Source organism: Helianthus annuus, chromosome 8 (assembly GCF_002127325.2).
Source record: "Helianthus annuus cultivar XRQ/B chromosome 8, HanXRQr2.0-SUNRISE, whole genome shotgun sequence".
Taxonomy (NCBI): domain Eukaryota; kingdom Viridiplantae; phylum Streptophyta; class Magnoliopsida; order Asterales; family Asteraceae; genus Helianthus; species Helianthus annuus.
Window position 1 is genome coordinate 164329019 of NC_035440.2, and position 72089 is coordinate 164401107.

Here is a 72089-nt window from a genome sequence, read left to right on the forward strand (position 1 = left end):
CGGGACGTGGGTTGGCCACGTGTTATAATTTTTTTTTCAATTATTATAAAAATACACACAAAATTAAAAAAAAATAAAAAATAAAAAAAACCTCGCCACCTATAGCCTAGCCAACCTAGCCAATGAGAGCCGGCCACGAAAAACTGCTAGGCCCGCCAAATGCCCGGGCTCAAACCCCCGCCCAAGGAGACACGCCGAAACCTAAGCCCACCCGGGATGATGAGTTATGCGTTTGTACCCAACCCACACCTCAACCCCCGCCCCATACCCCATAATCTAATATGTTTTAAATGATATCACCAACATGACCTCATTTCACTGTTCATTCAGTTTTCCTATTATTAGATATAGATTAGATATATAGTCTCGTAAGTTTCCCCAGCCATCACACTTGATGATATTAGTTTTTTGCGTTGACTTTTTTAAGTGACCCTTTTATCCTAAAACTTTAAAGAACACGTAATTATCCCCTCTATGCTCTTTGCTATTTAAAATTCGATTTGGATTTGAAAAAATCAAAATTCGATTATCAAGATTCGAATTTGAGTTGATTCGTATTCGAGTCTAGTAATCAAATACGAATTTATGATTTTTAATTCGATTCGAAATTCGAACTGTATCTATGTATAATTTTTTTAATATATACATATATACACACACATATAACTTTTAAATTTGGGCCAAAGTATTAATTACATCAATAAATGATAAGTTTATTATTCATAACATTACCAAATCTAATAATAAATAGCCCATACTACTTATTTCTAAATTTTTACCTAACTTAAATCGCTACCGGGTAATCAAGATATCTTCTAAATTTTGGTGATTTGACATATTGATAGTTAATTAATTTTGCATACTATTAAATTTTATGTTAAAAATAACTAGTTTGTCGTAGTTTTAAAAAAATAAAAGTAAAAGAATTTATTGTTTAGGGTGAATTTGAATTAAATTGAATTTATTCGAGTTCGGTTCAAATTCGATTCGAATAAGAGTTTCAAATACAAATTGAATCAAATACGAATTCAGGTAAAAAATAAAAATAAAAATAAATCAATTCGATTAATTTGAAAATTCGTTATTCGATTCGCTGAACACTCCTACTCTGCTCTCTCCCTCACCACCATCTCACCCCGGCCATTACTAGTCACCATCGGTGATCGTCTCAAGAGACATTGAATTCGATATTAAGTTCACTAGACATTTTGAATAACTGGCTACCAATATAAAGAAACAATAACACCTACTACAAATAAGATCCCAAACCTACTTGCATGGTGGATGGCTCCTAGTGGGGAGCCATGTAAAGATCACCATAAATGAATCTTATTTTTAACAAGAATTTATTATTTATTTTACGATTATAAGTGCATAATACAAATAAGCTTCATAAAAGCAGAATAAATTGTAAATATGTGAGTTTCTGTTAATTATACGTTCAAATCTCTATCAGAGTTTTACAAACTAAACATGATGATTGTGTTGAAGAATTTTCTTATCCTACCAACCAAACTAGGGGTGTGGAAAAAACCGAATTAACCGAACCATAACCATATTAACCGATAAAACCGAACCGAAAAAACCGAACCAAATAAAAAAACCGGTGGGTCGGTTAATGGTTTTTTTGAAAACCGAAAATAGCGGGTCGGTTATGGTTATCATTTTTTCCATACCCACCATAACCGAACCAAACCGACATGTAATAAATCTTTGTAGGATTTATGAGTTTTCACCATATTTTTAATATTTTTAACTGAAGATTTTTAGTACTTATGGGGTTTTCATATCATTTTGTGGTTTTGGTTGAATGTTTATTTGAATTTATGGAATATCACATATCACTTTATTGAATATTCGATAATAATTGGTATTAATATTATAGACTATATGTATTATTTAATACTATGTAATATACTAATATACACAAATATGCAATAACAATTTATTCCATGTTAAAAAAATTAAGTTATTTTTAGCTAAGCTAAATACACGGTTAATCACCCATAACCGACCCGCTATAACCATCAAAACCAAATATCCATAACCACCATAACCGATCGGTTATGGTTATGGTTATCCAATAACCGACATCGCGGTTATGGTTTTTGATCAAAACCGACCCAAACCAGCCCATACACACCCCTAAACCAAACTCACTACAAATTCCACTTTTTATATTTTAATTACTTAGTATTTAAATCTAATTTACAAATTTCTAAACTATAAATAAGCAACATTTTGGTGTTTCTTAATGAGGAGTTTTTTTTTAAAAAAAAAAAAAAAACAAAAGTTGATTTTTCATTTCTAACTCAAAGACTTTCATCCTTGCACTTTAACCCCTTTATTTTTTTTTTTTTTACTTTTAACCTAAAATTTTTCCTATTTTGCAACTTAACTAACACTTTTTTTTTATCTACAACTTTGATCCCAAGTACTTTTCATCTTTTGCAATTTTTGTTTTACGTTTCGTACTAAATTTTACGAGTTAACACACCGCAACGTGTGTGTGAGGTTCAACGCTTTTTCGCCTATTTTTTCCTATTTGACAAACTCGTCACAAAGCGTCTATTTTTTTCTGTTTGACAGTTTCGTCATAACGCGTAGGTCCCTTTTTATATGTTTTACGTTTTGGTCTAATTTTATTCGCATTAACATGCCACAAAGGACGTGCGTAGTTCAACGATTTTACATCTCCTTTTCGTTTGATGTTATCTTTACCTTTTCATTTATTTTGTTTTTACGACTTTTTCCGATGGTGGTGGTCTCTGGCAGTGATGTAGCATTGGTGCTACTTGGCACGGTACGCCCCCTACCACATCCCACGCGTGTGGGTGGGTGGGGGTGGGGGGGGGGGGTTGATATTAGTTCCAATTATCTTTAAAGATTTCAATTCTATTAAGAATATTACAGTACGCCAAACATTGGTGTTTTGGTTCGTATACATGCTTATGAGCCTTTTAATCCCTTTCCCATAAACAAGTTTTGACTTTTGACTAAGCATCGAAATTGATCACGTGTAGCTAACGTGGCATCAACCATATTAACAAACTTTAATCACCTACATGTTCTCTTAATGACAATTGTTAACTAAGCATCGAAATTGATCACGTGTAGCTAACATGGCATCAACCAAATTAACAAACTTTAATCACCTACATGTTCTCTTAATGACAATTGTTAGGCCGTAGCGGGTATTAAAGGGTGAAACTTTCTTTCATTCTTGATCATCTTACTTTTAACAATCTAATCTAATCTACTTCTAATTCGTAATCATCTGATTGTTGAAAAAAGAATCCTAATTGCCCAATTAATTAGTTGATTCTTTACATTTCGTAACGATTTTTAAGAGGAATTTGTTAGAATTTGGCTCTATATATCATTAGCCGCCATGATGATGACGATGGTGTTGCAGTGGTTGGTGCCACTAGATTAGTGAGTTTTTAGCTTGTTTAAGATTATTAGGTTATTAATAATAATTTGTCATTCTAATAGTTTGTTCTTTATACTAAACATACTGCAACTCCTGATTCAGAGTTATGTCAACTCTTGAATTAAGAACACTACAGAGTTGGTATGTGTATGAAGTTTTATAGTTAATCCCATTTCTGTAAAGACTCATTTAAGCGTATTCAAACCGCAGGGTGACCGAGAATCTGCATTACACTATACTATTAATGACAAGTTCCCTACCCTTGTCTACCGCTTTCTTTTCACCCACAAACAGGGTGAGTCTAAATGTAGACAACCCCCCCCCCCCCCCCAAACCCAAACAATAAAAAACTAGTTATACCCCCGAGAAAAAGTGTCGGGCCCCACCCGTAAGTATGTGGGTGGGGTGTGGGGGGGGGGGGGTTACATTTAGAAACATCCATTTGAAATTGCTTCAGAATGAACTGGGAAACAATTGATAGACATACCTAACAGTCCCATGTCAAACAAGTAGCATTATATATTATCCACCAGTAATCGTTCTCCTGTTTCACTGCAAATTAGAGAAAGAAAAATGCAATCACTTATTATCATATCAGATTACAGTCTAATATGCCGGCTTGCTTCACCTCAATATCTTCAAGTTCCTGATCCGCTCCTACCTGAAATAACAACAACCTACCAACAACCCCATATTAATCACATTTACATTTTCAAACTAATTAATCAATTGTAAGATCAGGCTGAATCTATGCGAGTTACTGCGTTGATACAAAGGTTGTCACTTGTCAGGGTTGGGTCTTGGAGTCTGATGGACCGGTCTAGCCTTTCTCAAGCCCAGGTCTAATCTGCAACATGAATATAACTATTAACCTGTTAGAAGGGGTCCAAGGCCGTAGCATCGGGACCACTCTACGATGATCAAGTTAACATGTGTAATGTGCTCATAATGTAAATGAGAGACAAGTAGAGGGAGGGAGAGTAGACACTGAGCCGAGCCCAATCCGGGAAATACATCGTCATGAGAAATGAATGTATATTGAAGTCTAAATAGCGATAAATACTAAATTTAAACTTTATTTCCTTGAAGACAAAAATGGAGAGAAGGATCATAACAAGCAAGAATGAACCTTCTATTGAAACAATTAGATAGATATAAGCTTTACATCTACTGCTCCCAACTATTTTCCCACTTGAAATTAGGAATGCACTTTATTTCGCTTCTGCCCTTTATGCAATTTCAGTTACTCTTTCGATAATCAATCATGCTATACGTTAACTCAGCAGTCGGAACATGAAAACCAAGGGTTCATCTCATCTTCCACCAGACATTCACAGGAGCCCGCATCATCACAGTAGGTTGTAACACTTGAACAAATTCAAACTCGCACTCGATGCCCAGTTTGATTTGTGGGTCTGGTTAGCAAATGAAACCGTTGATCTGCAAAAAGTTGGTTGCTGATGTCTGCGTAACCTTATACTATTACTGGGGGTCTCCATACTACCTTATGGACCACAATACCTGTTGGAGAGCAATAAAACCTGTGGTTACAAATCGATACAAAACAAAACCAAATACACTCGAAAAGAAAAAAAAAAAGTAGCATGCCAGTTTATCAAATATCTTGATCAGTAAACTAGTGAAGATACTTGATGCAAAAATTTGACTAATAAACACAATTATTCATCCAAAGGACAGATGGTGAAAGTGAATCGAGTCCTGGTACCACTAAGATGCTCCATAAAAGTATATGAATACGATTCCATAAGATTGAATCAAAAGAATAAACAGACAATCAATTTAATGGAACAGTAGGCAGTAACATCATCCAATTCTGCTATGCTCTGAATTTGTTCAAGAAACTTTTCATCTAATATTTGTTCTGCTATGCTCTGTTTATTTTCAAAAAAAAATAAATAAATAAACTAACAAAAAGTGAAGGGGCCCACCAATTTAGAATCGTCACCAACGTCCAGCACAAGACGCTGAGGATGGGACGGAGCTCAACGGGGGTGGGAACGGGATGGGTTGCCGGCGTCACCGGAGCTCGACGGGGGTGGGGACGAACCCCATACCCTCTAGCCTAACAATAAATCTTTATAGAAATTGAGCATGTGGATGTTAAAGACTTCAAACTTTGATTTGAACTCCTTAACATGCATACTATAACAAATAGCATCACTCTAACTATGCTATCTGTCTATCTGATCAAATAGCAATATATGATTCATCAAGACATCTATCTTACTCACTGCAAAAGGGCAAAATAACAATAACTCAAGCCAATCATACTTGGTATAAACTATAAAACAGCTGCATTAGTTGAATAGTTACCTCTCTTTTTGGTTGGATAAATATCCATTTAACATTACATATATTTTCTATTTATCATTAGTCATACGGTGCTGATAAGCATACTTATTCCCAGACCAATCCCTTTGGTGCATCATCATATTAAACGGATGCGAATGCGACTCAAACGCCTGCACCATCTGCGGCTGCTGCGTGTAAGGCATAGGCACCATGTGAGGCGGATAAGGCATCGGAATCTGCACACTATTCCCATTCCCATTCCCATTCCCACTAGACTCCTGTAAACTCTGCGGAACAGGAGTCGACGCAAACAAATGATCCGAAGACGAAGGTCCTTCATTCGACAACCCCTGCATCCGCTTCAAATACAATCTATACTTCTGCAAATGACTAGCAACATTCTCACGTGTCAATCCTTCAACATTCATCAACTGCATAATCGTTTTCGGAACCGCGTTTTTCACACCTAAATGCGCCACAACGTCCACAAACCGCTTGTGCAATTGTGGTGTCCACACCAAACGCGGTCGTTTCGACGTCCTAGTCGACGAATCAGCTTCCTCTCCACCACCACCACCACCACCGCCACCACCGCTGTCAACTCGCCTCAATTTCCTCATATCCGAACCGTCTCCGGTCAGATCAACCGTTTCCTCACCTTCGATAAACATTTCATCAGCTCTCTCCTCACCAAACGACTTAAAACCGTTAGACAAACCGTTGGAAAAACCGTTATTGAACGGTTTTTTCAGATTCGATAGAGTGTTCTGCGAAGCGCGATTGACGTCAATCATGGTCCGGTGAGGTACCGGCGAGATGCTGAACGCCGTGGCTAGCTCCGCCGGAACCAGCGACTGTGACAAGGGCATGAGATCATGGACGGTAGGTAACCCTAGCTCCCACTCTGAAACTCGATCGTCATCGTCGTCGTTGCTGACGTCATAGTCGGTTATTCTCACTTCTTCTCCCATTGATTGCAGATCGAAATTATGATCACAATTACAAATTCACAATTAATTGAAATGAAATGAAATGAATTTGATCTGGAATTTTGTAGATTTATTAGAGGAATTTGGTGTTGGATTTGGAGTGAAGAAATTAGGAGATCACGATTCACGTGTGAAGGAGGTGTTGGGAGATATTTTTGGGTGAGGGTAAAAATGGAAGTAGCTAAGGTTAAAGTGTGATTATTTATTGATAAAAATGTGGCAAAAGTGCAGGATCGGATTCCAAATGCCACCGTGGAAGTTTTACTAACCCCACAGGTCTCGATTCTTCCGAAAATAGGACCCCGAAAATATCTGTTACCCTAATTAACTTTTAATAATATTCTTTTTCCAGTTTTCCGAAAATATCTGTTACCCAATTAACTTTTTAATAATATTCTTTTTTCCAGTTTTCCGAAAATATCTGTTAGGCCGAGGGTGTGGGGTGCCACCTTCGCCAGCTCACCATGTATAGCGTCCCGGGGCACTATCCCATCACACCGTTGAATTTAAATAGGGGCGCTATGGGTTGGGCTCCATCGTGGTAACGAGCTTCAAACGCGTTGAACGAGGTGGCTTGGTCAAATGTGACCGTTTGGCAACGTTTGAAAAAAAAACTTTTTTTTTTAATTCAAATATAAATATAAACCTATCTCAAACTAAATCACACACCAATCACAATTAAAACACACACCAATCACAACTAAAAAATGTCTTCGAGCTCCTCATCCGACGGTGTTCTTGACGATGTGGTTCTCGCAATTACGGGGGCTCCATCCACACCCTGCAAATTAAAGGGGGCGTGATAAAGCCCCCAGGCTGACATGACTCCTACGTAGTGCTTAGGTGGACTGATAAAGCCCCTAGAGGGCTCCAACCACAACCTCCAGCCTTACAAAGTTATAACCCAAATAACTTTTTTATAATATTCTTTTTTCAGTTTTAAACTAGAACTAGAATAATTATTTATTTATTACGAATAATAAAGTTTATATAGAGTTGGGGAATATCCTTTTATTATTATTATTATTATTATTATTATTATTATTATTATTATTATTATTATTATTATTATTATTATTATTATTATTATTATTATTATTTGATGATTGAATGATTGATGATTAGACTAGGGTCTGTTTGGTATGTGGTAATGGAATGGACGAAGGAATGAGGTAAGTAATGGAATGGACGAGGGAATGCAATGGATCATTACCATTCCATGTCTTGTTTGGTTACCATGTGTGAATGGAATGAATTATTATTGTGTATTGTTCGGTAGGCAAGAAAACAGAGTAATAAAATCAGCGGTGAGTGGTGGTGGTGGTCGGTGGTAGTGATTGTGGGTGGTTATAGGTGGCGGTGGTGGGTGTAGGTGGTGGCGATGAGTGGTGGTGGTGGCCGCGAGTGGCGGTGCGGCGACGACGACGAGTGGTGGCGGCGGCAAGGTGGCCGTTGGTGGTGGCTGACATCAGAGGTGGCGGCGGCGGTTGGTGGTGGCGTCGACGATGGTGGTGGGCGGCGGCGACGAGTGGCGTTGGCGGTTGGTCGCAACTATGGGTGATAACGGTGGCGAGTGGGTGGCGACGACGGCGGTGGCTGTCGGGGTGAGGTGGTGGCGGGTGGCGGCGATGGCGTCGGTGGTAGGTTGTGGTGGTGGTGGGTTGTGGCGAAGGTGGTGGGTTGTGGCGTTGTTGATGAATGGTGCAAGAGGAGATGGAATGGAAAAAAAACATGGGGGGTGGAAGGAATGATTTTGAGGGAATGGAATGCCTTTTGGAATGAGCGATTCCATTCCATTGACCAACCAAACACTCTTTTCTTCATTCCCTCGTAATCATCCATTCCATTTCACCTCTCATTCCTCCATACCAAACACTACCTAGGGGTTGAAACTATCAGACGGTTTTGATGACTTGTACGTTGGTGTTTTGATTATTTGTTTATTATTATGAAAAGAGTAAATTACGTTTTTGGTCTCTGTGGTTATATCACTTTTACTATATTAGCCTAAAATAAATTTTTTTTTACATATCTGTCCCCATGGTCTCTATAACTAACCATTTTGGCCCCTAAGTCTACAGATCATGGGGGTCAAAATGGTTAGACTTAGGGGCCAAAATGGTTAGTTATAGAGACCATGGGGACAGATATGTTAAAAGTTCTTATTTTGGTCTAATATAGTAAAAGTGATATAACCACAAGGGCTAAAAACGTAATTTACTCTTATGAAAATTTGGTTTTGAATGAAATTTACATTAAAATCTAGATAAAGACAAACATGTTAAAATGATATATTTAGAATTTTATAAAATATTATATCTTAAAAGTTAATAGGAAAAACAAGAAGACGTGAGTGTGTCATGTTTCATAACCTGATCTGGTAAAAAAAGAAAGAGAAAAACAGATGTCGTAAGAGGCATGCTTATTAAAGCTGAGAAGTTGATGCTATAACACGAATTCTATATTTAAATTGACGCTGCAATCACTAGAAGTAAGTGCTTCAAGCACTTGTAACCTCTGTTGTGTATAGTAAATAGTGTTCACCGACCTACACAATAACATATAATATGTTAAAAATTTTAGAGTAAATTTCAAAGTTCAGCCTTTATGTATGTCTAAAATATCAAAGTATGTCCTTTGTCTTTAATATCTTCAAGAAACATACCTAATGTTTGCAAAACCAATCAGGTTATGTCCTTTACCCTAAACCTAGTTTGTTTTCCCAGTTAATTCAGATCATGTGAGAAGCACATGAGGGTATATTGGTCATTTTACCCTAAATACTAAAAAAAATTATAAAAATTCAGATATCTCTCTCTCTCTCTCTGAACGCAGACAAATCTCTCTCTCTCTCTCTCTCTCTCTCTCTCTCTCTCCCCTAGAACCCACTCTCTACCTATATTTCTTTACATCCCTCTTCTACAACCATCTACACCATAAACCGTCAACCATCATCAGCATCAATCCATCTACTCCCTCACCCCGATCACTACCAACAACACCATCGCAATCCATCCCACACCCACACTGCGGACACATTTCAAAATTCCGAATCGGAAAACTATCAGAAGCAATTCCAGCCGAAAACCATAGCTCACAATCACTAACATAAAACTCAACAATATTCAGCCAAAGATGTCACAATTACAGCTGCAGGTGTCGTTGAAGAACACTTTGAATTTACTAGTTGATTTGTCCAGTTCGTATCCGGTGACGCCTATCCTCTTTCCCAACAGATCTGCGATTTCACATATCTTATACAAACCCTAAAACCTAAAACCTCACCATCTTCTTCTCCATCTTTCAAAGATGTCACAATTACAGCTTTTTTCCCGACAACACCCACCTACCAGCCCCCCCTCTTCTGTTGGCAAGACTGACCACCACCACCACTGTCGGGTGGTGGTGAGCGACGGATGGATCGGAAGATGGTGAGCAGAGGAGAGAGAGAGAGAGAACAATCGAGAAGAGAGAGAGAGAGAGGGAGAGAGCCGCCGCTCACGGCGGCGGCAGCGACGGAGTCCGGCGGCGGCAGTGGAGTCACAGCGGAGGTTGTGTTCTCCAGCTTGCCTGGTTTTCTGGTGAGAATCGGAGATCTGTGGCTTCCAAAAGCCCGATTCCTTTGCCACCATCTTCCAAAAGCCCGATTCATTTTTCAGATCTTCAATCGGAGATCTGTGGCTTTGGTGTGGCGGTTTTGGTTTCGGAGATCCAGGTTATGGTGTGGGGGTGGTGTGGTCTGGAGTGAGGGTGGTGGTGCCATGGTCGCCGGTGAACCTGCTGTCGGCTTCATGGTGGCAGATGATGGTGTTAAAGAGAGAGAGAGAGAAGAGAGAGAGTGTGTTTTAGAGAGAGAGACAGAGTGTGTGCAAAGTGTGTGTGAGAGAGAGAGGGGATATATATAATTTATTTCTGTTTTTGTTATTAAATTATTTTATTTATTGGGTTTATGATTATTTATTATAATATTTAGGATAAAATGACTAAAATACCCTTATATGGGGTTGACTTAGTCAACTTTAACCATGAAAACTAATTGTGTTATGACTAAAGGACATAACCTGATTGGTTTTTCAAACATTAGGTATGTTTCTTGAAGATATTAAAGATAAAGGACATACTTTAATATATTTGACATACATAAAGGACGAACTTTGAAATTTACTCAAAATTTTATTAGAAAGTATATTATTTAGATGGAATTTCAATTTTTTAGTATATTAGTAATGGACTAATGGTATATTGTATGTTATAATCTAGATCTTGAACTTCTTTAATTTCATCACTGACTTAGGGGGTACGGGGTGCCTTCGGGCAACCCCTTCGGTGAGTCGAAATCCCGATCGGGATTGTGCCGCCAACAAAGGCGGTGAAGAGAGAGAGGGTGGAAAACGGTGATGAGGTGCCGAAGGAGAGAGGGGAAAGGTGGTGGGGCCAGCCCACTTTCAACCAATCAATGCTTTCCCTTTTTTTTTTTTTTTTTTTTTTAAAAAAAAAACCCAATTCACCTAATAGGGGAGTGGCGCCATCAAATGGGGGTGTTAGGGGAGTTTAAGAGGGGAGTTGACGTGGCACACGGGGATTGGTTTGGCGTAAGAGAGGGCACTCACCTATTAGGTGTGCACCCCCTTCACCCTTATATAGTTATATTACATAACATGATACAACCTTGATATGGAAATAAATCGGGTTTAGATTCTCGTCATAAACAAATGACCCCCTAAACCATTTGATAACCAAGTCATGTTCGAGAATTAAGTTACGGATTGATGAATCGATGTAACATGTTTATATATGAAAGTTCAACCCATTCACCTTCTATATACGTTGATAATTTGTTTACTTGACCAACTTGAACCCACTACACATGTGACAAACTAAAGTTTACGTAGTTCAGGGTTGAGTTTTCATTTACAATTATTTAAACAAGTTGAACCCAACCAAAGTATCATATAATTAGTGTAAGGCATGAGTCATGCTTCACATGTAACGTCTTTCTTGCATCATCGTAACATGTGGTGTCTCGTTTTTACAAATTACGCGTATCAACAAAACATTATTACCAAGTCTTGAATGTAACCATTACGTGTAAAAATGTAGAGCCTTGTTGCACCAATGTACGCAGTACATAAGTTCAGGGGCGCAGGATAGAAGGGGCTGACGGAGCGCCCGACCCTTCGAACTTTTCGCTCAGTAGTGTCCGGTATGTAGTTTTCGTATAGGTTTTTTTAGACATATACGTTTTTGACACCCCGGTTTTATAATTTTTTAGGTATATATGCCCGGCATTGAATTTTCATATTAAAAATCATTACTAGATAGTCAGACATAAAAATGTAACTACTATAATCATATTAAAAATCATTACTAACCAACAATCATATCAGATATCAGGGGTGCTATTAAATGCATCCCCTCCTTTTGTTGGGTTATTTTTGCCTGTGAGAAAGCCCAACCCATCTCTAATTACATGGGTTTTATTATTATTAATATTATAGTAAACTGCAATTTTACTCCCTGGGGTTTGGGGTCATTGGCATGTCTACCCCCTAAGGAAATAATTGCAATTTTACCGCCTACTGTTTGGGGTTATGTCGCAACTTTACCCCCCGGTGTCAAAGTTGTTAACAGATCTGTTAACTATGACTTGAAATGACTATATTACCCTTCAATTTTACCCCTCAACTAGGGGCGTGAATTTCTGACACGACCCGAAAACCCGACACGAAGCTAACACGAAATTCGCGAGTTTAGGTTTAGTCTAAATGGGTTCGGGTCAGTTTCAGGTTGAACCCGCGAACCCGTTTAGGTTAACGGGTCGGGTTCGGGTCAACCTGGTCGGGTTGGCGGGTTGACCCGTTTAACACATTTATACTATAATATATTTTTTTACAATATATTTTATGTCATAAATTAAATGGGGTGTGTATTTTATGCAATAATTATAACTTAAAAAGAGAAATTAAATGGGGTGTGTATTTTATGCAATAATTAAATGGGGTGTGTATTTAAATATGATATTATTATATACACTTGTGTTTTATAAGTAAATTTTAATTTTAATATATTGATTTTAGAAAAAAAAAATTCGGGTTGAACGGGTCGTGTTCGGGTTAACCCACGAAACTTCGGGTCGTGTTCGGGTTCTTATGTATGATACTATTTTCGGGTTCGGGTCGGGTTCGGGTTTGTGTAAAATTTTCGGGTTCGGGTCGGGTTGAACCCGCCAACCCGCGTACACGACCCGTTTAGCACCCCTACCCTCAACATTCCTGTTATATCGCACAATTACCCCCCACCTCCACCACCACCCACCTCCATCACCATCAGCCTCCACCACCCACCTAGTTATAAGTAAACCACCAATTAAACACCATCCTGTGCACCACGGTCATGTATTTTACTGCATCAAATCACTACAAACTAATACCATTAAGTCATGCACATTTGGGTTAAACCACTAATTATCCTTGCAAATAAACTTAGTCATACGCCCCTGATTTCTCATATAATAAATAAATTGAACAAACACTCTACAATATAATAGAAACACCAATTTATCATCATCAAAAGACAAAAAATCATTGATCAAAGCTGCCAACCAGTCGATGTAAAGTAGCAATTTTTTATGTCTGCATACTAATGTAAGAATGTATTATCTGACCTGTTGAGTCTTGAAATAACCCATAATATTTTCCCTCACAAAAATGTGTGCAACGAAACAATAACTGGTGAGCTCTCACACGCACATTAACAAGCATAGCATCACTACATACAGTTTGATTTGAGGCATGTCATTACCTATTCATCAGAATTTGAACTGGAACTGGAATCAAACTCTTCATCAATAACTACATTTGGTTGGCCCTCTCGAAACTCATTCATCAATTCATCATCTGAATCTTCATGATTTCCTGCTTACTTCCTTTTTAATATAGATTCAAAAATGGTTGGTATTGCTTCAAAATCACCCTTGTAAAACTTGTCTATTTGTGTTTTAAGCTCTGTCATAAAAACTTCACAGATTAGACAGGCAATGATTTTACCAAAAACTTTGCATCTCTATCACAAAACCTGAACAACAAGTTAGAATGCTATGGTCCTTTGAAACTCAATGAAAAAAAAAGGGTGGGTTCTCACTGTTTTCTGCATCTGCAGATGCATTTATTCTTAGTGAGAAGAGAATCAAATTACCTGCACTGCTGACATCGTCAACGTCGGTAGGTTGGTGGTCATGGATTTCGTTTTCAGAATGATGAGGATTAGGGTTTTCAGAAGAGGAGTCGGATTTAGATGTATAATAAAACCTAGAGTAAACTTAGATGATTTGTAAGGATCGATTGGTGGTTTGTGATTTGAATCAACTGTACAATCTTCTTTATGCTTTGTTTGGATTCAGATCTGTTCTTGTGGGCTGAAGGAAGAAGGGGGTGGGTGGTTGCGGTGGGGGAGGAGCGGCGGCAGGGGGTTATTTGAAGAAGATGATGGTAATTTGAAGATGATGATGTATCTGTGAGTTACTTGTTGAAGAAGATGATGATAATTTGATTTTATAAATAATAATAATAAATATATGGTAAATTACCAAAATACCCCTGCCTATAACAGTAAGGTAGCGTTCGTTTCATGGAATGGAATGGAATGGAATTAGGAAGTTTTTCTTTGTAAAATTGATCTTGGTTGGGGAGGGAGGAATTTGAAATCCCATGAATTTCTTTAATCAATGAAATTTGTGACTATTTCAACATTCCATTCCATTCCTTCATTAGAGTGAAGGATTTCTAAGGAATGTTGAAATAGTCACAAATTTCATTGATTAAAGAAATTCATGGGATTTCAAATTCCTCCCTCCCCCAACCAAGATCAATTTTACAAAGAAAAACTTCCTAATTCCATTCCATTCCATTTCATAAAACGAACGCTACCTAAAATAACTGTTGACTGACGGCAGGGGGTAAGGTTGCGACATAACCTTAAACAGTGGGGGTTAAAATTGCAATTATTTCCTTAAGGGGTAGACATGGCAATAACCCCTAACCTCAGGGTGTAAAATTGCTGTTTAGTGTTAATATTATTATATTTTAGTTAAATGAAAAAAAAAAAAAAGAAACAAACATTATTTGTTTGCTTTGGAGATTCTGACGTCATCACAAGAGAACCAAAATAATTGTTTGGTGAATTAATTCTTTTGGGGCTTGACACCTACTCAAAATAAATGAAAAAGGAAGATAGGGTTTTAGTTGGTGTGGCTTTTGATGCAAGAAAAAAAAAAGAAACGAAGAAAAGAAAGTGTGCCTCTGCTGTTTTCGTACGTCGCAGGAGAAGAATGGTCTCCGTTCTTGGTTTTTTTTAAGAATAAAGAGAAGTTCTTTATTTGGGTGATACCTCTTATTCGTCTTCTTAGTTTTTCATTTCATATACTTAGGTAGTGTTTGGTATGTAGTAATGAGAGGTGGAATGGAATGAATGATTACGAGGGAATGAAGAAAAGAGTGTTTGGTTAGTCAATGGAATGGAATAACCCATTCCAAAAGGCATTTCATTCCCTCAAAATCATTCCTTCCACCCCCAATGTTTTTTTTCCATTCCATCCTCTCTTGCACCATTCATCAACAACACCGAAACCCACAACCTTCACCACAACCCACCACCAACACCACACACCACCGACGCCATCGCCGCCACCCGCTACCACCTCACCTCGACAGCCACCGCCGCCGCCGCCACCCACTCGTCGCCGTTATCACCCATAGCTGCGAGCCTGCGACCAACCGCCAACGCCACTCGTCGTCGCTGCCCACCCCCATCGTCGACGCCACCACCAACCGCCGCTGCCGCCACCAACCGCCACCTTTGCTGCCACCCACCACCAACGGCCACCTTGTCGCCACCACCACACGTCGTCACCGCCACTTGCCGCCACCACCACCCATCGCCGCCGCCGACACCCACCACCGCCACCTATAACCACCCACAATCACTACCACCGACCACCACCACCACTCACCGCTAATTTTATTACTCCGTTTTTCTTGCCTACCGAACAATACACAATAATGATTCATTCCATTCACATGGTAACCAAACAAGATATGGAATGGGGATGATCCATTGCATTCCCTCGTCCATTCCATTACCCCATACCAAACGAACCCTTAAAGTTATTTTTGAGGCAAGTATATGATGGTTTTTGTACGCCTCTAGTTTTATCTGGAGAAGACTTTGTATTGCTCTATTTTGGTGATAGTGGATTTTAAGCGGCTCTAGGAGTCACGTGGTTTCTACTCCCTTTTTGATAGATTTTCCACGCTAAAATTTGGTGTCTCTTTATTATTATTATTATTATTATTATTATTATTATTATTATTATTATTATTATTATTATTATTATACCTATTTGTTTGCATCCTCACAGGTTCATTCGAGTTGGGAAAATATTTGGTCAAGTGAAGTTTGCTTCCACGTTTTAGTTTACCGTTTGTGACCGGGTTGCGCGTTTTTCCCATTAGAGTGGTATCAGAGCCATTGGCTCTTGTTATTGGGTTGAAACTTGTTTAAACGATGGAAGCTAATACAAGTAGGATTGTGAATTTGAATGGTTCTAATTATGATGTTTGGAGAGGCAAGATGGAAAATCTCCTTTATGTGAAAGATTATTATATGACTGTGTTTAATACTTATAAACCTGAAGGTAAAACCGATGAAGAATTGAATATCTTGCATAGAAAAGTTTGTGGCTATATTCGCCAGTGGGTAAAACCTGAAGGTAAAACAGATGAGGCACCCCTTGTGGCTGCGGTGGCGGTGGGTGAGTGTGGTCATCGTCGGCGGCATCACCACCTATCCGGGGGGGGGGGGGACTCCTCTAGTAACTCGTCTGGGAGGTCGGGGGGGGGGGGATAAACAGTTACTCGTCCTCTCCTATAAACCGAAGCCCGAGACCAGGGAAGTTACGCGTGATGTGCACACCAATCAGCGTCTGCCATGTCAACCTGGTCGACTCAACCGTGCCCCCTCGGTGAACAGTGGGTCCTCATGGGCAATACGCGTGATGTAACCCCCCCCCCCTCCCGGTACAACAAAGGTGGTACGCCGCCGCAAACCACTGGGCTAGGCAGCGATGGAGGGCGCACGTCTCACCCCATATAAGACAAAACATATAAAACAGATGCCCCTGATTGCATCGCGACTTTGCTCGCGCGGTGCAATAGATGTGGCAATAAGCCTGTGCAGGTAACGGAACATGGGGTCTCTGATATGTGAAACCCTCGACTTCGAGCAGCCAAAGCAACCCCAACCGATCAGTTGCCAGAACCTGACAAGTGTCGATCAGGGTAACACATGGACGCCCTTAATGTATAGGGGGTGTCTGTCTCCTCCAAGATATGGTGGAATCGAATATAAAGAAAAAACGAAGATAAGAGAATGAATTTTGTGAATCGTCTTCGTCTTCCTCGTTTATAAAGGCCAAACAGAATGCAAACTCCCACACTAATACGGGTCGTATAGGCCTATACGACCCGTATATGGCTAACGTAATGTTCCTTTCAATAACTTTATGTCACTGTTGAGTGACAAAAAAGTAACCTCGTACTTGATACGGATCGTATAGGCCTATATGATCCGTATAGTGTTTGCATGTGAACCCTAGTTGATAGACAACCCTTTACCAATACACATTGTATAGCCCTATACGATGCGTATTAAGAAAGCATGTGAAGATAGTGTCAGCCTTTGACTGACCTTAGAAATTGAAGTTACCCTAATACGGGTCGTATAGTCCTATACGACCCATATTGGTGGTGTCGATTTAATTTTGCAAAGTGTGCCACAATAATACGACCCTTATATAAAGGTGTTGTGTTGATAAGAAAACATAATACAAAAAGTAGATTTGATAAATAATTTTCAACGAGGGATGAAAAAACACTACCACTATTAGTGCTTTGTAATATGATATAATTTGATAAAGAGTCGTGACTTAAAAGCTAACAAAAAGTAGATTTGATAAATAATTTTCAACGAGGGATGAAAAAACACTACCACTATTAGTTCTTTGTAATATGATATAATTTGATAAAGAGTCGTGACTTAAAAGCTAAATAGAAATCATCTGGGTTTATTAACCAGCAAAACTCAAGCTATCTTGGCTCGGCTCGGCTCGGCTTATTAGTTCATATAACTTATCCAAGTGTATTACTTAATTATTGTATTAAGTAGTCTAATATCAACTTTCCCTTGAGGGGAGTTGTTGAAAACGGGTTCTAGGTTGGAAACCATGACTCCTCTCTATAAACTCACTTGACTTTGCAAAAACTAAATAGTAAGCAACTTGAAGTTAAACCAAACCTGGCCAAAACTTACTTAGCTGGTTCGTTTTGAAACAAAGACGAGTTTAAGATGACCCTAGTTAAACCAAACCCAACCAAACGGAACTGAGCCGGTTCAGTTAGAAACAAAGTGTTCAATATGACCCTAGCTTCGCTGGTTTGACTTGTCAACATCACTACATAGAATACGTTAGTTTACATTACTATGTAATATATTAATTTTACTAGGTCATGGGTCGTAGTTGGATTTAGTTAACTTATAATCGTATTTATTTTGTTGTATAAATGTATAGAATAGATTTTGATATTAAAATGCGAGTCTTTTTCCCTACCGCTTTCCTCCTCCCATCTTTGCTTCTTCTCCCACTCTGTCTCAACTTTTTTGGGGGCGTAAAGCAAATTTAAAATCCGAGTCTTTTTCACAAGTACAAACATGGTTACTTTACTTGCGCTCCTAATAAATCGAGACACTATGTCCGTTTCATTACTACGTTTTGAATTCCACCTTATACAGTTCTTTGCAATAGTAAATAGTTCCAGTATAGATTGATCATTATATAATGTACAATGAGATGTAAGCTTACAGTAGTTCATGGCAAGCCTCTCCCAGAGTGGAACTTTTTCTCTAAAGTTGCCCTTTTTTTTTGGGTAAAAGGGTATACCCTGGTGATTTTTATAAATAAAAACTCAAAACAAGTAGAGGGCTGAGTACCTCTCTAGTTCATTGCCCTTTTGTAAGTATTTAACTGTCACTTTAATCTAATTTATATGCACTTAAGCAGCATAGGTACTATACATAAACTATACTAATGAAGAAAAAACTGTGAAGTTTGTTGATTCAAAGTTAATATATAGTTCACCCTAATCAAATCTACCGATTGAAGAATATTGTAGTCGTCTATGAATGCAGAACCGAAAATATTCTACCTTGGCTTGAAGAAAACCTGGTCCAATTTTAAATTACAAATACCAAAATCAACTTTCTTGAAAGACTAGGAAAACAACATGCAAAGATTAAAACAATATTCACACAAGCCAATTTTTTAAGGCTCAAACTATCTACACACTTGGTGTGCAGATAGCCACCCCAAAAAGTGTTTTTTTGTCCTATATGCACACCCTGCAGTGTCGAGCTGTGTCCAAAGCGCGGCGTTTTGGTCCGGTCAACCAGACAAAAGACTGATGGGTGTTTGACGGGTCTGTTGACCGGACCAAATCGCCGAGCATTGTTCATAACTTCCAAAGATACTTAATCACCTGGATAATACTTCAATGTTCTCGTCAATTGCCTGTAAAGTCAGTATGTGAAACATCGACTGAAATTTCTCTTAAGCGGGGTAAAAAATTCGATAATCATGTAACTTAACAACATTTAAAAACCTAGAGTAACAGGAAAAAAAATTACCAAGATAACTGTATTATGATATGATTGAAACATTATTGATCCATGATGCCAATATTTATATAACATATAGGCAAAAGATCAAATACAAATAATCTTGACATACTAAACATACAAATCGAAGGAAAACTCAAAAAGACAAGGTGACATTTTTGTAATTACCACCAACTATCAAAGTTACTATAGAAATGTGAACTCAACCAAAAATACCTAAAAACACAAAATTTTTTTAATATTTCTTTATAAAAAAATCATTTTGTTAGCAAAAAAAATTTTTTCTTTTGCTGCTACTAAAAGTAGCGATTTTTTAATAAAAAATGTTAAAAAATAAAAAAAAATTTGTGTGTGTGTGTGTGTTTTTTTTTTTTTTTTTTTTTTGGGGGGGGGGGTTAGGTTTTTTTAGGTATATTTGTAGGGTAACTTCGATAGTTATTTTATTTTTTAACATTTTTTATTAAAAAATCGCTACTTTTAGTAGCAGCAAAAAAAAAAAAAAAAAAATTTTTTTTTTTTTTTTTTTTTTTTGCTAACGAAATGTAGCGATTTTTTTAATAAAAAATGTTAAAAAAAATTTGTGTTTTTTTAGGTATTTTTGGTTGTAACTTTGATAGTTGGTGGTAATTACAAAAATGCCACCTTGTCTTTTTGGGTTTTCCTTCAATTTGTATGTTTAGTATGTTAAGATTATTTGTATTTGATCTTTTGCCATAATATATAATCATCAACTAATATTAGAACCCAACAATCGTGTCTAGGTCGGGTCAAACCAGACTTTCTTTAATCCTTACTTATACATAACATATTAAAGCATAATGTATGTTATATAGACAAACTGATTATGCACTTCCAATCCAACTACTTCCTTTAACACTGTGTTCCAGAGTTTACTAACGGAAGGAAAGGAAAGGAAACAAAGAGAAAGTAAAAATATTTTATGTTCCAGAGTTTCATTTAAGGAAGGAAAAGAAAGGAAAATAAAACACGTCGTGTTCCCGAGTTTCATTTAAGGAAGGAAAAGATAGGAAGTGACAGGAAAACTAGGCTAAATTCTTTAATTTTTCTTTCCTTCCGATTTGGGAGGAAAGAGTGGGAAAGACATCTTTTTTTTCCTTTCTCGTCCTTTCCTTTCTCACTTTTGCTTTCTTTTCTTATCCCTCATTAAGTTAACTCGGGAACAGAGCGTAAGTGTTTTCAGCTTCATTTTCTTCATTTTATGTTTGACTCTAGCCGAATATCCCCAACTACCAACATCCGCATACAAACTCGACAACAATAAACTGCTTCCCGCACTCTCAGGCTCGAGCTTGGCTACATGTTTCGCAGCCATCTGGGCTAGACCAACGTTCCCATGAAGCTTACACGCACCCAAAAACGCACCCCACACAAACAAGTCGGGCTCAATTGGCATTTCTTGAATCAGTTCATGAGCCTCGGTGAGTTTCCCTTCTTGACCCAACAAATGCACCATGCAAGCATAATGCTCTAATCTCGGTTTAATCTTGAATTTCTCTTGCATTATCAAGAAAATCTTTTTACCAAAATCAACCATCCCAGACTGGCTACAAGCTGTCAAAACCGCTGTGAAAGTTAGATGATCGAGTTTGACTTTTTCGTCAACCATTTGATTGAATAGTGTTATTGCTTTGTTGCAATACCCGTGATTTGCAAAGCCGAAAATCATTGAGTTCCAAGTGATTGTGTTTCTTTCAGGCATGTTGTTGAAGAGCGTTTTTGCTTCGTGTATGAAGCCGCATTTAGCATACATGTCTATAAGCGCGCTGCAAACAAATACATCTTTCTCCACTCCGGTCACTACTGAATATCCATGAATTTCTTTCCCGTGAATCGAATCTGCAAGGTTTGCACAAGCAGGTAAAAGAGAACTAATTGTAGCCGAAGTTGGATGCACACCAGCAGCCAACATTTTCTTGAACGAATCAAACGCTTTGTGATTTTGTAAGTTTTGAACGAATCCCGAGATGATTGACGTCCAAGAAACGACATCAGGATCAATCCCGCCTTCTTGCATTAACTGGAAAAGTTTAGTGACTGTTGAATTGTCGTTGGCTTGAGAAAAACCTGCGATAAGCGTATTCCACGTCACCAAATCTGGCGTTATTCCCGTGGACCGCGTTTCTTCGACTAATGTTAACGCCTCGTTCACCATTCCATGTTGAACACACCCTGCAACCATGGTGTTCACAGCCACTAAATCGATTTCCACCATTAAATCAAAGACCCTCCTCGCATTCTCAATCCTCCCGCATTTCGAATACATATCAATCAACGCACTACTAATAAACACATCGGATTGTAATTCTTGTTTCACAACAATAGCATGTAACTTCTCCCCTGTTCGTCGATCCGACAGGTGCCCACACACCTTCAAAACACTCGGTAAAACGAACTTGTTGGGTTCCAATCCTTCTCTTTGCATCTCACAGAACACGCCCATAGCCTCCTGGTGGAACCCATGGCGCGCGTATACGCTTACCAAAACAGTCCAACTACGAGTGTTTCTTTGCGGTATTTCATCGAACACCTTGCGTGCATGATGTATTTGACGGCATTGAATGTAGAAATCTATGAGCTTTGAGGCAATGTGGGTGGATCGAACTAACCCATTGATGATTAAGTGGGCATGTAGCCGTTTTCCTGATTCTAATGCTCGATTAATCGCGTAGTTCTGGATGATGTTTACGTAGTACCCATCTGAAGCTGATTGAAAAGAAGGAAAACAATGCATAGAAAAACGGCTCTGTGGAAAAATCAGGGTTCATTTCACTATGCAAGTGCCTGATTGATTCCTAGTGTTAGTTTTACAGGAGCGATGACGATATCAATGTTCCCGTTCTCCAAGTCGCAAAACTATGTAAACTAGCATAGCTTCTGATGAGACACTCGAAATTTTCTTGCTAAAAAACTTGGACTGGGCTATTTATACGAAAACCCGTAGTGGGCGTGGTTTTTCTAAAATTTGCCCAAAAAAACGTCCGATCACGCCTATACACCGTCCCCTGTGTGTGTTTGACCAATTTTTTTGGTTTGGCGTGTTTAAAATCACGCTGTTGGGGCAAAAGTTTGACCAATCACATTGAAGCTTAATTTTTTTTACCAATAGTTTTTTTGGTTGGTTTTTTTTATTTTTATTTAATTCTCTACACCCTTTTACACTGCGGGGTATGGGGCGGGAGTTTGGGCGTGGGTAGGGGGGAAACGCCCAAGCCACCACCCCGGGTGGGCATGGGTTTCGGCGTGGCCCTTGGGGCATGGGTTTCAAGCCGGGCGTGGGGCGGTCTGGCCAAGCTGACATGGCGGGCTCTAATTGGACAAACCAAAGAAGCCGTTGGGCTAGCCGTTGGCCAACGGCTATCTTAAAAAAAAACTAATAAAATTTTATTTTTCCACTATAAAAACCTCACAATTTCTTCCATTTTTTTAACATTCATCTTCAATTCTCCATCTACAAAACGAAAAAATGCATCCTCATAACCGTCCTTTTGACCCGAACAACCCGTATGCATTCCAAGAAAATAATCCTAGCCCACCACCCACTCGTCCAATGGCTCGTCCATTTTTCATACACTCTTCTATGCCCATTGAAGCGAGTTATGCATCGTATATCGGGAATCGTGTGTTTACTAACTTCCCACACACCGACGATTCGATACCTACCCCGTTTACACAATCGCCCATCGACCTTTCACCAACCTCCATCGACCTTTCACAAAACGAAACCGTCCCCGAAACTCAACCACCCAACGATGGTCCTTCCGCACCCCAACCCATAAAAAAGAGAAGCCATAAGAAAAAAACCGAGGCGGATAAAGCACTTGAAACCATCAAGCGAAAACAACTAAAATGGACCGTTCCTGAAGAACTTGCATTGGCGAGGGGTTGGTTTCAACAATCTCAACATTCAACTTTAGGTATTCTTAAACTTTGTTTTTATTGATGTTTTTTTTATATAACTTTGTAATATATTAAATTTTTTTTTATAAAAACAGGAAATTCTCAACATCGAACCTATTTGTAGCAAGGGGTTAGTAGAATATTCCATGAAGAATTGGGAAAAGAGGTTTATCGTGAAAACGATAGCTTATCTTCGAAGTGGACCGAGATAAGCGACCAACTTACAAAATATAGTGGTTTTTTAAATAAAGCAAAACAAAACCCAAAAAGTGATGAAACCGAAGCCGACATTGTGACGAATGCATTGCTTCAATTCAAGACAAATGTGGGGACCGACTTCCGTTTCATGCATTGTTGGGAGATTTGTAAGTTTCATCCAAAGTGGGCGAATATCCCCAGTGGTAGCGAAAGCAACACGTCTTCCAAAAGGTCGAGGGCCTCGTCCCAATCTGATGCACGAGATCAAGAGATTGGGGACCTTTTTGATGATTCGCCAAGCCCAAACCGGCCTGAGTTTGGAAGAGATGCCACAAAAAGGCGTGCTCAAAAATCAAGAGCTGCTACGGCATCACCTTCAGCTGGGAGTTCGCTCTTGCATAGAGGAATATACAGCGACCAGTTGGATGCCATTTCATCCAAGATGGAAACATTCAACGTCTTCCAACAACAAAGGGTCGAAATTCGGAAGAGCAAAGAAGCTAGAGATGCCGCTAGAGAAGCCGAGAGACAAAGACGGGAGGATTTGAAAATTCTATCCCAGCCGATTGATCACTTAAAGGGTGACGAGTTGGAAATAGTCTTGGAGATGAGAGAAGAGATAAAAAACAAATATAAACGTTAGGAAATTTTTTTATGTAATTTTTTTATGTAATTTTCTTTAATTACAAAGAGCCCAGCCGGGTCAGCCCAGCGAAGCCCACCAAACCCACGCCCCCAACCCCCGCCCCACCATACCCTGTTTTAATGTGGGTCGCCCCATGTCTGCCACTCAAGCCACGTGTCAACAAATGCCCCAACCCAAGCCCAACCCCCGCCCCACCATACCCCGCAGTCTTAACATAATGCCCATATTTTTATAAACACGCCCAATAATGCCCCATGCTGACTGTACTGTCACCTAGCGGAAAACACCCAAGGTGTATGGTCTAAGAACCTTTCTAATAAATGAGCTTGAGCCCAACTTTTACATGTATTGTTTGAATCTGCTAACGAGTCTAAATGAGTTTTTTATTTTTATAATTTTGTTTAATATATTAAATATCTATTTATATAATAATTTTTCTATATACTAATAAATGAAAATTCTTTTTTGACACGTGTTAATTTCTGATGGATAATCTTATTTTTCAGTTTCTTTTTTTTATGAAACACAACAATATTAGACCGTGTGTAGTGGGGCGTGATTTATAAAATTTTTTCAAAAAAAACGCCCTATAACGCCCCGGTAACCACTACACCCGGCGTTACCTGGCGTTATTTTTCCAAAAAATTGAATCAGGCGTGATTATTAAAACGCCATTTTGCATTGTTGGAACTTTGACTTATGTTTGACCCACCAATGAGAAATCACTTTTTTTTTTTTTTGTTTAAGGATTGAAAGGGGCATTATTTGGGCATTATTCCCACTACGCCACTTTTGCTATAATGCCCCCTTGCTGACTAGGACGCCACGTGTCGGATAATGCCCCATGGTGGGGGCATTATAAGGTGTTACCACTACACATGGTCTTATTAAAAACTATAATTAAGCAACAAGTTTAGGCAATGGTTGGTTGTACCCTAGCCTTTGGGGGTTTTTCAAAATAAAAAGGATTGTGTGATTCTACTTCACACACCTGTCCACACATCTATCAATACACGTTGGTTATTCCTTGCCACTTTTCAAAGCACTATGCAAACCCTTTTCTCAAATCTCAAGGAGATGCCAGATCACATAACCCACCTGCATGGTGATGATGGTGTGGCGAGTAGTGGGTTACAGATCTGTACTGACGATATAGAGCGTATATTGTATACTGTGATGTTGGTGACGGTGACGGTGGTTAATGTGTGTGGCAGTGACAGTGGTTATGGCGCGTGACAGTGATGATGTTGTCGTGGTGTGACGGTGGTGATGGTCACTGTGGTGAGGGCGCCACTTCCGCCATCGCCAAACCCTCTTGGTAAAAACGAGTACGGTTTGTATTCCATTATTTATTCAATCTTTATGCAAATACAAAGAAGATAAAGATAAATTTGAACTCGAAAATGCAAAACATGATTTGGTAGTAACTTTTTTTATGGTATTACTGAACTCCAAGAAAAGTAGGGGTCCATTTGGATTATTTGGTCATTATTGTGTGCACACTGTTCAACGAAATGCCTGTGAGAGATTACTAGAAGAAAAATTCAAATCTTTCAGCGGTAGATTTTGTGTGTCTTTCTATGTTATGTTACCGTTAAGAAACAATGGTGTGTGAACAAATTGGATTGTTGGGCTGTGATGATGAACACGTATTTATGTGAGCCTGCATTTCATTTAGGAACTTGAAAATTCATACCGTATTATGCATGTGTGCTTAAACCCTAACGTATTTGGGGTTTAGGGCTCAATTTGATGGCATTTAAGTTGAGAAATCACAGGGGATAGGTGTAAGGTAAGAACCCATCCAAAATTTAGTAAATGTAGAAAACCAAATACCGCAGGAAGCATATCGTACATGTGTTTTCCATTAAAAATGTCAGTTTTATCGTGTTTCACGGAGTTACAAAGCTACTTATATTACAATGTTTCCAAAAATTGGTAATGTAGGAAACTAAGTGCTGCAAGTAGCATATGATATTTCCTTGATATGACAGTAACTGTTGTTTTGACTTGATATCTTTGAGGCATATGATATTTCCTTGAGATATGCCTCTCGCTTTAGACTATAACATTGTTCCTTCTACTTGATGTTCTAGATACCTTAACAAATTGAGCCGTTCTTCTATGCTTTTTGGAGGTGTTTAATCGTGTTTTCATCTCGCCTTTGTGCTCGACTACTCATGTAAGTTTTCGATTTTTTTCCGTTTTCATAATTATGCAGTTTTACATTTTGGTCGCTGCACACCAACTGTTTGGTTTTATTTCTCAGAAACCGATACAACGGATTTAAGTGTTCCGAGGTTTAATTTGTGATTTGAGTTATGATTTTTCCGTTTTTATATGTCTTTTAGTTCTAAATTTTGGTATAACTTCATTTGCAGGTTTATTCCCGATTTGCAATACTATATAATATAAGCTTAAGTTATTACATGAGGTTATTGGGTTTTACTTGGTTGAGATAGATTGAGTTTACTTTTGATGATCTTGGGCTTTAAATGTTTTGGTGTAAACCCACTTAAAGCGTGACACGCTTTCAGTTATCTTATTTATATATAAATAGTGAATGTAAGTTATGATTAGAAAAACAATACTACTACAGTAGTTGATGAATGTTGTTGAAGATAGTATATCATGTTGCTGTAGTTAGTCAGATGTAGCAAGTCTTGACTTATAAAAGTGGACAATACAAAACAAAGCAAAAGCCACTTTATACGTGTCCATATCCTTCGTGAGCATTTGACTTTTCTCTATTGATTGCTTTATCCAGTGTTGGTACCGTAAGTAACAGACCTGATACAAGTCGACACCCGATATAATTTATTTTTTTCAAAGATTGTGTTGTGTGTAGTAATATACAAGTAACTGAAGCACAAACGTATATGTTATCAAACCAAGATTTGGTTGAACGCGGCGTAACGCGTGCGCGGTTAAAACCTAGTTAAACAATAATTTAGATAAAGATAAAATTTTTTTATTAAACTTTGATTTATTAATAATAGAGTAAAATGCACGGATAGTCCCTGTGGTTTTGTAAAATAACACATATAGTCCCCAACTTTTGGAAATTACACTGGTGCTCCCTATGGTTTGACAGTTTGTTTCTCAGATAGTCCCTGGAGTGGATGGGGGTTAGTTTTCTCAGTTAAATGGATGTGAAATAACAAAACTACCCAGAATATTAAATATAATAACTTAAACATTAAAAGAAATATATATCTTTTTATTATTTATTTAATCAAATGGGGCAAACCATCCTTTATCTTCATCAACCCAACCCACCTCAATATAACCCTCATCAATCAACACATTTAGCACATAAACCTTATCTCCAGTCCGCCATTTCAAACAATTAGCACACAAACCTCATCTTCAGCATTGTAGTGATGCTTTAAATTGACTAAAGAAAATGATAGCGCTTCAGCAGCGGCTCAATTTCCACATGAGCATTAGTAGCAAAATAGATAGGGGACTAATGCAGCGCATCGAGCTCCGACCGTATCGCTTTATGAAAGTACAAAAAGATATGCACCGGCGAACTCTACTTCTTCGACGGTTTTCCACTACCAGATGGATCAATCTGGCTCACCGTTCCTCCGCCGCAGGACGCCATCACCGCCACACCACCACCGCCTACCTCCCTGTAATGTAATCCAGTCAATGGCGTCGCCATTATATAGCACAAATTCGACCTAAAGTTCACAATAAATAAATGTGTTTGATGTAATCCGATTCGGATTTCACAAACCCTAGATATGTGTACGACATCATCTACTTTAAATTAGAAGTTATGGTGGTTGTGGAGATTGATTGTGTGGTGGTAATTGTGGAGGGTGATGGTGGATAGAGGTTGAAGATGAAGTGTGGTGATGGGGTTTTAGAAATAAAATAATATAAAAAGAGTGGCCTTAATCAGTTTCTATTTAATTTTTTTTGTTTTTTTATTATTAAGGGTAAATTTGTCATTTCATGTCCACTTAATTTAACTTAACTGAGAAAACTAACCTTCATCCACTCCAGGGACTATCCGAGTAACAAATTGTCAAACCACAGGGAGCACCGGTGTAATTTCCAAAAGTTGGGGACTATAGGTGTTATTTTACAAAACCACAGGGACTATCCGTGCATTTTACTCTTAATAATATATATAATTTGTATTTTCTCCTTCTCCATAGGAAACAGTAGAAGTTTTTTTTTCTTTGTAGAACTAGGCGAACATATAAATTTTTATTTTCGTACTAATAAAAGAAATTTTTTTTAACACGTGTTAATTTCTGGTGCCTTCTCATCTTATTTTCCATTTTTTCCTATTAAGCAATAAGTATAATTTAGATAAAGATAATAATTTCTTTTTATCAAACTTTGAATTATTGATAATATATATAGAAGAATTTTTTTTCTTTGTAGAACCAATCCAATACATAAGTTTTTATTTTCATTTAAACTAGATTTAGTTAAATTATTTTTTAATATTATTATTTCCGAACTATAAATTAGTGACATTTTGTTGCTTTATGTAGTTGTAACATATGTATCGGGAGTTTTTCAATTTTTTTTTTGCCTTTTTCACTTTTAATCTACAGTTTTTTATTTTTATATTTTAACCCCTTTGACTTTTTTAGTTTTAACCCAAATCTTTTCAACCTTTCAATTTAACCCCGACATTTTTTTATTTTCAATTTTCGTCCCCCATACTTTTCATCATTCACAAGTTTTTAGTTTTATGTTTCGTTAGAAATTTTGCGAGTCAACACGCAGCAACGTGCGTGTGGGGTTCAACGTTTTTCGGCACTTAAATCAGTTAAGGAATCTCTAGGTGTAATTGAATCTATTGAGAAGACCAAATTCTTATATGTTTAAAAAGGATCAATGGCGGCCAAACTTTTACAAGTTAGGATTATTGGAGGGAATTTTTAAAGTTGAGATTATTATCGGACTGGTGAAACTTAGGATTATTAAAATCCAATAACCCATCGGCAAAAAAATATTAATAATTTCCTATTTTAACCGCGTAACACACATGTTTCCAACCTAGTAATAAAAATAAGGCAAATTGGATTTCAATAATCCCAGCTTTCTCAATTTAGCCGATAATAATCCCAACTCAGTTATTGGCCGATAATAATCCGAACAGGTGCACTTTTGGCCGATAATTGTCCACCGTTAAAAATAGCTTAACGGAGTTAAGATTTTTTCCGAATTACAAACTGATGTTTGATGGATTTTGATCAGAACGAGGATACGAGTCGATTATGTAAAACTAACCTCGAAACAAAGCTTTAAATGACTTGATTTTTGTTAATTAAAAGTTTAAACACCTGAATTGAAGCACCATTTTCGTCGTTTGGGGCATATTTTAAGGTAAATTTTATATCAATAAACTCGTATCCTCGTTCTAATCAAAAGCCCTAAAACATCAGTTTGTAATTAAAAAAAAATTAACTCCGTTAAGCTATATTTAACGCAGATTATTATCGACCAAAAGTGGACCAGTTCAAATTATTATCAGTCAATAACTGAGTTGGATTATTATCGGCCAAATTGAGAAAGCTGAGATTATTTAAATACAATTTGCCAATAAGGTAAACTGTTGGCTTCATTTACATGTTCGGTTCTAAGTTATAGTTCTTAAACCGAACTTTAAACCCTTATTATGTTTCAGTTTGTTTCAAAATGGTTTATAAACACACATCCTTATATAGTTTATATGCATGTTTAGAATCCTCTATCATCATTGAAAAAATGCCATATCTTATTTTTTTTTTAAACCACCTAACTCAAACACATTCTTAACCTATTTACAAATCTACACTTTTATCTATCAAGGGACTAGAATCATCATCACTTAATAATAAACACCTTTCCTACACTTTGGTATCTCTAAGCTACACTTTCTCTACTATTTATGATTATCTTCTTAAATTATGATGTATAATATAATGATTGTAGGTGAATCTCATGATCTTTTATTTTCAAATCCGTATCATCTATATTCATTTGATTTCCAAATCCGTTTCAACTCTTTTTTATATATATACTAGCCTAAGATCCCGCGAGCTTCGCGGGTGGCTTAACACAAACATATAATATATACTGGCAATGAGATGAGCTTTGTAATGAAAGAACTTTTCAATATAAACGTATAAAAATATGATTTTTCTCACTTAGGTAAATATGTTTTGATTTATTTTTTATAGGTATTGAGATGTTATTATATAAATGATTTTATAGCAATTTTTAGAACCCGGATAGATTTCATTTTTTTAATTATTTTTTTATAACTTTGGTTATTTGATATATATTTTTTTAAATAAAGCATTTTTAACCAGTTTTGACCTTAACGTATATTGAGCAGAACACATATTGACATGAACCTATTTTGAGCAAAACCCGTTTTGACTGACCCGAACCTATTTTGACCTTAACATATATTGAGCAGAACACATATAATCAAGCTCCCCTGCAAAGCATAATATAAACATGTAATGGAAAAAACAAAAATATAAAACCTTCTTTCTAATTAGTTAAACGGGTCAACCCAAACCCGGACCTGTTTTCAATACGGGTCAACCCGAACCCGACACGTTTTTTTAAAACGGGTTGTGTTAGGTTGACCCAAACCTGTTTCTTTCATGTCGGGTTTGTGGGTCGTGTCAAGAATTGCCGCCCCTAAAACACCTATATGTGATACATAAGACATTTTATTCGACCATCACTATGCACAGGTGCTTAGTTCTTGAACAATCACAACTAAAAAACTAAAAGCATTTAAATGGGTAAGAAGCAAATATTCCCATATCTATATAGGCGACAAGTCAACCTAAAATCAAATCTATATAGGCTACAAGTCAACCTAAAATCAATGCAACCAACCAAACACAATTACAAAAAAGACCAACATTTTAACAGAATCATACCCTCAGAATCCTGCAGCTTCGACGCAAAAGCAATGGCAACCAAATCCGATTGCGAAGACGACCACTGCAACTGTTCAATCTCAGCACCCGCATTACACGCCAAAATCGGATCCAACCCCCCTTCAACCGGCTGCCCCATAGAACTCAAATCCCAAATAAGCGCTTGCGAATCATTGGAATGAACTTTGTAATGAAACAACCTTTCAATATAAACGTATAAAAATTATATTGAACTAAATATTATAGATAAATGATTACATGAAAATCACAAATTACTAAATTTACTTCTTTATAAACTACATTTGTCTTTATAAACTACATTCTAGGTATATATGTGCGACTGTCAATAAGATTGCTTTAAGCAACTGGAGATGGGGTGTTCGAGATTGCTTATTAAAACTGTGCTCATTGGGCTTCGATACACTAATAAGTGGATATGAGAGTATTTGGGGTTGTTTATTCAAGTTGTATAGCGAGTGAAAATTTAAAGTAGCTTATTCCAAAAGCAATGGACAGATAAGTACTTTTAAATTCCAAAACCTGTGGATATATAAGTAGTTAGTTTTAAGAATTAAGACCAATCGAAAAACTCCCCTAATCTATACTCCATCCATTCCATACGACATATACACAACTTAAAGTTGACTTTCAAGGTCAAACAAAAGGTTTTCAACTCTAAAATTTTATGAATTTTTTCATTTTTTAAAATGTGATGCCTATATGGAAATCTACATGTAGAGTAAACTGGGAAACTGACGATATCAGGTTTATAAAGATTTTTTTAAACGACCAACAAAACCGCATATATTAATCAAACGCTAACCAGCAAGAAGCAAGTTCGAACAACTTACAACCCGCTGAAACAACAGAAAAAAGAAAAGCAACAGAAAGGAAACTGAAACAGAAAATAAACACTACCCAACTACAACATTAAACCTCTTACATTGTTCCCAGATCAGCGATTTATGAAACTGGTAAGAAACTGGTAGTTCTCGTGTCCTCGATCGCCTTAGAAACAGAAACACAGCTTCATTCCGGGTTCGCCAAATGCTCCAAAAAAACCGTTAAAATCACCCCATGTAAAGCCTTTTTACCCCATGATGGAAGAAGACCTAAGTGAGTGTGAAGATCTAGAATATCCATTACCTGGGAAGGTACTATGAGAGGGATACGGTACCACTGGGACACTACTTGCCAAACCGTTTGGGAGAAGTGGCAAGATATAAAGATATGATCCACTGATTCCGAAGCTTCACTGCATAGCCGACACACTGAATTCTGAACCGAAACATTCCTTCTAATTAGGGCGTCTACAGTTAGCAGCCTTTGCAAAACCGCTCTCCAAGCCACAAACGCTACCTTATTCGAAACCCAAGCATTCCAGAAAAAATTATAGTGAGGAGGGAACTGCATATTATCTTCAATTGCCGCTTTGATACTTTTGATGGTGAAAATTGCTGAAGCCCAAACCCATTTGTCCTTAGCCGCAGACAAAGTAAGGCTGCTAATAGAAGCAACCAAGTTCTGGACTGCACCTCTGTTAATTCGCCTCGGGACAGAATACGCCTAGCCACCTTTACTATAAAAGCAACCATATTCTTGACAAATATTGAACCTAAAGTAATATAGTTTCGTAAGATACTTGTAGAATTTTTTTTATACATGAACGAAATAAATATTTACATTTTTTAGTTGCCTAAGCAATTTCTGTTAATGCGGTATCATGTGGACCCTCAAGATTTGTCATCAGTTGCATCTAATACCTGTGCCAAAATCACTAAGATTAAACGAATGAACAAAGCTACAACAACTATCTAACTATTATTAATCGTGAGTTGTGACCCTTGGCTAAGAAGGCTTCAAAGTGGATAGCCCATATGATGACAAATAGTAAGCAAACACTAATAAGTGAGTAAAGCAAACTGCCATATTTAAAGGCAAGAACAGACAGATACTACAAAATGAAAAAAGGGCTGAATAATCTGACCCAACCCTTTTTACCTGCCCTAAAGCTACCTGATTAGACAGTAAATACACCAATTTAGAGGCTTTAAATGCAACTAAAGTCAAATAAAGTGCACATCAGATTACTATGAATGTACGGATTCAATATTCATCATTGGAAAATATATGAAGTATGAACAACAAAGAACTGGTTAAATCAACTACATAAAGATCAATTGAACATGTAATTATCCTTAATCACTGGAATCAACTGTTGGTAATGTCTAAAAACAATACGTACACACCTGAATTTGATGAGCTGGCATCTATGATAGGATGATGTTTCATCACTTCATTCTTTGAGAGACCAAACTCTTTGCATTTGAAAAGAGCCCCGTGCCTTCATCCTAAATAAAGAAACATATGACTTTTACACTTTTGTCTTTTTAACATAAATGGATATGTAAGAGTGCAAAGTGGATAACTGATCAGTTAACATTTCCTCTAAGCGTGCAAAGTGAGCCTTTGAAATCCCATGTCTCAAACCATCCTGACCCATATTCCTGTTAGCAGGACTCTGCCCAGAAACCGAAGGATTCTGCCCACCGCCACCATTACTCATATCTTGAAGTAGTTGCTAGATCATGTGTTGTTGCATGCTAGACCTCACTCCTCGCCTAACGGGTCATTTCATCGAAATAAAAACAAATATTAAAAATGGAATCTTTATCATGCCATGAACTAAGAAAGCAAGAAACATACCATGCATAAACGGTCCTAGTTTGGTCCAGCTAGGTTTTAACGATTTGGACAACGTTATACACACCCCTAACTTCAAAAAACTAAAACCATACCTGCCTTTGTAACTGCTCAAGTCTTAGTTTCTCTTTATTTGCCAGCTCATATTCACCATTGATCAAGTGTCGTCGATATGGTCTAAGCCTAGAGTCAGTTCAAGTTGACACGGGTCATGTCTTATTAAAGGCCAAACCTTTTAAGAAAGTTCATAAATAGAAAATGAGTTAAATATGATCACAAAATCGGACCCGCTTGATCACAAAAATTCACTCGCTTCAAATAAACATACACACAAAAAAATTACAAAAAGAAAAACAACTTCACCTGGTTCGCTGAGTAACCGCTGCGTTTCCTGAATCACAACAAAGTCAAAACCTAAGTTAGGGTTTCATATGCACAAATACTACGGCGATCGATCGAATAATATGAAACAAACAATATATATACAAATAACATCTAGGAAATGAAATAGGAATCAGAAGAGTGAGATGTTGGTCCTTACCTTCTTTGCCGGAAACCCTAGCTGATATAGCTCCAACCACCATCTCTGTCATCTCAGCAACCCACAAGTTGTCGATCGTCGGAACCCTAACTGGAACAAACGTCGTTCATATCTAGCTTAAAAACCCTAGCCGTCGTTGCTAACACCGAGGACCAGAGACCATAAACCACCATCACTACCACCAACAATAATAGATAGAAACAGATGAGATCGGAACAAAATTTTAGAGAGAGAAAGGGTTTTGGTGATGGATCGGAAAAAAATCAGAGAGAAAAGAAGAGATTACCAACAACCGTGTTCACCGTCTACAGGTTACCGACGGTGGATGAAACACACACCAGAGCAGTATCACCGTGATGGCGCCGCCGCCGCCGCAGAACCACTGTGAATCCACCACACCAGAGCAGATTTGGCCATATAAAATGACAAATAAAACATTAACAAATCGACACTATTTAAACAATATAAACCCTAATTTCAGATTTGGAAATTGAACTTAGAATCAAAATCTGAAGAAGAAGAAGAAGAAGAAAAACTACAGAGAAGAAGAGCCTAACCGTGATCTTGAATGCTTGATCCATTGTCTTCGCACAGATTGAAAAGGAAGGGTTTAACCAAAATGGAAAGTCTAGTGAATTGATTGATGATGAAACGTATCAATCTCTCTCTCTCTGATCAATTTCGTGTGAGCAAAAAGAGCGGACGAATGGCGTGGTACTATCCCGCTCAAATTCTTTCAATAAGGGTTAATAGGAGGACATGTGGCAATAAGTGGTTTAAGAAGATGCCAAGTGGCACCAAAATGTATTGTTTTAATATACATAATAGATTTTTGTTAATTGTCACGACCAATACAGGTTTTGTCTTCGGTTAGAGCATTCACATCTCTTCCATCTTTTTTACCCTATAATTTCACTAAAAACAACTAAATTTTCTCTCTTTTTCAATTAAATGATATTTTTTTATACTTTTATCAACATCTTTTCTCTCTCCTCTACTCACAATCACCTTCAAAATATATTAAAAAATTATAGAGACTGAACATGTCTCATCAAATTAACAGATAAACAGTAACATTTTCTCTATCCTCCACTCGCAAACACCTAAAATCACTCTTCAAAATATAAAAAAAACCTTTTAACAGAATTTGGGAATTTGGGGATGGACCGTGAATGCTCTTGAAGAACAATATCCAACCCCAATTTAACCCAAACCATACAATAAACCCCTCCATTTTATCCGGCGATCTCCACACGGTTATGACTTGATGAATACCCCCCATGCACTCTCCTCATCTTTCTCCCCAAATTCCAACCCTTTGATTTTCACTTGTAAACTTTTCTTGCAAAATCAACCATTTTTTTCCATACCCATTTGCAGGTTTGGCTATGGCGGCCGTCTCACTTCCAACTTTCTTCATTTCCCGTCTTTCCCCTTGTACAGAAATCTGAATGGAAGAAAAGGCGGAAATTACTATAAAACCCTTGTCAGAGCTAGCAGTAACAGAGAGTCTCCTTATCAAGTTTTGGGAGTTTCTCCTTCTGCTACTCCTGCTGAGATCAAAAGGGCTTATAGGAAACTTGCTTTGAAGTATCATCCTGATGTCAATAAAGAGGTGTGTATTACTTTCTTTAGTTGTTGACTTTGGGCTTGTTTATCTATGCATAGTGGTTGTGTACAAGTAATTCATGAGAATTTTCTGTGGGTTTGTCTATGTTCTGTATATGTGATTGATTGGTTATACACACATAAATATTATATCATGCCAATTGATTAAAGGTATGGAAGATTCGTGGAAAGATCTTGGACAAGTGTAGAATAATGTATATATAGTTCTAGATAAAGACTTAGTTAGGGGTACACCAAACCCGAGTGGTAAATACCGACGAGTATTGGGCAGGATATGGGACTGTGATTACCGATACGACAATACCTGTCTCATTGCCACTTTACCAAAGTAACACTAAAGTACCCAACAACTGCCTCATAAACACCTTGTTTATAAAGTGTTCTCAAAGCAATACAAATCATCCTTGTTTACATAATCTTGTGTTGTGCTGCAAGCCGTTTCAAATTGTTGTATCGAGGGATAGGCTGAGCTAAGTAGGGAAAAAAGATTTAAGATGCTTAAAGTATGCCATTATCTTCAGTGGCGAAGTATTGTGGGTGCCCGGGGGTGCACCCGCCCACCCCAATGTTTCGGTTAGAAGTGTATAAGTTCCGATTTTTCATCCAAAAATTTTAAAATTATATAGGATCGCCCCCCGATTATTTTTCCTAAATTGTATATCCTAAATATTTATAAACTTTGTATATAAATGATGGGTAGTTTGGTAAACATACACTTTGTTTTATTTGGAACTATTATTATTTGACCCGACTTGAATCGAATAGCCAACCCGACCCGACCCAAAACATAACGATAGGAAAATTTTTTTTGGGTCCCATCACTTTACGCCCTCTCAAAACTTTTGGTCAAGCTCCGCCACTGATTATCTTAATGTCATAGTTAGCAGCACTTTGTGAGTAAGAGTTATAAAGATTTAAGATAGTTGCAGCTAAAATAACCATATGCTTTATCCAGAGTAATAAACTTGGCTCACACTGTCTCAGTGGTGGATCAAGAACAAAATCAGATTTATTGCCATTACAAATGTTTGACAAATCGTTATTGAACTCTTGAAACACAGGCTGATGCTCAAGAGAAATTTCTGAGGATAAAACACGCATACAACACAGTGCTCAACTCTGATTCAAGGAAGAAATACGACTCTGGAAATCGCGCATCTCAAACATACAACTACAAGCCTTCTGCTGAAGCCGATGAGTTTTACGGTTTTGGTAAATTGCACACGCTTATTAATTTTTTCATGTTTTCTTATCTGTATCTACACGTATTCCTTTTTGCGCGACCTCTACAAAACCACGAGTAAAATAATTCTCTCAACTGATCTCCCCCATGTAAAACATGCACTTCCTTTCATTTCGTTTTGTGGGTCCCGAATTCTGTTAAGAAGAGCAACGTCGGGCGTCACTCACATAATGAATGAGTGGAAACTTAAAAACCGTCGAATCAAGCTTTAAGTTTCATGTCCTCATGCCTTGACCACTTTGAACTGCAGGTAATTTTTTGAGGGATGTCCAAATATCATTAGGTAGATATACACATCTTTTTTCACAAATATAGTAAAAATACTAAGTTTTACCATTTTCGGCAAAAAAAAACATCGTCTTCAAAATAAAATCTAGAGTAAATTACAAAAGTCGTCCTTTATGTATATCACTTATTGCAAACCGTGTCCTTTGTCTTCAATAATTACAGAAAACGTACTCGATGTTTGCAAACCCTTGCAAGTTATGTCCTTTAGCCCTAACTCAGTTAATTTTTCGTGGTTAAATCTGACCAAATGGACCCCACATGAGGGTATTTTGGTCATTTTATTCTCATGTGGGGTCCATTTGGTCAGATTTAATCACAAAAATACCATCATGCGGGGTCCATTTGGTCAGATTTAACCACAAAAATTAACTGAGTTAGGGCTAAAGGACATAACTTGCAAGGGTTTGCAAACATCGAGTACGTTTTCTGTAATTATTGAAGACAAAGGATACAGTTTGCAATAAGTGACATACATAAAGGACGATTTTTGTAATTTACTCTAAAATCTATGTTGTCATGTTCTTGGAATCTAAATTTGTTTGTTACAGGGGACTTTTTCAAAGATCTGCAAGAAGAATATAGAAACTGGGAGGCAAGTGCTCCTTCACAAGCAAAACCAAAGAGCTTATGGGAGGAATTAGCTGTAAGATTTTGTTTAAATTGACGTAACGAATAACGGGTTTCATAAAGTTACTAAATTTCTTGCAATTGATAGGAAATCGGGGAAGAGTTCGTCGAGTTTCTTGAAAAGGAGCTGAATATAACGGGTACGGAAGATGAAACAAAGAGTAGGTATGAAGAACCTGCGGCTTCAGGTAAGGGTAGAAACGGAAATGAAGGTAGTAAAGGAAGCAGTATTGAAGACAACATAGATGAAATTGAAGCTGCACTTGCTCAGTTGAAAAGAGAGTTAGGGTTGTGATTTTTTATATACAAAGTGAGAATATTCAGATTATTTAATGTTGTAAGTTTATTGATAATCAATTATTTATCTGCAAATGCAGATTAAGTGTAAGAATATAGGAAGAAGGTATTTTTCTATATTTCTCTGTGCAAAGCTTGTCACATTACAACAAATTGCCTGTTTTAATACCCAAATGGTAAACGGGGCGATTGTACGTGTAAAGTTGATTCGTTCGTAAGTCATTAGTTGGTGATCGCTAAAAACGGGAACTTGCTGTGAATACCTAAGCTTTGGTCAACTTGTGGTATCAAGCGGGTTGTGTAACGGGTAACCTTTTTTTTTTTTTTTTTTGAACGGTAAATTTAGATCACTGACGGACCACTGGAGTATCATCGTGCCACCAGCAGAACCACCCGATCATATCCATCTCCACTAGGCAATAATGCCAATACACCAATTCAGGAGGAAACCTAATAAATTTGGGAAAAACCCCTTTTGTGGGAATCGAACCCATGACCTAATGGTCATAAGCCTTATCCCACCACCAAGATACCACTAGGCTATAATGCCATGGGTAACGGGTAAGCTGGGTCAAGACAGACCCGAAAGACATTTTGCTCACCAACAATTGCTGCCTTAACATACTTTGTGTAATATAAGCATGTGAAAATGGCAATCAGTCTATGCTCATGCCATTTGGGGCTCTCAGAGGGTCATTTGTAATTACTTTTGTAAAACCCTTTTGACCAATTGAAGAAATGTGACAAACTTCATGGAAATATGGATTAATCCTAAGATAATGTTTGTAATATCATAAATTTAGTGCAGCCCCCCTTGGTAATATTGGCTTTAGTGTCCGTACGATCGATCCACATAGGAACTTTAATCTACTCTTGGTTTTATTATGCGCACAACAGGAGTGCATAATGCGCTGCAATCTCATGATGCGGGGGTGGTGTGGCCTGATGCGCGCAACATTCACTGGGTAGACTTTTTAAGGTTGTTGTAACATCTTTTATATTCGAGGCTTAAGTATGTTTTTATAAGTGTATTATATATTATATATGTGTTTTCATGTTTAAGACCAATTATATTGTATAAGTGTGCTATAAGAGCTTCCAGAACGGTTGGGGGTGGTCCATCCAACACACCGTCTAGTCAGCAATGTACATCATTCTAAACCACCACCGGCACTCCAAACCCCACTTTTTACCCACTTTTACACTAAAAAACAAAAAAAAAAAACATAAAAAAGTGGGTGGTCCCCACTCCTTCCAAACCAAACCGGTCTGCTCCACCAGACTCCCTCTCACCGGACCACCCTCCTCCAATGGTTTTGGACCACCCTCCTTGGTTTGCTTGAGTAGACCACCCCAACGGACCACCCGTTAGGGGGTGCTCTAAGTATGTTTTAACTTTTATGTGTGTCGTAACTTATAAGTGTGTTTCTATGTTTAAGACTAAATATGTTTTATAAGTGTGTTATTTTAAGTATTAACAATATGACAATTGTTACGTATAACTATTTTTAACAACACTTTGCATGTGTCATGTGTGCACGTCGGAAGTTGGGACCAAAACGCATGACGCTTTTTAAAACCAAGCATCTACTCTTGGTCCACGTGTGCGCGCATATATCCTCACAAGATCAAGTTTAGTACATTTGAGAATTTATTTTTTGTTAGATATCAAATAAGTCGCAGAGGGTCAACTGTAATAATAGCATAATGTGAGGGTTGTAAGTCTAACTATTCGAAGAGGTCAAACACTCTGAAGAGATTTCTGAAGATTATGCAACCATAACCATTCGAACAGGTCAAATATTCAAGAAAACGAAAAAGTTGGATGTAGGTGATTCTATTTTTCGATTAGATAATAGTTATGCTGTCATTCATAATAAGGAAGGTTTTGGGTTACAATGTTATTCACAATCCATAGAAGTTAATTGTGCACCCAAGATGTTAGATAAAATGCTTAACAAGGAGTTTACTGGACGCGGTTTAACTAGTGGACACTCTTGGAACAGGTGGAGTAAGCAGTCCCCAAGTGAGCGTATTATGGGGGATCGTCAAGCACATCCAGCAAGGATCAAGGGTGCCCTCGTTGTTGCATAGCTCGGGTTGGAGTAAAGTGCCATTAGACGTCCAACAGGCAATCTCACGATCGGGCATGAGTGTCTGGAAGTTGTCATTGTATACTCCCGCGGGTCGAAAGGAGGCGGGGGAAGGAGAGGGAGATTGGGCGAGATCTATGGAAGCTAATTCCCCATACAAATAGAGGCGCCTATCAAAAAGATACTTCGAAGGCTTCGGGATCGAGGTCTCATTAGCTGAAGAAGACCCTGTCCAATCCACATGGCCTGCTAGATGAACGGCAGTGACAGAGACATCGTAAATTGGCCCGCAGGCATCATGATAAGTCCTCTGTCCTTCTACACTGAGTGTGCATCTTTCAGATTGATTCGGTTGAATTCGGTAGATAAACAATAAATTCGGTAAATAAATGAGACGAACGGACCGATACAGATTTACTATACCGAAAGAGTTTACACCACTCACACTGGGAGATCACCATCACACACTCTCTCTCTCTCTCACACGCTTTCTCTCTCTATAAGGGGGTAGGGGCGCTCCACTAGTGATGGAATTCCATCACTCACAACATTCCATCACTAGTGATGGATTTTAGTGGAAATGTCCATCACTACTGATGGTTTTTTTTATTTTTTTTTAAATTAGAAATTAACAATAAAACAATAAAATTATAAATTATAAATTATAAATTTCATTTCATTAAAACAATATAATTATAAATTGTAAATGTCGTTGTTTGAACCAGGAACACCAAAATATGAATTCCAAAACCATAAATCATTCGACGTCACCGCTTCAAGTATGATGGTTGATCTTTTGACGTCACCCCTAACATACGCCCCTCGCAACTCTCTTGGAAAATATCTCCATTCGATATGTGTACAATCGATGCTACCGAGCATCCCTGGAAAATGCCATCTAGCCTCATGCGCGGCGTAAATACGTGCGATGCCGTGTCTCGTTGGTTTACGTAGAAACTCTTTGGCATACAATTTAATGATCGCGTTACAAAAGAATTGCCAACATTCACGTGATGAAGTTCTATCTGACATAGCTAAGTATTCATCATATTGATCGGGAAGGGTTACCTGTCGCTAGTTGGCGAATGGCGGATGTGCATTTTTGTATCAGCGTGAAACTTCGTTTACCCCTCCCGTCGTAACGTTCTTGAAACCATTCTTCGCTTGCTTCGATGTCTCCAACAATCTTTAAAAATAAATCTTTTGGTAAACGAAACCGATCGCTAAACGTTTCGGCATAGTAGATTGGATTCTCCACAAAATAATCCTTCAACTAGCAATCCACTTTAAACACACTTCTGATTGATATATAACAGATTACACGCAAAAGGAAAACCGGCAGCACCTCGGTATCCAAGTTCACAATTCCTTCCAATGATTTCGCTTGGAACCCTATTTATAGCCTTCATGATTCCGCTTGAAAGAAACAGAACCAGTTCAAGCGAAATAAGAAGTTGTTGATTCCGCTTGAAAATGACAGTTGTCATTTCAAGCGGAATAAGCTTCTCAAGCGGAATCACATACAAAACAACCTTAAATCTATATTTTCTCGAACAACGTGCCTTGATCTATCATATCTAATACAAGACTCGATACAAGACGAAGTCGACAGATGTATGCACTAACAGTTTTGAAAGAGTATATTTTAAAAATGAGTTACAACTTTAATTAGTTAGCTAACTTAAGATAATACAATTATATATATATATATATATATATATATATAGGAAAAGTGTAAAATACAATACGGCTTAACGTACATCACATACGACAACGTGAGTGATTATGTGTATAACGTGCGTTATTAATGTTTTCATCATGCGTGATTAATGTTTTCCAACATGCATGATTTGAGTTTTTTTAGTTTATAACGTGCGTGATTTTCAAATGAACGTGCGTAATTATCTATCGTACGTGATGTACGTTAAGCCGTATTGTACGTTAACCGGTCTCTCTCTCTCTCTCTATATATATATATATATATATATATATATAGGGGAGGGTTATCTTGAGAACACTAAATATTGCGAGAACCGTGAGAACGAATGAGAACACCAATCAAAACCTTTTTTTTAATACAATTCTCATTGAAATTAAAATACAACATCAAAAAAAGAATTTACAACATCAAATAATTCATTTCTCCTCTTAAAATCACTCATATTAGATTTTTTTACACATGTGTAAATATAACAAATTTACACATGTGTAAATGACAAACTTACATATGTGTAAATTTTCTTTATTTACGAATTCACGTAAATTTAAACGTGTAAATTTAATTTCTAACATTGTATTCGGATAATAATGATAAGTGTAAAAAGAAATTTTGAATTTGAATTGTTTTTGACCAAGTTCTCATGGTTTTTTTTTCGTTCTCACGGTTCTCACAATATTTAGTGTTCTCATTTAAATCCTCCCTTATACATATATATTTATATATTTATATAAAGTTGACGAAGGACCATAAAGACTGCTTTTAAATTTATATTAATATACAGATTTTTCATCCTTTATTATTTTAATATTATAATAATTTATTATTACATTTACTTTTAAGTTTTAACATTCAAGAAAAAAAAGACGACGTAAAAACGTTAACCTACACACGCACGTTGCACCATGTTAACTCACAAAAATTAAAACGAAACATAAAACAAAACGTAAAAATGTTAAACCACACATGCATGTTTTGTCATGTTAACTCGTAAAATTTTGAATGAAACGTGAAACAAAAGATTTACGAAATATGAAAAAAATATAGGGACCAAAGTTGAAAGTAAAAAGGTTGTGAGGTTAAATTGGAAAAGATGAAAACTTATGGGCTAAAAGTCAAAATTAAAATAGTTAATATCAAATATTTTTTGAAAACCTCCCTAAGCATTAAGTACAACCCTTCTATGCATAAAGTTGTTGCAAATTTATAGTATGTAATAACACTTCGTTGGCATGTATACGATCACGATCCACCATTTTCTTCTTTGGGCGGCTCGAACCTTCAAGTTCGTTATACACCTTCTTGAAAAATTCAAGCGTCTCATTGTCGGAAGACGTTTCGCTATCGCTATCGGTGTTTATCGGAAACGAATCCGTAGGAAATTCCATTTTTACCCAAGAAAGTGGTATAAATTTATGTTTTTTGTGGGTGGAATATGTAGAATGTAGGTGTTTTTTTTGTGGGTTGAAAATATTAAAATAGGTGATATATATATATATATAGGATTAGGTTCAAACGTGAACAAAATCCCACGCGTGAACTGCGTGAACTGATCTGGGCCCTTGGTTTTTATCATCTTGAGATTTTAAGTCAATGGCATGATGGTAATTATTTGGTCATTTTTTTCCATTTAATTAAATACATAAGGGTATATCCGTAATTACACAATCAAAATAATTCAAAAAAGGAACATAAATTCTTTGCATATTTAAAATCTAATCAATTCAAATCCAGTAAATTTGTTCTCTCTCTCTCCATCTTGATGAAGATAATCAGTTTCAAATCCATTTTTTTTTTGTACGAAATTCTCTCCAATGGCGTCTGTGACCCACCCCTTTAAAGCAGCCAAGACCAATTCCATTTCAGGAGTTGCTACATCACCATTATTACCATTCTAACCTTCAACCACTGGGAACCGCCACCACCACGGGCAACGCAACCTCCTCCCGCAGTCGGAGCCGTAAATCGGCGGTGGCTGCTTCCGCCTCCGCCGCTTCCAAAACCCTAACTTCTTCCTCATCCTCCACTTCCTCCGCCCTAACTTCCGTCGATACATCCACCGGATTTCCACCAAAGCCGTCTATCAGCTCCGATCAACTCCGTCACTGCACTCAAGCTCTCAAGTTCCTCAAGGAGAAACAGTCCGATCAGTATTCGGTTATCGAAAAGGAGTTCTCGATTTTGCAGGTTTTTTGCTCGTTTATTTTGTTTTTTGTGCCCTAGGTGGATTTTATTGACGTGCGTTAGGTTTTACTTGTTCGAATTTGTGTAATCGATGCTGTTTTTGATCGATTATGGAGTGTGATATTGTGTTTTTGTGCCCTAGGTGGATTTTATTAATTTACGTTAGGTTTAACTAGTTTGAATCTGTGTAATCGATGTTGTTTTGATTGACGTGCGTGAGGTTTAACTTGTTTGAGTTTGTGTAATTGGTATTGTTTTGATTGATTATGGAGTGTAATGTTGTGTTTTTGTGCTCTATTTGGATATAATTGACGCCCGTTAGGTTTTACTTGTTTAAATTCGTGTAATTGGTATTGTTTTGATAAATTATGGAGTGTAATATTGTGTTTTGTAAATTATGTGTGAAATGATTATTAGTGATTACTGTAAATGCAAGGAAGATGAAGATCTACTAGGTTCGTATGCTTCGAGTTTTAAGTATGAGAAACAGTCTGATTAGTATTCGGTTTTTGAAACGTAGTTCTCGATTTTGCAGGTTATTTGTTCGTTTATTTTGTAGTTTTTTGTGCCCTAGGGGGAGTTGATTGATGTGCGCTAGGTTGGATACACGAATGTTGAAATCTAAAGGCGATGTACACATGTGTATTCTGATTTTTGCTTGTTTTTAAGGCGCTGTACACATGTGTATTCTGATTTTTGCTCTGGTTTTAAGGCGCTGTACACATGTGTATTCTGATTTTGCTCTGTTTTTAAGGCGCTGTACACATGTGTATTATGGTTTTGCTATGTTTTTAATGCGATGTACACATGTGTATAGCGTCTGTTTTTGTGATATCTCATATTTTTTTTGTGTATTGAATGTGTAAAGTTGTTGATGCACACTTGTGAATTATGCAAAGTACTAACTGCTGATTTTGTTGTGTTATTATAGGAGACGTCGTAAACGAGGAACGTGGAGATGGAAGGTCGATAAGGACGATTCACGTATGAGGTCGATAAGGATGATTCACGTATGTTTGTCTGCTTGGTCGATAAGGATGATTCAGCATACAACGCGCCGAATAGTTGTAAAAGACTATGTCTTTTTTATTTTTCCGATTATGTTGCGTTTATTGTTTTCACGAAACTGGAACTTGTAATTGTATGTTTTTTTTTGGTTTGGCAAACATTATGAAAATTGTTATTTGCTTAATATAAAATAGGTTTACAAGTTTTGTTTATATGTATGTATTATTTAGCTAATTACACATTTGTACCATGCTGAGTACACATGTCTACTGTTCAATTCATATCAAAGTACACATGTGTATACCATTGAAATATGAAGGTTACGTGAATCTTAAAAATCATAATCCGAATTCTGGTGGTGAAATCTAAAAAATAAAAATGAAATAAAAGATAATGTGGATAATGAATTTAAAATAGGAAAGATGTAACTTAATTCAATTATTAAAATAATGATTTAAATCTAATTTTTATATAATTACAATCATACCCTTAACAACTAAAAAGGAAATCAATGGTCCAGATTTGTTCACGCAGTTCACGCATGGGATTAGGTTCACGCTGGAACCCTACCCTATATATATATATATATATATATATATATATAGTGTTTAAGGTTTATTTTTTTAATCTCAAACGGTCAAAAAACTAACGTATACAAAGTTACAACGTTCAAAAACCAAACGGTCACAATCATTTTCCACGCGTGAAGACCACCACCCGTTGCCACATCCACGCGTGGTGAATGGTAGCGGCGGTGGTGTATCACGCCATTCAACGCGTGAAGAAATTTCTACCACGGGGCGCCCCGTCCACTCTAAGGATCTAACAATGAAAGTTAAATGAGAAATGCAAATAATCAATCTATTTAAATGTGGCAAGATCATTTTGACTTTAAATGATCTTGCTCCACACCTTAAACACTTGGCTTAAGATCATTTGCTTACAATTATACTATTCACCTATTCAGCACACACGACTACACTAAGTCTATTCGTTGCTTACGGACATACAAAAAATGCACTAACAAACACCACCCAGGTATTTATTTGTGTCAAAGACATCAACCTTTCCCACCACTAGTACAAAAAATGGTTTTATAAAACGGTTAAACTGAGTTATTAAAGCAATTATTGAATTGCTTTAAGTGGATACACTGTAAAAAATAACTTTAGTTGCGGTTCACAAACCGCTTTGAAAGATAATATAGAACGCCTTAAAGAAAAATAACTTGCAAGTGTTACCTTTTAAAAAATTCTGATCTCTTTGTAGGTTCAATATGAGTATATCCCCCTCCTCAGTCCTCACAAACAATTTCCATTATGCTCAAATTCCGAGAAGTCACAACATTTGCATTCACCTAATTCATCGTTATCATCATCATACACAGTAAATCCTACCAATAGCAAAGCTAAGTTAGGGTCTGAGGAGGGTAGATGTAGACAACCTTACCTCTACCATGTAGGAATCAAGAGGCTGCTTCCAGTGAGACCCACGGCTCAATTGTAGTTTTGTATCAAGCCTTGGACCTAAGACACATAACACTCAAACAATCGGGACAGAGACTGATTGATGCATGTACCCCCGTGTCTTTCAGCTATCAACGTCACCACATGATGCATGATTAACCATCCGCCGCTTTTAACGTTATTTTCACGAGATTAGTAAAATAACGTTAAAGTTAGTACCATTTCAGTTTTGCCCCCCGAGCGCCCACACATATATACATTATATGTGCATTCACCTAATTATCTGCAAGAATTTGGCACTCACCTTATCATTTTCATTCAACATATGCATAGCATCATTCTGAAGCATTCTTCGCCTATGATCACTCTCTTCCATCTTCGATCATGGACATGTAGTAAGTTTTCTTTCTCACCACATCTGCATTAATTTGTGGTTATAACCCTAAATGGATACATCTAAAAAAATACATGTTTCACCCCTATAATTTGAATAAATGCTTTTTGCCCATATCCAGCTCCAATGTTTCTCCAATGTTACATGATAACATTGTGCGCTTTCTAATACTATGACTAAATTACAAACTACATTGTGGAATGGATCAATCAATCAATCATACCCAGTAAAATCCCACAAATAGCAAAGCTATTTGTTTTGCTATTTGTAGGGTCTGGGAAGAGTGGGATGTAGGCACACCTTACCTCTACCCCTAGGGATAGAGAGGCTGCTTCCAGAGAGACCCTGCTCGGCTCCAAAATAATGGATCATAAGCAAAATAATGTATATGAGACATGAATAGTCACATTAAAGGAGTTCAACAAAAGTCAGTTATTGGTTGATATTCATTTTGGAAACAATATATGAACTTACAAGCATATTTTAGCTTAACAAGGTTGACGTTTTTAACTAAAAAAAGAAGACGGCGAAAAACACCTGCAGGCATGCATAGACAATATTCATGTGTGTAAGCATGATTTTATACGTTGTTTATGAAACCCGAGTGTATCTCTTTTGACACGTCACCAAGTTATATCCAGCTACAGCCTGGTTTTTTCCGAATTCCTTTACCACACATGAGATTATGTACTCCACAAGAATCATCGCGGTAACCATCAGTGGCCAAAATATATGATAACAGCACGTAAGCTGCAGGTTCATCAGGAAAATGACCCACAAATTTTCTTGCCAAACGGACACCAATTTCCTTATTTTCATGAAGTCTACAGCCGCTTAACAGAGCTCGATAAACTTCGGGTCCCCCTTCTATCGGCATGCCATTAATAAACTCTTCTGCTTCATTTAGATAACCAGCTCTAGCATAAAGATCCACAACGCAAGCATAATGTTCGGCTTTCAATGGCTCAAGAGAACTTTCGTTTTTCATTAACTCGAAACATTCTAGCCCCTTATCTAGCCATCCTACATGACTACAAGCAGAAATTACTATAAGAAACGAGGTCAAGTCGGGTTTGACTTTGACTTTGTTCGCTGTCATTTGGTCAAACGTTTCAATAGCTTCTTTAGCATACCCGTGTTGAGCATATCCTGATAGAAGTGAATTCCAGGATATCGTATCATGGTCAACCATTGACGAGAATATACATTTTGCTTCGTTAATTTTACCACATCTTGCATACATTGAAATAAGCCCGTTTTCTATGTTCATACTCGAATCATGAGCCGACTTAATAATAAGAGCATAAATTTGTGTACCCTCTTCAAGACGCGACATAACTCCTATAACTTTTAAAATGCTTGCAATTGTAAAGAAGTCGATATTAATACCCGCCTGCCTCATCTCCATAAACAAATTAAGGGCTTCGTCGCCATTTCCCAAATTTACAAAACCAGCAATGATGGCGTTACACGATATATTGTTCTTTATCGGGACAGTTGTGTAAGATTAAATATTATTATGTTTAATATTTAATCTATAGCCATCTTAATCATTCACATTATAGAGATCAAAATATATTAGAACCTATTATTTAATTAGTTGGTAATTGTTGATGGACCATATTACCCTTAGTAACTAATTAGGTTTCCTCCTGGGTGCTTATATAAGGAGAATAAGGTGGAGGTTTAAGGGTTACTCAGTTTCACAATTCACACCCCATAAGCCATAACATCATCACGAAACCTCCTCTCCTAAACCGATACCCTTTTCGGTTTTCTAAGTCACCATCATCAGTCAGCACCCTAAGGAGGAACCAGATCAAGATGACAGGCATGTCGAACTCCCTCACTGGATTCTCTTCTGCACTGTCTGCGGTGACAGGTATGATTTATACTGTTTTCCTTCATGCACAAACAGAACTGAACCAACATGTGGTATCAGAGCATATGTTGATTAGTCAGTTCTGTTTTCGTATCCATAATTCTGGGATTGAAACTTGGAAAACGGAATTTTTTGAAACCGTATGAACATAACAGCCGATTTCGAGTTCATCATGTTGCGACTCGAGATCTCTGATTTTCGATGAAAAGATTAATTGTTTTGTTCACCGAATTAACTGGATTACAATTTTAGCCGAAATCTGTTTAGTAAAATTATTAAAATTCAGGTTTCGGGTTCCAGAATTTTATTTTTTATGATTAGGGTTCATCATGTTCATGTGAAAATTCGAAAAAATTCTGTTATGATTTGGAATGATTTAGGATTAATGGGTGTTTTTTTCCATATTTGATCTAATTTTATCTTTTAATTTTATTCGAAACTGTTATTAGATAAACAGTTATTATTTTCGAAATATATTGATAAAATTAGATCACTTTAAAACAGGAAATAATATCCCATAATCCCTTAGATTTCGAATTTTCGGTTATGATATCACAATTAACAGCTGTTAGCGAGGTTACTACTCGCAACCATGAGGTTGCTACTCGCAACCATAACGTCATTAGTCGAGACCATGAGGTTGCTACTCGCAACCATAACGTCATGACTCGCAACCATGAGGTTGCTACTCGCAACCATAACGTCATTAGTCGCAATCATGAGGTTGCTACTCGCAACCAGAATGTCATCACTCGCAACCATGAGGTTGCGACTCGCAACCATGACGTGATTAGTCGAAACCGTAGTTGCGACTCGCAACCATAACGTGACTAGTCGAAACCGTAGTTGCGACTCGCAACCATAACGTCATTAGTCGAAATCGTGGTTGCGACTCGCAATCTCATTATTTTAAGCTGTTTAAATGTGAACTAAAGAAAAATGATTGGTTTTTGTCATTAGTTCGATCCGCGCTAACGGGTGGTTTGCTATTAAATGATTGGTTTTTGTAATTATTTAGTTAATTAATGAGGATCAAATAATGTTTTACAAAACCAAAATGGCTTTGCTTGAATGAGCTTCTGATGCATCATTTCTGGCCAAAGCTGACTTGATGCATCTACTTATCATCCAAGTATTACGAAAAGCTATGTTGTGTGTGCATCATAAGCATGAATGTCTTAATTTCTGGCCAAAGCTGATTTAATTCATTCATAGATGGCATACTCAACAAGTGCATAACTAAAGTGTTTGTCTCAATTTCTGGCCAAAGCTGATTTGTTACAACCACTTTGCACATATGCTTAAATGATTACACTTCTGGCCAAAGCTGTTTTGTCTTCGTTTAAGTAGAACTTTAAGTAGTCTATTATTTTGATGTTAGTAATAGACATATCACAACCTCTTCACATAATGATCCTTATATTAATGATCCTCAATTAATTTTGTGATCATTTTGTCTGCCTTATTCTTAGTACCCATATTTTCTCACTATGATTTTCTTCTATAAATCTATATCTCATCCACTCTAATTCCTAAGCCTAAAATGTTTTGCTTTATTTAAAGTTTCTATAAGAATTAGCTCTTAAATTAAATCCTTGATTATCTCTTAAGACACGATGATCCTTATTGCTCTCTTCTGATAAGGCACTACAGAAGAAAAGTAGAGCATGATGATTAGGATAAATCGAACATGATGTCTCTTATGATAATCAAGAACTCTCTAATATAATTGCTATCACTAAAGTTATTCCAGATTAATTTTTTCCTAAGACTAATCTATAATTGTGGAATAATTACAAGAACTCCTAAGGTGCATGTCTTCATTTGACTAATTATAAATTATATGGTTAAGTGGTATATGTGAATATATTATAATGTACAATACCATGACCCATAAAGTTAAGGGCTTACGCATGGAAATAAGTACATTTTCCAGTACATTACATACTAAGTTTTCATTTGTACAATTTGATGCATTATAAATCAGCTATAACACTCAAAAGTACCAAAGTATAACGAATGTGTTGATAAGCAACATATGTACATAGAAATAAATGTTTGAAACTGGAAAATAAGATGTTATTCACCTTACAACCACTAAAACCTTAAGAGAGGATTGTTCTATAGTCCATAGACAAATTACAAGTGCTAATCCCAACGTTAAGGTTCTTCAAGGGAAAATCTCACTGCATAATTATGTCATTAGACTAGGCATAAGCAACGAGACTATCCATTATTCTAAAGAACAGTTGGATAAATTAATTAGATAGTAACTTACTAATGATATTTAAGTCTGATAATTTTAATATTCCAATTAACACATGATTAGTTGACTCTAGTTCCATACGTTTCCTTACCAGAACTCGACAAATAACTAACATGAGAGTTAGTGACAAAATTAAATGTCAAGACTATAAGAACCATAATGAAGACTCTTCCAACAACGCTTTTCGATACCTTATATATTCTGGAGATTAATCAGAATACAGTATCATAATTAAGCAATGTTATGAAGGTTGTGAGGTTTGCATAGTCAACATAAAGTCACACTTATCTTAAACTCTCCTCTTATTTGTTCTAAATATCTGGATAGAAACATTACTAAGATGAAACTAGATGATACCTTATTTTTTCACAACTTTTGTCATCATGCTAATGAGAATTTGACAAAAGGAAAATGAGACTTATAAATTTCATCCATTAGAACCAAAATTCATGAGAAATCATAACATGGTTAATGAGGATGATTTTTTCATCTAATCTCATTTTCAGTGATTCTAAATCATGACGTTACAGCCCTAAATATTACTTGGCTTAAGGAATAAGTATGGGTCCATCATAAGTCATTCATTGACATTCGTGGAACTTATTCCAAATGGAATATTCAGACATAATTCATTTATCATTTGAAAGACTATCAACTTGTATCTAAATTTTGTCGCATATGGCCTACGGTCTTAGAAGAACTCTATTCATATATGTAGTTAATCAGATTTCTATTAAATATGTCCTTAAAGTTTCTTATGATATCTGGACATTAAAGAAATCAAATAAAGTCTAACGTATATGTGATAGGTTCCCACGTCACGTAGCTCATTGAAACTTCTCTTGTAGCATTCTAGAGATATTAAAGATCAGTGGGAGCATTAAGTGTCTTAATAATGACTTGCAATAGTTGCAAGAGATGGGGATTGAAAATTTTAAATTTCCACCTCTTGTACAAGACATCGCTCCATCACGACACTGTTCAATCAAACCTTATCTCCTTAAATCTAATGCTATTCTTACAAAAGTTTCATTGTTGCTTAATTGTGGGCGCACTTAGATTTCTTACCTAAACTAACGTAATCCTCAACAAGAGAAACTACAACGACTAATGTCATTAATTTGTTTTCTTTATTAGAATTTGTTGGTCGTTAAGTATTGACCCTAAGCATGCTGAGTTCCTAAAGATTTCTAAGGTTAGTGGGAGCAGTCAAAGTCCTTATTATGACTTGCAAGGAATACAAGAGGCGGGGGGAAGAGTGTCATTAAATTCACTCCAAATTTAACTCCGATTACACCTCTTGTACACTATACTGCACCAACTCTTACAAACTTAGAATGAAAATGATAGCAACCTAACCAAGAGCTAATCCATAAAACTGAAACTTCTAATGAACCCAATAATCAACTCAGGAGGTCATCTAGGTTTAAAAGCCTACTAACTTTGATGATTACATAACCTCCCTAATTGAAGTTGAAATGGATTTTGGAAAAGTTTACTGATCCTATCTCTTCAAATTAAGCCATTAGTGTCAATCCATCCTCTAAATGAAATAAAACTGTTTTCTAGTAAAACTGATTTTATGTGTTCGTATAACGTTTGGGATTTGATTGAATTACCTAAGAGTGTTCATAACTAAATCAAATCCTAATATAAGCGTTAAGACACAAAGAGGCATGATTGGTTGTCAAAGGTTGTACTCAGGAAGAGATAAATTATTAAAGAATCTTTATTACATATCTAACAAAAGATTTCTTTGAGGATCATCACTGTTCTAGTAACTTATAATAGTTTTAAGCTACATTAGATGAACATTAAAACGATTTTCCCTAATAAATGGCTGACACATTTACATGTTCATTAGATAACAACCTAAAGTTTCAAACTGAAGGTTAAAGAACACTTTATTTGTAAGCCAATAATATTCATGTATGGGTTAATGCAAACATCATAATGTGATGAAAAGCTAATGTAATTATTTTCATCAAGAATCATGTGGATTAATGTACCTACCTCAAGATGAGTGGGAGCAACTAAAATAAACTTGTCTATATAGATGACATTCTTTGACAAGCATATGTTACATAAGTCAAAGCATTGTTAACACAAACTTTGATATAATAAAACTCAGAGATATCTCTTACGTGATTGATATCATAACATACTGAGATAGACCCAATGGGATATTAGTTTCGTTCCATAAGTTTAACATTAAATGGGTCCTTACATATGTAACAATCAATATTGCTCTCCTTTAGAGGATAATAGGATAAATGAGATTATTTATTTACGCTTCATTAATTAGAAGCCTTATGTAAGTTTAAGTCTATACTCGTTTAGATATTACTCATATTGCAACACACTAGATATGTCTAGATTAATGTGTAGCATCTAATGGAGTATTACAATATCTTTAAAAGAAACGAGAGACTACAATTTAAAGAAGAAGTGAGAATTGAAACCGGTTTATTACTCTAACTTTGAGATATTCAAAGATTATAAAAATGCAGTTTCGGGTATATCTTTATGTCAGCAGACAAAACCTATTTCATGGAGGAGTCATAATGCACTGATATTAACAACCTAAGTTATAATGACATAACATGGTCACTAAATGTTGTTGAAATTTAATCAGTGGACTCATAAGTTTATTAACTCCATATAATGTTTTGAAGAATTAGTGTGATAAAGTCAGCTACCATAACTCCTTGAACAGTAACAGTTCAAGAGGTGCTGCATTAAGTTTCGATACGCAATTAATTATTCGTTTATGAACGAATTGAGGAAACTAAGTTTTGTATCGAATACATTCATGATATGCTTAAGGATCCTATAACTGAAGGGCTATTACCCATAAGTCTTATTAAGAGAGCTCATAGACGGGTATTAATTAATAGTCGTGCGCAATTGCATATCGTACTATGAATGACTAAGTATTAGTTAATTTTCCTCAAGTTTGATTTTGTATGTCTGTTAGAATATGTTCAACCGGTATAATGGCATATAGACAAATAAAAAGGTTACAAATCAAACAAAGGGCTTATGCGTATTTTGATCATGACGACTAGGTTTTAAATTAAGGCTATAGTATGATTAATGGGGGTCCTGAGTCGTATAATGATTCAACGGCTGTATTTTTCTGCTATAGTACTTGTTTAAGGCTAAAATGAGTGTTAACTCCTGATCAGGCTTATCTAATACTCATAGTAAATGATTACTCGGCTAAGTGGGAGAATGTAAGATTAAATATTATTATGTTTAATATTTAATCTATAGCCATCTTAATCATTCACATTATAGAGATCAAAATATATTAGAACCTATTATTTAATTAGTTGGTAATTGTTGATGGACCATATTACCCTTAGTAACTAATTAGGTTTCATCCTGGGTGCTTATATAAGGAGAATAAGGTGGAGGTTTAAGGGTTACTCAGTTTCACAATTCACACCCCATAAGCCATAACATCATCACGAAACCTCCTCTCCTAAACCGATACCCTTTTCGGTTTTCTAAGTCACCATCATCAGTCAGCACCCTAAGGAGGAACCAGATCAAGATGACAGGCATGTCGAACTCCCTCACTGGATTCTCTTCTGCACTGTCTGCGATGACAGGTATGATTTATACTGTTTTCCTTCATGCACAAACAGAACTGAACCAACAAGTTGAACAAATCTTGTAAAAGTCTTCAATGCTACTACCACATTGTGAATAAACAGTCACTAAAGTAACCGCTAAATACATATCCGATTCTAAGCCTTCTTTTATAACACAGCAATGTATCTGTTCACAATGGATCATATCCTTCGGGTCACAAAACGAAATCAATAAAGTATTATACGTTATGCGGTCCACTTTACGACCCAAACCCATCATTTTCCTAATCATTCGCATTGCATTATCGGTTTGTTTATTTCGTGTATAACCATTGATCATGGAGGTCCAAGTAACAACGTTTTTATTAGGCAAATCATCAAATACTCTACACGAATCGTCAACATTAGAACATTTCCAGTACATCTCAAGCAATGCGGTACCCACCACAACATTCGAAAGAAACCCAAATTTTATACATAAGCAGTGCAATTGTTCCCCTAATCCTACTGCCTTCAACTCCGAACAGCCAACCAAAACAGTCGAAAAGGTAGAATGACTCGGAGATATCCCTAACATATACATTCCCACATACAACCTGATCAAAACATCCATACACCGGGCACGAAGATATCCCGACATTAATGAGTTCCAAGTAATCACATTTCTTAGAGGCATTTCATCAAACACCTTCTGTGCATCATATATTGCACTACATATACCATACATATCTACAAGAGCGGTATTGATGTACACATTTGAAGAAAAACCCAATTTTAAAACAAATGAATGAACTTGAATACCTAAATGGAGTGATCTTGAACTCGCACATGAGGATATAAGCTTATTAAGAATGTGTGAATTATGCTGTAACTGAACCACAAGAGGCAAATCAAATGATTTTGAATCATGATCTTCGTGATTCTTAATGGTTGAAACGTTATTTAATGAGCTGAAATTGTTGTCTAAGAATGAAATGGGGTTGAGCAGGGTTGATAATGCACGTGAAAGTAAGAAATGGGTTGTTTTAATTTGGTGTTTTAACACCATATGCATTGTTAATGTTCAAGTTATGGTTTCTGTTTGATTATTACATTCAAAGTGGAAGTTGTTGGATAGTAATTTTTGTTCACCGTCAAATAATGGTGAAGGTGGATGTTTGGTATAACAAATGGCATGTTTGCATGGAAGATTTTCATGCATGATTGACACGTGGGCTGGTGAATGATCGGCTGCAAAACACAAAGTAATTATATACTATTATATTATATACTAATTATATACTATTATATTATATTATATTATATTATATTATATTATATTATATTATATTATATTATATTATATTATATTATATTATATTATATATTATATTTATATTTATATTTATATTTATATTTATATTTATATTTATATTTATATTTATATTTATATTTATATTTATATTTATATTATATTATATTATATTATATTATATTATATTATATTATATTATATTATATTATATTATATTATATTATATTTATATTTATATTTATATTTATATTTTTATATTTATATTTATATTTATATTTATATTTATATTATATTATATTATATTATATTATATTATATTATATTATATTATATTATATTTATATTTATATTTATATTTATATTTATATTTATATTTATATTTATATTTATATTTATATTTATATTTATATTTATATTTATATTTATATTTTTATTAAAAACAAAACTCAATGAACAGTAATTATATATATATTAATTAAATAAATACTTATTTCAATTAATTAAAACAAACTAAATCAATCGTGATCTACGAAATATAAGAATATTGGGTATGGGGCGAGGTTGTGACGTGGGTTGAGTACAAACGCCCAAGTCACCATCCCGGGTGGGCTTGGGTTTCGGCGTAGCCCTTTGAGCAGGGGTTTCAGCCAGGGCAATGGGCGGGGCTATCAAGATGACATGGCGGGATCTCATTGGCCAAGACAAGACAAGTAGCCGTTTGGGCTAGCCATTGGCCAACGGCTATGTGTTAAAAAAAAAATTAAATAATATATGTTATGTTAGATTATTAGTGTAATGTAATAACTAGGGTGTTACACCCGCGCTTTGTGGCGGGGTGACCTGATTTTAGGTCCGATACAAAAGTATGTCGACACGTGTCTTACATCAATTGGAAAACTCTATTAAAAAAGTATTTATAAAAAGGTTGTCAGTGTGAATGCTATACTAATAAAAACAAAACTCAATGAACAGTAATTATATATATATATTAATTAAATAAATACTTATTTCAATTAATTAAAACAAACTAAATCAATCGTGATCTACGAAATATAAGAATATGGGGTATGGGGCGGGGTTGTGACGTGGGTTGAGTACAAACGCCCAAGTCACCATCCCGGGTGGGCTTGGGTTTCGGCGTAGCCCTTTGAGCAGGGGTTTCAGCCAGGGCGATGGGCGGGGCTATCAAGATGACATGGCGGGATCTCATTGGCCAAGACAAGACAAGTAGCCGTTTGGGCTAGCCATTGGCCAACGGCTATGTGTTAAAAAAAAATTTAAATAATATATGTTATGTTAGATTATTAGTGTAATGTAATAACTAGGGTGTTACACCCGCGCTTTGTGGCGGGGTGACCTGATTTTAGGTCCGATACAAAAGTATGTCGACACGTGTCTTACATCAATTGGAAAACTCTATTAAAAAAGTATTTATAAAAAGGTTGTCAGTGTGAATGCTGAAACTTGAGAAAAGACAAAAAAAAATTATGTTGAAATATAAATCAACTTAAGTTTATAGCGACATGTAAATAAAAATAAAGACTTAAAAGTTGATTAAAAAGTATTTAGAAAGTCAGGAGGTTGTAAAAGTCAATGCTGAAAATTAAAGGTTATAAGTAAGAAAAAACAAAATCACAAAAAAAAAAAAAAGAAAAAAGAAAGGAAAAAAAAGTGTGCAAGGGGTAAAAGCGTAAAGTTTAAACGTTGACGAAAACCGTAAATTGCAAAAGAACTTGGTATTTAAGAAACAACAAACAAAGCATAAGGGCCGAAAACGTACATTACAAGAGATGGGAAAAAATATGTAAAAAAACAAAACCACAAAAAATTAGTGCAAAGGGTAAAAACGTAAAGTTAAAAAGTTGATGAAAACTGTAAATTGCAAAAGAAGTTAGTATTTAAGAAACAACACACAAAGCATAAGGGCCGAAAACGTAAATTAAAAAAAAACCTCAAAAGTTGCCAGGAAAAGACAAAAAAAAAAAGAAAAAAGAAAACTCAAAAGTTGCTAGGAAAAGACAAAAAAAAAAAAAAAAAAAAAAAAAACAAAACACAAAAAACAAAAACCCACCGACATAGCCTTTTTATAGTTAGTATAATTGGAATTGACTTGGTGATCAAAGTGAATAATAATACACATCAAGCAAGTTAGGAGGTGCGAGAGTGCACGTTTGTTTGAGTTATTATAATTCGAAGGGTACGGAGGGAGTCCGTACTCTACGAGGGTTCCAAGGGGACAACGTCCCCTTGGCGGGGTTCCGGGGGCAGCGCCCCTGGGAGCATGGTCTAAGGGGCAGAAAATTTGCATCAGAAAATTTTATTTTCTAGAAAATACCATTTCGAAACATCAAAATTATGGTAGTTTAGTGGCAGTTTTAAGACAAATTGAGATAACTGCCATTAGACAGTTAATCACCCCCAATCCCAAAATTCATAGGGGGTTTTGATCACAATTTCCTGGTTTAGACGAATTCCATACACACATACAATTATTCAATTTCTCGAAAATCAGAGTTGTATCCGATTAAATTATTCGGGAGAACCACCAAAATAATTTGATCTGAGAGTGATTACACGCCTCTCTGATCATCCGGTTTTCTGAAAATTCCCTAACAAATATCAAATTATTTTCTGTGAGGATGGCAAGCGGATCGATGAAGAATATGACAAGCAAGTTTGACAAACTGGAGAAGTTCGAAGGGCAGGACTTCCAAAGATGGCAGAAGAAGATGCACTTTCTTCTCACAACGCTGAAGGTGGTGTACGTGATGACTACTCCAATCCCGGAGATACTGGAGGAGGGCAATCTTGAGCAAATTAGGAAGAGGTCAAAGTGGGAGAACGAAAATTACATATTCCTTGGTCACATTCTGAATGGTATGTCTGATCCCTTATTTGATGTTTATCAAAACGTAGAAAATGCAAAGTTACTGTGGGACACTTTGGAAGCCAAATACATGGCAGAAGATTCTTCTAGTAAGAAGTTTCTTGTTAGTAATTTTAACAATTACAAAATGATTGATTCAAGGCCTGTCATGGAATAATATAATGAATTGTTACGAATTCTAGGGCAGTATGCCCAACATGACATGAAGATGGATGAATCCATCTCGGTTTCAAGTATCATTCACAAGTTACCTCCTTCCTGGAAAGATTTTAAACATAATCCGAAACATCAGAAAGGAGAATTAACTTTGGTTGAACTTGGAAGCCACTTCAGAATTGAAGAAGGATTGAGAGCACAAGAAAAAATGTTGATCAATGATGAAAAGAAACAGGCTGGAACGTCTTTTGTAAACATGGTTGAGACGGGTGAATCATCCAAAGGAAACAGTAAGTTCAAAGGAAAACAAAAGTTTTAAGGGAACAACAATTAGGGTCCAAACAAGAAACCGAATTACCCTTGCTGGAAGTGTGGTAAGGTTGGTCACTTTAAGAGGGACTGTAAATTGATGAAGAATACCAACAAGTTTGGTTTAAAGAACAAGAATGAGGTTGGTTCTAGCGGGTCCAAGGACCCGAGCAAGCATGGTCAAAATTTAGTACAATTTAATAATTCGTTTAAGAATTATGTATCACTAATTTCTGAAGCATTTTATGTGCAGGATGATAATATTACTTGGTGGGTTGATTCGTGATTAGTGAGAGAGATTAATAAATAAAACTAGTTAATAACTATGTTTTATAAGATTATTTAGATAGCAGGCTTCAAAGGAATAAAAATAATAGACCACCCGGTGTGGCCTAACGCCCCTGTCACATAAGCACCTATAGCACCCCACACCCAATTTCGTAGGCGCCAAGGGAGGAGGGGGTGCCATCAATGGATCGTTGGCACACTAACGAGCGCTAATTGTGGGGCCCTCTTGTATTAAATCGTTATACAATGGTTGGATTTAAAAAAAAACTACTTTTAATTTTTAATATTCACACTATATATATTCTACCATTTTTACCCAAATCATACCATTTCTACCATCTATTCTCCATAATTTTTATAGAAACTATCCATTTCTACCATCTATTCTCCAACAACCAAAACACGTGGGACCACAACAATCCGTTTTGGGTAATTTAGCAAACATCAAGCAAGAATAACGGTACTGAAGAGACCCGCAAACGGGTGAGATTGGGTATTGTTTTGGTCAAAAATTACCGAAGCAATTAAGTGATCAAATTAGTTAAGTGAGGTAGTGTGCTAAGAGAATGTGTTCAAAAATATGTTAATTGAGTTATTTGCAAAAACATTTTCAGGATACGGCTTAGGATATAGAGCCGTATCTGTGATCAAACAATGAGCAAAAAAGTAAAGGTTGACACGTGATGTACGAGGAAAGCCCTTGATCAATCTAGATCGCCAGCATAAAACCTCGGGAGCTGACAATCGCAGCTGCCTTGTTCTTCTATTGCTTCAAACGTCAGGATACAGTGCAGGATATTGATCGGATCGCTAAGTGTTACAATGAGATTTGAGTGCAAGTGTTTGTGTGTAGTGGTTGCTAGTAGCTAGAGAGCAAAGAGTGTGAGTGAAAGTGTGTGAAAGTTGTGTCTACCTATGATCCGATCGCCCCTTTATATAGTTACAAAAACAAACTAACTCTCCTATTACTCCGGGATGCTGGGAATATTCCATTCTAAACGTTGGGGGACTCTTTCTACTTGTTTTCCACGTGCTTATTGACTACAAAACCGGGTCTTCAGCTCATATAACCGTTACAATGTCAATAACATTGACCAACATCCGATATTCTCGCGGAATATGCCTTTCTGACCGTTACAAGACCCATTCTTCCACCATTTTTTCAACCACCTTGAGCGAATCTTCAGGTAGATTAAGTCTTTTAACGTTGGTACCTTGCAACCAACGTTTTACAAGCCAATCGTTAGTAATAGTCAAGATACTGCCTCAAGATATTACCAATATCCTGATCCGGTATCCTGATCTGGTATCCTGATCATATACAACTAATAAAAAATCAAGATACAAAATCAGGATATGGGCTCAGAATTTCACCCATAACAATTGTCCCCAAAAATATAACTGTTGGATATCATGATTCCAACGGATATATTTTTTTAGTCATTCCAACATGTCTGGTAAGGATATCTGTTTTAAATATTCCTACATAGGTTTGGTTACTTCAGAATACTATCATGTAATGAAATTAGAATTACTCCCTTTTACGCAGATTCCATCAAGGACCCTGCTACTTTTGATCCAGATGAGCTTGACAGCTTTTCTAAGCCTGTCTTGGTGAAAAAGGAGCCATATGTTGCCATCAGCTCTAAGCCCTCTGCTGCTGCTGCCAAAGGTTTCTCTTATGGTGACCTTGGCTTCATGGAATTCATCGAGCCCATGATCTCCTTCCCTAATAAGGTAAGTATCCAGATCCTGTATCTCGTACACATATACTGAACCTGTATCCTGGTTAGTTTGTCTTTAGTGATACCTGTATTTTGTAGGGTCTAAATTATCTGGTCGTCCTGCACTTAGAACAATTTTCATTTCCTGCAAGTAGAATAGTTTGACAGTTGAAGGTGGAGGGATCCTGTGTTTTCAGGATGAAGCCTTCAACTGTTTATGTAAATATGCTTTAAAAACTTAATTGTGTTCTTGGTGAATGGGTCTCTTTTTTAGATGAAACCAAGAATACAATTTTTTGGACCAATAATAATAAACTAACCTTTTCGACCTCATCTCCGTGTTATATGTTATTTTGAAAAATTTGTTCTGAATATCCTGATCAGGATACTGGTATGATACTTAATTGCTTTGTCACATTTGTTCAGAATGTTTGACAAAAACTTAGTTAAATACAATTTTTCATAAAAACTTAACTTACTCAGATAAGGCCTTCAAACTTAGGAAAAGTAAGAATCCATACCAGAAACACCTAGGCAATAATCTTCATTCTTAAACCTTTGAATCATTCGCAATGTCCCCAGTGGGATATAATGTTAGCATAGGTTTCCTTCTTACTCCAGCATAAATGTCCCCAGTCGGATATAGTATCAGCATACGTCATGTTCCATCACGGATGTCCCCTGTCTGTGCAGGACCAGTATGTTGTACAGGGATATGATCCTTTAGCAATTCTTCAACCAGTTGTTTAAACTTAGCAATCTTTTTTCAAAAATTTATGTAGACTTGTAAATGATTATGTTTTTTAGAAATATACTTTGGGATTATCCAAAAAATTTGTATTTCATTGGGACTAAACCCAGTTTCCAGGCATTTAAGCCAGAGTATAAGAACCTCAAGACTTGAAAAGGTGAAAACCTTTAAGTCTTTAAGTTTTATCGGGGATTTTACCCACGTTTCGTGCGCTACAGGCGAGGGTGTGGAAACCCCGAAACTTAGAAAGGTGAAAACCTTTATACCTTAGAAGAGTGTGAAAACACTCTTGTTTTCGTGCGCTACAGGCGGGAGTGTATAAACTCTAAGACTTAGAAAGGTGAAAACCTTTAAACCTTAGAGAGTATGAAAATACCCTTTCGCGAGAGAGGGTGATCAATCCTCATATACCTTAAGGATCCAGGGTATAGCCAACAGTAACGAAATTTGCAGCCACTTTTACATGAACTGGTCCCGCCACCTTGAACTATCCCTGATAACTTGCGCTCCAGACGGGGTGTTTAAACCCAATTCGTGAGAAAGGTGAATACCTTTAAACCTGTGAAGGGATCAGGATCCCTTAAACGTGAGAGAGGGGGCCAATCCTCTAATCTTCCGAATTATCACGAGTGTATATCCTGGAGGTATATCCTGAAGCATATCCTGCAAAACATCCTTAAACTAAGGTGGGTGTTAGCTTGGCTAACACCCCTCCGATGCTTAAGTCAGTAATCAGTTCAAAAGAGTAAATAATATTAAACATATATTAAAAGAGATAGAATTCATATCATCCTGAGTTAGAAATTAAATTCCAAACTCACATGAAATAGAGCTTTAGATGTATAGCATTCCAGGATTTTGGTAGCATATCCCCCTCCATATTCTTGAGTCGGTATGCTCCTTTTCCTGATTCGGATTCAATCTCATAGGGTCCTTCCCACTTTGGAGCCAATTTTACATCAGCAGGATTCGTAGTATTCTGAAAAGCTTTTCTTAACACCCAATCTCCGACTTGAAACCTCCTGGTCCTTATATTCTTGTTGTATGCTCCGGATATCCTCTGTTGATATGCTGCCATCCTTAGCTTTGCTGCGTCCCTTGTTCCATCCACAGTATCTAATTCTTGATATAAGGCTTCAGGATTCTGTTCAGGATCCTGTAGGATAGATCTTGCAGTAGGTATCGCCATTTCCGTTGGAATCATTGCTTCTACTCCAAATACCAAGGAAAATGGAGTTTGGCCTGTCGCATTCTTTACCGTTGTCCTATCAGCCCACAAAACAAAGGGTAATTCTTGTGCCCATCTTCATTTTTTGGCTCCAAGTCTCTTCTTTAAGTTATTGACAATTATCTTGTTTGAGGATTCTGCTTGTCCATTCGCTTGAGGATGCACCGGAGTAGACGTGATCATTTTGATTCCCCAACTCTTGCAAAAGTTAGTAGTCCTCTTGCTTATAAACTGGGACCCATTATCACAAATGATTTCAGCTGGTACCCCAAACCTGGTCAGGATATTACTTTTTATGAAGGATACTTGTTATGGGTGAAATTCGGAGCCCATATCCTGGAAAATATCTTGATATATATCTTGTTTATGTTGTATCTGTTTACATCCGGGATGCTAGTTCAGGATATTGGTAACATCCTGAATGGTATCCTCGGGATTACTAATGGATTATGTGCAGGCACGTGGGTTAGAAGCTAGCAACGTTAACAAGACCTATTCCACGGAAGACTCGGTCCAAGTCATTCAAGGGAAGACGTTGAAGCCGTATTACTCGGTCCATAACGTTCATAATGGAATATTCGGAGTAGCCCATATTTGTAGGGATTATTGTTTGTAATTCGTTACTAAAAATAGGTGGATATATCAGATCAACTAGGACATCACAATCACACTCGTTACACTCTAACACTTGCTCTCTCGCAACTTTCACACAAATTCATTGTAACACTTAGCGATCTGATCTATATCCTGCACTGTATCCTGAAGTTTAAAGCAATAAGAAGAACAAGGCAGCTGCGATTGTCAGCTCCCGAGGTTTTGTGCCGGCGATCTAGATTGATCAAGGGCTTTCCTCGTACATCTCGTGTCAACCCATTTACTTTTTGCTCATTGTTTGATCGTAGATACAACTCAATATCCTGGGCCGTATCCTGAACACTGTTTTTTCCAAACAACATAACCAGCATATTTTCAACACACTTTTTAGCACACTACCTCACTTAACTAATTTGATCACTAAATTGCTTCGGTAATTTTTGACCAAAACAATTTGTCGCCCACCGTGGGGCAAGTGGTGCTCTCTTTACTAAAAATCTTTATGAAATCGTTAATCAGTTTCCTATTTTCAAAACTTTTTGCCACTTTGTCAATAATGGCCTCAAGATCAAACATGAGTTCCTCTACTGTGTCTGCTATGACTTCTGCTACTACTGGTTCGGTGCTTCCACCACCTCCTCCAAGGACGTTAGCCTCTTCACGACCTCAGGATATTATCCCTACCCGCAGTGTCCAGGAATCTGCCCCCGTTCTAGCTTCTAATGAGGAAATTCTTACTTTATTTGGAAGTGTGCAGGAACAAATGAGGCAGCAACAGGAAACAAACCAGATGCTGTTAAGGGAGATACAACTCCTGAAGTCCGGCTCGAGCAGACCTGCTGAGAATATTATCACTCCATTACAGCCCAGAGCTTTGAACTTTAGTTCAGCCGTATATACTGAGGATAATAGGGGGAATATTGTGCCCAACCTCCCTCAGAATCCTACTCCTGAGATACCCTCCTCGGTTAGGATGACAACCATGAGGAGTTCAGGATATGCTTCAGGATATGGGCAAAATCCTCTAACGGGTAACGTATCAAATAATAATAATGCTATTACCACTAACAGTGTTGGATCTTTGCAGGATACAGCTGTAACGTCAGAATTATCCAGGGAGCTTCAAAAATTAAAGGATATGATATCCAGTGTACCTGGGGTAGTGCAGCCAATTCCTGAAGTATCCCAGGATAGCCATAGGATATCTCGGTTCGTGCATCCTATATGTGATGCTGAAATCCCAAAAAGATTCCAGACTCCGAATATGAAGCTTTACGACGGAACCACGGATCCTGAAGAGCATATTGCCCAGTATAGGGAAAGGATGGAGATCAACCCTATCCCTCCAGATCTCAAGGAAGCGTGCTTGTGCAAGGGTTTTGGTTCAACCTTGACAGGATCAGCTTTGAAATGGCTCTTGAATGTTCCTCCACATTCGATTACATCTTTTGCTCACTTAGTAAATTTATTTAATAGTCAGTTTTCTTGTAGTAGAAGCTTTGAAAAATTAACAAGTGATCTTTACAGGATAACACAAGGGCCTCAGGAATCCCTTAGGGATTATGTGAACAAGTTCAGCCGGGAATCACTAGACATTCCCCATCTTGATGTTGCAACAGCTGTGCAAGCTTTCAAGATGGGGCTGCAAAAGGATTCTCAATTTTATTAAGACCTTGTAATGAACCCATGCAGGAACCTGGATGAAGCCCGGAACAGGGCCCTAAGATATATTCGGTTGGAGGATGACAGAAAGATGCAAGAAAGGATGAACTCATCCAACACTTATGAGTCAACTAACAGGAAGTCAGAATCCTCATTCAAGTCATATCGGCCTAAGCCATATGGCAGAAATGAGAACAAGAGAGTGAATGCTGTAGAAGATGAGGATCCTGAAGAGTATCCTGAATTATCTGAATATTGCTTTTCTGTTAACATTCCTGAATTGATGTATGCCATGCAGGGTCTAGGGGACAAGGCAAGATGGCCTCGAAAGAATCAACAAAAAGCAGATTGGAAAGACAAATCAAAATGGTGTGCTTTCCACGAAGATTTTGGATATATGACTGAGGATTGCATCGCTCTGAGGAAAGAAATAAGCTATCTTCTAAGCAAGGGATATTTGAAAGATCTCTTAGGGAGAAAAAAGAATAAGGGTCAGGATACTGAGAAGGATCCTGAGCGAGCGGCATCACCTCCCGCCGATGCCAAGATAATCAACTTCATTTCAGGAGGATCCGACATTTGTGGAACTTCGTATTCGGCAGCAAAGAGACATGCAAAGGAAGCTAAAGCCGAGAGGGGAGACAAACCTGTCAGGATGACCACCCTCACAACCGACAAAGTGATCACTTTTGATGCAGATGACAGGGATACTGTCCAGGATCCTCACCATGATGCTCTGGTAATAACGTTATATGTGGCTAACCATTTTGTACGCAGGATACTGGATGATAATGGCAGCTCCGTCAACATAATCCAACTAGAAACTCTGAAGAGAATGAATGTATCTCCAATGGATATCACTTCAAAATCTACCGTGCTTGTTGCGTTCAGCGGGGAGGCTAGAAACACAGTGGGAGAGATAAAGTTGCCAGTATACGTTGAAGGAGTCAACAAGATGCAACGTTTTGTGTGATGGATTCTCTATCCTGCTATAACATCATCCTCGGAAGACCATGGATTCATGATATGAAGGCCGTTCCATCAACATATCACCAATGCATTAAGATTCCTACCCCTTGGGGAGTTGTCAAAATCGATAGTGATCAGCAAGAAGCGAAAGAATGTTACTCATCCTCAATGAAATCCTCGACCAAGCCAAATGCTGCATAGCAATTAAAGGTGCGGGCCCAGGATATCATGGAGAATCCGGAGCAGGATGTGAAGAAAGTTATCCTGGATCAGGATAATCCTAATATCTCGGTGCTCGTAGGGACCAGTATCCCTCAGGATATTGAAGAGCAATTAATTAACTTTTTGAAATGCAGGATGTCAACATTCGCATGGAAGCATGAGGACATGACAGGTATATCTAAAGACATTATTACTCACAAGCTTGGAATTGACAGGTCATTCAAGCCTATACAACAAAAGAGAAGGAAGTTCGCCCCTGAGCGGAATGCGATTATCCAAGAGGAAGTTGAGAGATTATTGAAGTCCAGGATGATCAGAGAAGTTAAGTTCCCAAGGTGGCTAGCAAACGTGGTTGTGGTACAGAAGAAAAATGGGAAATGGAGAGTTTGTGTAGACTACACAGACTTGAACAAAGCTTGTCCTAAGGACCCATTTCCTCTTCCCCACATTGATGCAATGGTAGATGCCACTGCCGGGCATGAAATGCTGACCTTCATGGACGCATCCTCAGGATTTCAACAGATCCAAATGGAGCCTTCTGACCAGGAGGATACTGCCTTCATGACACTAACAGGTATTTATTGTTATACAGCTATGCCTTTTGGTTTGAAGAATGCAGGTGCAACATACCAAAGATTGGTAAACATGATGTTCAAAGACAAACTGGGGGACACCATGGAGGTGTACATTGACGATATGGTGGTAAAATCAAAGAAAGCTCAGGATCACCTCCAGGATATTAAGGGAGCATTTGATATCCTGGACCAGTATAACATGAAGCTGAACCCTGCTAAGTGCCATTTTGGAGTGGGGGCAGGAAAATTTCTAGGATATATGGTAACCAAAAGAGGAATAGTAGCAAGCCTAGAGCAAATTAAAGCCATCTTGGATATTAAATCACCCTCAAATATGAACGATGTTCAACGATTAACAGGGCGAGTGGCAGCATTAAATAGATTTATCTCAAGATCCTCAGAAAAATGCAAAGACTTTTATGATATCCTGAAGAAGAACAAGAAATTCGAATGGGGTAAGAAGCATGAAGCGGCCCTACAGGATTTAAAGCGATATCTTTCAACCGCACCTCTACTGATGAAGCCCGAGAATGGTGAACCATTATCTCTATACCTTGCGGTATCAGGGAATGCTGTAAGTGCTGTCCTTGTAAAGGACCATGAAGGTCAGCAATATCCTGTTTACTATGTTAGTAAAAGTTTGTTAAATGCTGAAACTAGATATTCTCATCTAGAAAAGTTAATATTGGCTCTAGTTATGGCATCAACAAAGCTTAGACGTTATTTTGAAACACATAAGATTCATGTTAAAACTAATTATCCTGTCAAGAATGTGCTTAGGAAACCAGAGATGTCGGGTAGAATGGCTAAGTGATCGGTGAAATTAAGTGCCTATGATTTAATATATGAACCTAGAAATGCGATAAAGTCTCAGGCTTTAGCAGACTTTGTGGCTGATTTCAGTAGTGATATTCAAAATGAAGTAGACCTAGAAGTGCAACAACTAGGAGAAAACTTAGAATCCTGGACATTATATACTGATGGTGCATCTAATGTAAGGGGTGTAGGTTTAGGTATACTACTAAAATCGCCACAGGGGGACATAATACCCCAAGCTGTTAGATGTGAATTCCCTGCTACTAACAACGAGGCAGAATATGAAGCTTTAATTGCAGGATTAGAATTGGCTAAGAATATGAATATCAAGAATTTGCAAGTATATGTTGATTCCTTGTTAATTACTAATCATTTTAATGGATCCTATGCAGTCAAAGGTGAGAAACTAATTGAATACCTCGCTATTCTTAAAAGGTTAGCAGGATATTTCGATATTTTTACACTTGAACAGGTACCAAGGGAGGATAACGCCGAAGCAGACGCATTGGCAAACTTGGGATCATCGATCAGGATACCAGAAGGAATCCCAATACCGATATTACATATCCTGTATCCTGCGACGGATCCTCAGCACAAGGAAGTAGCAAGTACTCAAAATCCTGAAGTGGTGTATCCTGAAGAGGATCCTAAATCCTGGACAACTCCAACTATGAGATATCTCAAGGAAGGACATATCCCCGAAAATGAAAATCCTAAGGCATTTAGGATGAAGGTATCACGATTCACTATTATAAATAATATTTTGTACAAGAAATCTCTTGCAGGACCATATTTGAGATGCTTGGAGGATCCTGAAGCCAAAGAAGTACTTCAGGATATGCATGAAGGGGATTGTGGTAACCATACTGGGGGCAGGTCATTATTTTCGAAAGTACTAAGGACAAGATATTATTGGCCAACAATGAGAAAAGATGCCGCAGAATATGCTCGAAGATGTGATGCATGTCAGAGACATAGTAACATATTGCATCAGCCCGCTAAACCGTTATATCCTATAGTATCCCCTTGGCCGTTCATGAAATGGGGGATGGATATAGTAGGGAAGTTACCGAAAGCTCCGGGAGGAAAAGTCTTTATGCTAGCAATGGCGGATTATTTCTCTAAGTGGGTTGAAGCTGAGGCATTTGTCCAAGTTAGAGACCAAGAAGTGGTATCCTTCATAAAGAGGAATATCCTGACCAGGTTTGGAGTACCAGCTGAAATCATTTGTGATAATGGGTCCCAGTTTATAAGCAAGAGGACTACTGACTTTTGCAAGAGTTGGGGAATCAAAATGATAACATCTACTCCGGTACATCCTCAAGCAAATGGACAAGCTGAATCTTCAAACAAGATAATAGTGAATAACTTAAAGAAGAGACTTGGAGCCAAAAAAGGAAGATGGGCAGAGGAATTACCCTTTGTGTTATGGGCTGACAGGACAACGGTAAAAAATGCAACCGGCCAAACCCCATTCTCCCTAGTATTCGGAGCAGAAGCAGTAATTCCAACGGAATGGCGATACCTACTGCAAGATCTATCCTACAGAATCCTGAGCAGAATCCTGAGACCTTATGTCAAGATTTGGATACCATAGACGAAAAAAGAGACGCAGCAAGGCTAAGGATGGCAGCATATCAACAAAGAATATCCAGAGCATATAACAAGAACATAAGGACTAGGAGATTTCAAGTTGGTGATTGGGTGCTAAGAAAGGCTTTTCAGAATACTACTAATCCTGCCGATGGCAAGTTAGCTCCGAAATGGGAAGGACCATACGAAGTTGAATCAGAAGCAGGGAAAGGAGCATACAGACTCAAGAATATGGAAGGGGATATGCTACCAAGGTCTTGGAATGCTATACACTTAAAGCTCTATTTCAAGTAAGAATAGAATTTAATTTCTATCCCATAATGGTATGTATTCTATCTCTTTTAAATATATTTGTTTATTATCTTGAACCCAATACTGACTTAGGCATCGGAGGGGTGTTAGCCAAGCTAACACCCACCTTAGTTTACAATCGTTTTGCAGCATATGCTCTAGGATATAGCTCCAGGATGTGTACTCAGGATAACTCGGAAGATTAGAGGATTGGCCCCCTCTCTCACGATTAAGGGATACTGATCCCTTCACAGGTTTAAAGGTATTCACCTTTCTCCCGAATTGGGTTTAAACACCCCGCCTGGAGCGCAAGTTATTCAGGGATAGTTCAAGGTGGCGGGACCAGTCCATGTAAAAGTGGCTGATAATTTCGTTACTGTTGGCTATATCCTGAATCCTAAAGGTATATGAGGATTGATCACCCTCTCTCGCGAAAGGGTATTTTCATACTCTCTAAGGTTTAAAGGTTTTCACCTTTCTAAGACTTGGAGTTTATACACTCCCGCCTGTAGCGTATGAAACTCAGGGTTTATCCCCAGTATACTAAGGGTTCATTTCAGGATATCAAGGGTTTTGCCCTGGGGTATTTGGAATTCATTCGAGTCAAAATATGAATACATTTGTGTTTCTATGTCAAGCACAGGGGACATACATTATGTTTTGGTCAAAAATCACACAAAGGATAATGCAACCAAACTTTATGTAAATGGGGTATGATGCTTGGTTTATAGAAAAAGTACAGGATCACTTCAGTGTGAAATATGCAAAGACACAATGATTTATACGAGGAAAAAGCCCTTGATCAATGTATGATCTCCGGCATAAAAAACCTCGGGTGATGGCAACTACCGATCACCAAACTTTAATATAAGAAAAATAGTTACAACTTCGGATGATAATGAGCTGAGTACAAGGATCACTATAGTTTCGAGTGTCTAAGCGTGTGAGAATTGTGTTCTGTGTTCTTCCGAATGAGGAAGAGTGTTATATATACAAGTGTAGGTGACCTATTTTAGGTAAAAAGACTAATAATCAGCTCATTACCCCTTTAGAAATAAAAGTAAATCTAGCCTAAATTATCGCCCTTAAATCATGCCAAGTTTCCATATCCTTCACAACGTCCATCTCCGATTAAGCACATGCTATAGTTGTAAAGACGCGTCCTTTGATTGTGATGCTTAAGAGCGGATCCTGCTAGATGTCCTGCAAAACAACATTAAATTCAACGAAAGCAACTGTTAGCATGAGGATCCTATGATGGTCCGTGATCCTGATCCTGGAACTTTGCTGAGGATCACTATCTGCCAAAGAAACAAGGATCACTGGTTAGGATCACACGTGAGGATCATGTATTGTAAAAATCCAGCCCTAACACATTATACTATTCAAAGGATGAATCCAGATTTATAAGTATGCACTGGGGACAAGCTTATAATGGAGAATTGAAATTGATTCTCTAAGAGTCTCTGGTATGATCTCTCCTTTTTATTTAGACAACTAATAGGTTGTATTTTAATATCCTTATCAGAATATCTTTCAGGATATCTACCGGGATACGTTTATAATATATTCTCAAAAATGTTCAAACAAAACAATTTTCACAAGTAAAATTTATAACAACAATAATAAAGTCAAAAGAGGAGTTATATTATTAAC

At 37.2% G+C, this 72089-nt stretch overlaps 4 protein-coding genes and 3 long non-coding RNA genes across 9 annotated transcripts; 2 read left to right on the top strand and 5 right to left on the bottom strand.

Annotated features, from left to right (window-relative positions):
* Positions 1 to 4454: 4454 nt before the first annotated feature.
* Positions 4455 to 6915, bottom strand: LOC110895265 (transcription factor PCL1). Its single transcript, XM_022142547.2, has 2 exons — positions 5768 to 6915; positions 4455 to 4954 (listed from the first exon to the last, which is right to left on the bottom strand). Exon 1 carries the CDS (start codon positions 6715 to 6717, stop codon positions 5815 to 5817), a length of 903 nt encoding a protein of 300 aa, XP_021998239.1. The 5' UTR covers positions 6718 to 6915; the 3' UTR covers positions 4455 to 4954; positions 5768 to 5814.
* Positions 6916 to 13276: 6361 nt separating this feature from the next.
* Positions 13277 to 14258, bottom strand: LOC110895264. The gene is made up of 2 exons (XR_002567010.2): positions 13930 to 14258; positions 13277 to 13739 (listed from the first exon to the last, which is right to left on the bottom strand). It is a non-coding gene; the product is annotated as an uncharacterized LOC110895264 (long non-coding RNA).
* A 5935-nt stretch (positions 14259 to 20193) lies between these two features.
* Positions 20194 to 22464, bottom strand: LOC110895260 (pentatricopeptide repeat-containing protein At5g59600). Of its 2 annotated transcripts, none has more exons than XM_022142543.2 (2): positions 20650 to 22464; positions 20194 to 20332 (listed from the first exon to the last, which is right to left on the bottom strand). In XM_022142543.2, exons 1-2 carry the CDS (start codon positions 22211 to 22213, stop codon positions 20304 to 20306), a joined length of 1593 nt encoding a protein of 530 aa, XP_021998235.1. In that variant the 5' UTR covers positions 22214 to 22464; the 3' UTR covers positions 20194 to 20303. The 2 variants fall into 2 exon arrangements, with proteins under 2 accessions (XP_021998235.1, XP_021998236.1); XM_022142544.2 differs by having other exon boundaries at positions 20199 to 20335; positions 20653 to 22464.
* Positions 22465 to 25220: 2756 nt separating this feature from the next.
* LOC110895263 lies at positions 25221 to 26833 on the top strand. Its single transcript, XR_002567007.2, has 3 exons — positions 25221 to 25551; positions 26320 to 26405; positions 26605 to 26833. It is a non-coding gene; the product is annotated as an uncharacterized LOC110895263 (long non-coding RNA).
* A 6752-nt stretch (positions 26834 to 33585) lies between these two features.
* LOC110895262 lies at positions 33586 to 35045 on the bottom strand. Its single transcript, XR_002567006.2, has 6 exons — positions 34939 to 35045; positions 34668 to 34763; positions 34382 to 34556; positions 34204 to 34231; positions 33936 to 34023; positions 33586 to 33758 (listed from the first exon to the last, which is right to left on the bottom strand). It is a non-coding gene; the product is annotated as an uncharacterized LOC110895262 (long non-coding RNA).
* A 480-nt stretch (positions 35046 to 35525) lies between these two features.
* Positions 35526 to 38584, top strand: LOC110895261 (chaperone protein dnaJ 8, chloroplastic). Of its 2 annotated transcripts, XM_022142545.2 has the most exons (5): positions 35526 to 35996; positions 37072 to 37222; positions 37504 to 37536; positions 38090 to 38184; positions 38257 to 38584. In XM_022142545.2, exons 1-5 carry the CDS (start codon positions 35649 to 35651, stop codon positions 38461 to 38463), a joined length of 834 nt encoding a protein of 277 aa, XP_021998237.1. In that variant the 5' UTR covers positions 35526 to 35648; the 3' UTR covers positions 38464 to 38584. The 2 variants fall into 2 exon arrangements, with proteins under 2 accessions (XP_021998237.1, XP_021998238.1); XM_022142546.2 differs by lacking the exon at positions 37504 to 37536 and having other exon boundaries at positions 35528 to 35996.
* A 9374-nt stretch (positions 38585 to 47958) lies between these two features.
* LOC110893063 (pentatricopeptide repeat-containing protein At4g13650) lies at positions 47959 to 56128 on the bottom strand. Its single transcript, XM_022140185.1, has 2 exons — positions 55127 to 56128; positions 47959 to 48810 (listed from the first exon to the last, which is right to left on the bottom strand). Exons 1-2 carry the CDS (start codon positions 56126 to 56128, stop codon positions 47959 to 47961), a joined length of 1854 nt encoding a protein of 617 aa, XP_021995877.1.
* Positions 56129 to 72089: the final 15961 nt, after the last annotated feature.

Bases quoted from the DNA above. Each gene is read 5' to 3' on its own strand.
- LOC110895265 (XM_022142547.2), bottom strand. From the start codon at position 6,717: ATGGGAGAAGAAGTGAGAATAACCGACTATGACGTCAGCAACGACGAC.
- LOC110895260 (XM_022142543.2), bottom strand. From the start codon at position 22,213: ATGCATTGTTTTCCTTCTTTTCAATCAGCTTCAGATGGGTACTACGTA. The intron at 20,333-20,649 runs CGCTCTGTTCCC...AACACAGTGTTA, and splicing joins AATGAAGCTGAAAACACTTA to AAGGAAGTAGTTGGATTGGA.
- LOC110895261 (XM_022142545.2), top strand. From the start codon at position 35,649: ATGAATACCCCCCATGCACTCTCCTCATCTTTCTCCCCAAATTCCAAC. The intron at 37,223-37,503 runs GTAAATTGCACA...TTTGAACTGCAG, and splicing joins CGATGAGTTTTACGGTTTTG to GTAATTTTTTGAGGGATGTC. The intron at 38,185-38,256 runs GTAAGATTTTGT...TGCAATTGATAG, and splicing joins GCTTATGGGAGGAATTAGCT to GAAATCGGGGAAGAGTTCGT.
- LOC110893063 (XM_022140185.1), bottom strand. From the start codon at position 56,128: ATGCATATGGTGTTAAAACACCAAATTAAAACAACCCATTTCTTACTT. The intron at 48,811-55,126 runs GTTTGTGCATGA...GTCCCGATAAAG, and splicing joins CAACTTGTTGGTTCAGTTCT to AACAATATATCGTGTAACGC.